The following is a 71,861-nucleotide window of genomic DNA, read 5'->3' as shown; positions in this document are numbered from 1 at the left end:
TAATGATACCAGTGAGATCACATCAGCACAACATCTTCTACATGATAAGGTACTACGAATTGCAAATAAGACAAGTGATCTCCGAATCCAAGTACATAATCACTTAATTTCCACTGTCTGTAACTCCACTAATTTTGGTGTGTCGTCTGTAAACTTACATCTCCATGTAAACCATCTACATTTCCGTTCAAGTCATTGATATATATCACAAACAACTGAGGTCCCAGCACTGATCTCTGAGGAACACCACTGATGACTGACCTCCAGCCAGAATAACATCTACCCACCACTCCCTTTGGTCTTCTGTGGATGTCAGTTCTGTATACAAATTACCAAGCCACACGTAGATCCCATGCATCTTAATCTTCTGGATCAGCCTACCATGGGGGAGCTTGCCAACTGCTTTACTGAACTCCGATGTAGTCAGCATGCACTGCCCTGTCTTCATCAATCATTGTCATCGCCTCCTCAAAAAACTCAATCAAGTTTGTGTGACATGAACTGCCCTGCACAAAGCCTCGCTGGTTACCCCTAATTAGGCCATTCCCTTCCAAAGAGTTTCCCTACACGGAAGTGAAGCTCATCGGCCTGTAATTTCCTGGATTATTCCCATTTCCCTTCTTCAACAAAGGCACGTTGGCTACACTCTCCAGTCCTGCAGGACCTTACCTGTGGCTAAAGATCTTCGTCAAGGTCCCAGCAATCTCCACTCTTGACTCCCTCAAAAACCTTGGATCCCATCAAGTCCTCATTAGTGCTCTTCAAATGACCCAACACCACCTTCTTGTTCTCAAAATCCCCACTCACTATCTCATGCCATCTTGGCAAATACCAATGCAAAGTACTCGTTTAGTACCTCGCCTACATCCTCTGACCCCAAGTATAAATTCCCTTCTTTATCTTTGGGTGGTTCTACCCTCTCCATAGTTACCTTTGTGGCGCGTCGAAAAAGCCCGAAATAAAGGGAATTCTTTATTTTTTATTCTTATTATTTTTAATATTATTTTTAATACTATTATTCTTCTTCTTATTATTATTATTATTATTTTATTTTTTTTAATTCTTCTTATTATTATTTTTATGTGCACCTTCTTATTTTTAATGTGCAAATGCATTATCATCCATTTGACTTCAGAAGGAAAAAAAAGGCAGGTTGAACATACTTTTTCTTCAGCCAATTCCATGAGCTGGTTACAGTGAAAATAGCCACTGTGCTCTGGATCCAGCAATAACATAAGAGTTTTAATCTCTTCATCAATTAGTCGAAAAGGGAAACACTGCAGAATGCGACGCAGTTCTTGTCGAGTTATTATGCCGTTGTGATTCTGTGAGAAAAAGCAGATTGCTTTACGACAAAAGCATGACATGTACAACAGTCTTTACTTTAGACTTTAGACTTTAGAGATACAGCACGGACACAGGCCCTCAGGGTCTGCACCAACCAGCGATCCCCGTACACAAGCACTATCCTACACAGTCGGATCAATTTACAATTTTTTTAATACCGAAGCCAATTAAACGGCCAAACCCGTACGTCTCTAGAGTGTGGGAGGAAACCGGAGCACCCTGAGAAAACCCACGCGGTCACGGGGAGAATGTACAAACTCCGTGCAAACAGCACCCCTGGTCAGGATGGAACCCGGGTCTCTGGCGCTGCGAGGCAGCAACTCGACCGCTGCACCACCGCGCCACTGGCAATGTTTTGAAAAAAAACGTTGCTAGTATCCAAAATATAAATTACTTACATTAATGCAGAAAAATACATGCTTAAAATGATTCTAGTACATTCATATTTCTGTAAAGTTTAACTTTCTGCTCATAACAGAAAGCAAGACTTATTTGGTGTAAGCAATCGTCAGTTATTATATCATCAGATATGAAGAGTACCTCCTCTCCTGCTGGGTATCTCTCCCGGAAATATTTATGGAGCTTCTGGAGAAGGTCCGTGTTCTTTTTGTTCTCACACAATCCTCCAGGATTCAAATAATGACAAGATGAAAGGCTGGGTTTGAAAAATATATAAGATGATGAAGGCTGAAGTGTATCCGTACACTGTGGATGGCTCGATTGCAATCATGAATTGTCTTTCCGCTGACTGGTTAGCACATAAGAAAAGCTTTTCACTGTACCTTGGAACACGTGACAGAAATCAAGAAAGCTCGGACGTTATTTGAAAGAACCAAATGGTACTATAACTGAGAAATCAGCACCAGATTCTTGAATAACGGTTTGAAACCTTGTTCAGTAAAAAATTAGAATGCAGATATGGTTGAAAAAGGTATTACCGTTCAAAATAAATTAAGTTTAGGTTTATTATTGTCACATGTACCGAGGTACAGGGAAAAGCTTTGTTTTGCATGCTATCCAATCAGATCAGATATACCACGCATAGAAACAATTGGTTCAAACTGAATTACAATAGTTGAAGCGAACGGGAAGATAGAGAGTGCAGAATATATTTCTCAGCATTGTAGCGCATCAATTCCATACACAACGTCCAATGTCCTCAGTGGGGTGGCGGGGAATCAATCAGGACCCTAGTTTCGGAAGGACCGTTTGGAAGCCTAATAGCAGAGGGGAGGAAGCCATTCCTAAGTCTGGTGGTACGTACTTTCAAGCTTCTGTACCTTCTGCTGGATGGGAACAGGGGGAAAAAGGAATGACCAGGGTGGGCAAGTCTTTGATCAATCAGATATGGCTATGAAAAAGGTGAAATGGTTTAAGATAGACGCAACTTTGTTGTCCCATTTACTATCATCTGCAAGGAAATTGTTTGAAATGGAAGCAACCAAGGCAGGAAAAACAGCACACAACAGATATAGTTAAACCTATAAACCTACCTATTGTTTGGCTGGTGCTTGGGCAAAGCCCATTTCTCCTCCGTTGGCATTGAATCTGGACCGCTCAGTAGAAATTGGTTCCATCCTACTTTGCCATTGGGTTCAATTTTGTACCTAAACCATAAGACAAAATGAATTATCATACAAGTGGCACAGCAGTAGAGTTGCTGCCTTACAGCGCCAAAGACCCGAGTTCGATCCTGACTAAGGGGGCTGTCTGTACGGAGTTTGCACATTCTCCCTGTGACTGAGTGGGTTGTCTCCGAGTGCTCCGGTTTCTTCCCACATCCCAAAGACGTACAGGTTTGTAGGTTCATTGGCTTCTGCAAATTGTCCCTGGTGTGTAGGATAGAACTAGTGTACAGGTGGTCGCAGGTCGGCGCGGACTCGGGTGGGCCGAAGAGCCTGTTTCCACACTGTTTCTTTAAACTAACCTAAACAAAGGAAATGTGGAATAAAGGTTTATTAAACCTATCGGTTGTGCAGAGGAAGTAAATGCGGCCTCTTGAGGAGTTTATCTCACTTGCATAATTCCCTGAAAGAATTAACAAACCATAAGTAGAACATTTAAGCTGTTAAAACTCTTAAAAGTAACGCCCTCTGCAAGTAATCAAGAATAACTTGGGGGAAAAGGAATATCCTGGGTAAAAGATTTTGACCGCCTACCTTATCTTTGCCTTTTATAATTTTTTATACCACGATCAGATCACCCTTCAGCCTCCTTTACTCCAGGTATAATTCACCTAGTCCATCTAATCTGTTTCCATAATTAGTCCTCCAATCTACGCAACAACCTGGAGAATCTCCTCTGCACAATTTCCATTGCAAGCACATCCTTCCTCTAATACGGTAACCAGAACAGTACACAATACTCCAGTGTAGAAAAGAACTGCAGATGCTGGTTTAAATCGAAGGTAGAAGAAGGGTCTGATGCTTGCATACCTTGTCAAATAGTCACCCACAAAGGGCGCTTACAAAGTTCCTCACAACAACAAGGATCCTAGCACTGATTTCTGCAGAAGGCCTCATATTACAGACTGCCAATTAGAAAAGCATCTTTCTACCACCCTCTACCTCCTATCGACAAGCCAAGTTTGGATCCAATTAGGCAGCCCACATTGAATCTCCTTTGCCTTATCCTTCTGGACCAGCCTACCGATTCAAACCTATTCATCCACTGGATCCAGTGGATGTGGAGAGGATGTTTCCACTACTGTGAGATTCTTCCCATGTTTTTTGCAAAATATACATTACTTTTAATAAAGGGAGAATATTATTTGAAGTGCATCATAATCAAAATTGAAATCGGATGTTGCTGAGGAGAATACAAGGAAAAAGGCAAAACCAGAGCAAATGTAGTATTCTGAAGTATTTTTCTCAGCTATATTAAGTATGGAAAATTTAACATCATTCCAGCCAATCATTCTTTTTTGCAATAATGAACAAAAGTTTAATATATTCACATAACCTATTTTAAATTAAATTAAATAGCATTCACGGTGCACTTCTTATTTCTTACCTTTCCATTATTTGACCAAAGACTTCATTGCTCGGACATATAAACTTGTTGAAAACTGCCTGGAGCTCTCCCATTAAGATGAAGCCACTTTTGGACACATCGTAATTTGAAAAAGCTTGCAATAAATTGTGATAGTTGGCTTGCAACTGATGAAATGAAAAAAGGAACATGCTGATAAATCCATTTGATTCCATTTTACAAATATCCGTGTGATGAAAAATTACACATACAATTAGTCTAGTTTATTATTGTGTAGGAAGGAACTGCAGGTGCTAGTTTAAACCGAAGATGGACACAAAAAGCTGGAGTAACTCAGCGGGACAGGCAGCATCTCTGGAGAGAGGGAATGGGCGATGTTTCGGGTCGAGACCCTTCTTCAGACATTATTATCGTCACGTGTAACGAGGTACAGTGGAAAACCTTTTAGTTGCATGTTATACATGATTACACATGATTACAATTAAGCTGGAAGCTGAGTTATACCGAACTTTGGTAACTTTAATGAATATTTACTTTCATAAATAAATATCTGGTTATAATGAATAGTGAGCTTGTAACAATGGTTGATAACAGCATCTTTTATTTAGTAACAAAAATCAGAAATTTGATATTCTTTGGTTGATAATAATAACTTAAATACAAAAATTCCAGAACTTGGGTTGTGAAGAGGTATATGGTTCCTGTTACAAATGTTAAGAGGCAGAGTAATTATTCTTTAACATCAACAACTATTGATTCTGGACTTTTTTTTGTTTACAAATACAACGTTAAATCCCCTTGCAAGAGAATAAGAAAGCTTCACTAGTGCATTAAACAGATAATCTGATATTTTTTCCTCCAGCCGTTTCTTCAACTTTCAGGAATATTTTTCATTTTTGTGGCTTTTGTTCTTCTTTAGTTTTCACGCACGTGTTCATTTGGAGAATATTAGTAAGTTATCAATTATTTATTGTTAATGTTTCATGATCATGCTTGATTACTCATGCATTTTTACATTTACAAACACAGAAATTAAAAAACAAGAATTAAACTCTCCTTGCTGAAAGTACATTGCAATATCAAATCTTAAGCTGGAGCTTGCCTCGAATCATAAATATGTAGTGCAATTACATCCATTTTAATGATATTTAGCTTGTATTCAGTCTTATGATTTGCACTCTCCTGGGTCCAGAGGAGTAACAGACAACATTGTAAATTGAAGAGAATATATAATAAACACAGCATTACCAGTGACCAAGTTCAAGTATCTGCTAATTAACCTTATAAAAAGTAATAAAAATGAGTTCAAGATAATTTAAAGTAATTCAAAATATCATAGTTAAAATCAGAAAGTCAAGCAATTTTCTCCTAATAGCATATGCTGATTGTTTCTTGTGCTTTGTCTTTTAAAAGGCGATTATAGATGTGACCACTCACTTATATTAAAAAAATATATACCCACATCAGTCACAGCACACGGTCATTATTGCTTCTGGATGAAAAACTAACCCAACGTCACCATTTTCCATTTCAGTTTGATTGTTTTCCCAAATTCAAACTAGTTTATAGTTTAGTTTAGTTCAGTTTATTGTCATGTGTGCTGAGGTACAGCGGAAAGCTTTTTTGTTTTGTGCTATCCAGTCAGCAGTAAGACTGTGCATGATTACAAGAAGACAGACACAAAATGCTGGAGTAACTCAGCAGGACAGGCAGCATCTCTGGGGAGAAGGAATGGGTGATGTTTCGGGTCGAAACCGTTCTTCAAACCCTTCTCTCCAGAGATGCTGCCTGCCCCGCTGAGATACTCCAGCATTTTGTGCCTATCTTCGGTTTAAACCAGCATCTGCAGTTCCTTCCTACACATAGTTACAATCAAGCCGTCTACAGTGTACAGACACAGGATAAAGGGAATAACGTTCAGTGCAAGGTAAAGTCCAGCAAAGTGCGATTAAAGATCATCCGAGGGTCTCCAATGAGTTAGATGGTATCAAATGTCATTACTTATACTGGAATAATATTTGATTTAGAGATTCGAAACCAATCATGTATATTAAGATATATCAGAGTAAATGAACACGTGTACCTTTTTTCGAAAAGCCCAATCAATTTCATCCCTTGATAAATTTGCTAAATCTCCGAGGGACTCCTCAGTCATTGGTCGTTCCAACTTGGGTTGTTTTTCTTGTACCTGAACACCATCTTCCCAGTTCATTGCTTTGTGAAATTACAATTAAACAAATATGTTTCTTAAAACAAAACGTTGAGAGGAATTTTCCATTCATGCAAGGTTGTTCATAACCTCATCTCCTTTCACTCCACACATAGTTATTCTCTGATACTGTTCCACTCATCATCCAGTCTTGTTTCCTCATTCAATGCAATTCCAATCTGATGTAGAACATAGAACAGTGTGTGTGTGCAGCACGGTGGCACAGAGGTAGCGTTGCTGCCTTACAGCTGCCAGAGACCCGGGTTCAATCCTGACTATCAGTGCTTTCTGTACGGATTTTGTAGGTTCTCCCCGTGACCTGCGTGGGGTTTCTCCGGGAAGCTCCAGTTTCCTCCCTCACTCCAAAGGCTTACAGTTTTTTTGACTAATTGGTTTGGAATAAATGTAATATTGTCCCTCGTGTGTGTAGGATAGTGTTGGTGGTGGGAATCGCTGGTCGAAGCGGACACAGTGGGCCGAAGGGCCTGTTTCCGCGCTGTATCTCTGCACTAAACTAATCTAAACAGTACAGCACAAGTACAGGCCCTTCAGCCCGCAATGCCTGTGCCGAACATGTCGCCAAAACCATCTCTTATCTCCTTGCACATAATCCATATCTCTCCACTCCCTGCATATCCATGTGCCTATCCAAACATCCCTCAAATGCCACTATCATATCAGCCTCAACCACCAATCCCAGCAGCACATTCCAGATTCTCACCACCCTCTGTGTAAAAAAAGTGGCCCCACACATCTCCTTTAAACCTTGCCCCTCTCACCTCAAAGCTAGGGCCTCTAGATTTTAATTTATCCATCCTGGGAGAAAGCTTCTGATGGACTACCATATCTATGCCTCTCATAATTTTATATACGATACGATATGATACAATATAACTTTATTTATCCCATGAGGGGAGATTGGCATGCATATATATTTCTATCGGGTCTCCCTACAACCTTCGGCATTCCAGAGAAAATAATCCAAGACTGTCCTGTTGCTAATAGCCCCTAAATCATCCGGTAAACCTCCTTTGCACCCTTCCCAAAGCCACCACCTTCTTACTGTAAGAGAGCAACCAGAACCGCATGCAATACTCCAGAGAAGTGTATTTCATAAACAACGTACGTTATCTCTAATTCCAAAAAGCAAATTCCTGTGCAACTTTTTTTTCCCCATCTAATTCCCAATGAAGTCAGCTCAATAGAGGGGATGCTTCCTTTTTGATGGATGTTCCTATCTTTCACCTTCCATTAACTAAAAATACACCTGCTCAACTCCTGGATTTCCCAACCCAAGATCGATAAGGCTCCTTAATTTACACAGCCTTCTCTGCCAGTGTTTTTTTTCAGCAGGAGGCTCGAGAACAAATGTGAGTCAGGTTCTCCTCAAGACGGATTACTCAACTGAAATCACTGAAGAGCAGAGATCCCAAAACCTAGCTTGGAGAGGAATTACCCCTTGCTTACACTTACATACAGAATTATAATGCAACTTTGTAAATGCATTACATTTACCTTACACTCAAATATATTCCGCATTTCTGATGATCTACAATCATCGCGATTTCCAAGTTATTCATGAAAAAAATATATTTTTAGGACCATTACAAACAAAGATGGATGCCAGCTTCATTAGAAAAAGAATAACTCACGACCAACCATGGGCGGCACGATGGCGCAACGGTAGAGTTGCTGCCTCACAGCACCAGAGACCCGGGTTTGATACTGACTATGGGTGCTTGTCTGTATGGATTTTGTACATTCTTCCCCGTGACTTGCGTGGGGTTTCTCCGAGATCATCAGTTTCCTCCCACACTCCAAGTTTATAGGTTAATTGGCTTGGTTTAAATGTAAATTCATCCCTAGAGTGTGTAGGGTAGTGTTGATGTGCGGGGATCGCTGGTCGGTGCGGACTCGGTGGGCCAAAGGGCCTGTTTCCACACTGTATCTCTAAACTAAACTAAACATGGATGGATGCCAGCTTCATTAGAAGAGGAATAACTGAAGACCAGCCATTCATTGAAAAAAATATTTTTAGATCCATTATAAAACATGGGTGAACACCAGCTTCAATAGAAGAGGGATAACTCGAGACCAACCTTGTGCCACACATTCTGTGCTGCGTTTGTTCGAGGGTTCAACAGGGATGCCCAGCTTCGCTAGAAACTGCATGTAATTCACTGCTCCCATCCTAGAGAGGTGGTGTCGAGAACAAAGCCTGATGGAAATATACAGTGTGTAAGAAAAAATAACCTCATCTGGATCAGCTGAAGAATACAGCTTACAATCACCAACATGGTGAAGTCTGCACCCGATTTTGGCAGACACCCTCCTAGCTAACCTCCTGCAAAATGCTGGGCCAATTTTCCAGGACAAGGACCTTTAGAGTGGCAGGGCATTGCAAGCATAAAAGGCAATAATCTGGGAGGTCAGGACAAGCCCCACCAACAAGACTGCTGAAAAAAACTTTGACTGCTGCCTATATCTGTCAGAACTACTAGTGTTAATGCACTATCTACATTAGCTGAAAGCCTATGATGCCAATGAAAAGAATCTGTCGTATTTTAACTGCCCTAGTCAAAGCTAACCTGCGTCTCTCATAAGGGAGGGCCCACCAGTCGTTCACCTAGGGTGATGTCCCTGGAAATAAGGAAGGAGAGACAACAGGACGAAAGCAAGATCCAAGCTCTGCAGAGGCTGGAAGTCTTGCTGGAGGGAGTGGAAAGCAGGAGAACGCGGTATCAGGTAGAAACACCTCCAGCTGAATACCTGTTATTGCCGCACTTACCTGCACCCCTCCCCCATACCCTCCCCCAATTACCCCCAACTTCTAAATCAGAACTGATCCCTACCAAAGCACTCATACCAAGGGCACAGCAATTGGTCTCAATTGGGATCTTAGAACACAAGGGTAACTGATGGATTGGGTCAGAGGAATTGGGTCAGTCTGATGAAGGGTCTCGAACCGAAACGTCACCTATTCCTTCTCTCCAGAGATGTTGCCTGTCCCGCTGAGTTACTCCAGCACTTTGTGTCTATGATGGATTGGGTCTTCAGTAATCTGGTAAATGGAAAACTGCATGGGATAGGCATCTCTGTCCTCGCCTTTAAACCGAAGATAGACACAAAGAGCTGGAGCAACTCAGCGGGTCGGGCAGCGTCTCTGGAGAAAAGGAACAGAGGACGACAAAGACCCTTCTTCAGTCTGAGGAAACGTCACCTGTTCCTTTTCTCCAGAGGTGCTACTTGGCCCGTTGAGTTGCTCCAGCATTTTGTGTCTATTTTCGGTATAAACCAGCATCTGCAGTTCCTACCTACACATTTTGTCTGCTCACCTTACAGCCACTGAGTCGTATAAATTGTTAAACTGCATAAAATTGTCCATACTGCAATTTAGGAACTGTTCAAACCAGAGATTCAATCTTAATATTGTAATTATCCTTAAATATTTGCCACACTTATCTAATGGATAATGTTTAAGTCACAGCATTGTATTCACTTCTGATTAATGTTCTCACATTCAAAATTCATCACATTGTCAAACCAATATTAAAAGACTTATTTTATTGCTGCCATAATACTTGAGAATAATTCACTCGTAATGTAGCAATTATTCACTGTAACACGCAAAATTGGCCATTGGAATATTTTATATAAAAAATAACAGCTAAAAGTTATTCAGAAACACCGCAGATGGGCATCCATATATACTGACCTTTCAAACTGAGAATCCGTCATTCTAAGACAGTAACTCTCAAGAACTCTTCGAAGTTCATAGCACTGAATGTGTTCATCCTTGTTATAATCAAACAACTTAAAGGCTCTTATGATGTTTTTCAAATTGTTTAGGATCTAGGAAAAAATGTTAGTTACTTTTGTTTGCAATATAATCACACCAGAGCATAAACAAATTAGTTTTGTGAAATACCACTTGCTGAAAGTAAACGGCAAGAAGCTGATGTAAACTCCCTGCTTCACTACTGACTTAATGGGGAAGATTGGTATCCATAGGCATAGTTCCATAGATTTCTCTATCTTCCCTAGCCATCGATTCCACTGCTCCTCCTGGCATCTGTTTGATATCAAGCTTGGTTTAGTTTAGTTTAAAGAAACAGAGTGGAAACAGGCCCTTCATTCCACCGAGTCCGCGCCGACCGTTGGCTGAGCAGAAAAGTAAGTGCTAATTACAGTTGAACAGGCAGTTTAAAAAGAGCGCCAAGAGGAAGCTAGTAGTCAATTTGAAAAGTCCGGGAGCAGAGCAAGGACGCCCGTTGGCTGAGCAGAAAAGTAAGTGCTAGTTTAAGTGAGAAGTCAGGTAAATTGGACAATCAGGCAATTTAATTGGTGATATAAGCAATACTTGCAAAAGGGTGCAGCCCCAGTGAGGGAAGGGCCCAGTGAGGGAAGGGCCCAGTGTGGGAAGGGCCCAGTGAGGGAAGGGCCCAGTGAGGGAAGGGCCCAGTGAGGGAAGGGCCCAGTGAGGGAAGGGCCCAGTGAGGGAAGGGCCCAGTGAGGGAAGGGCCCAGTGAGGGAAGGGCCCAGTGAGGGAAGGGCCCAGTGAGGGAAGGGCCCAGTGAGGGAAGGGCCCAGTGAGGGAAGGGCCCAGTGAGGGAAGTGCGAGTCTTTGGCTGCGAGCCTTCGGCGAGGAGGCTGAGATGAGGAGGATACAATTGTTTTAAGCCAGAGCTGGTTATAGGCACAAGGTGATGGCGGAAAAGTTGGTGCAGTGTGTTTCCTGCAGGATGTGGGAAGACAGGGACGTCGCTGGAGCTTCTGGGAGCTACACCTGCAAGAACTGTGTCCAGGTGCAGCTCCTGAAGGGACGTGTGGTGGAGTTGGAGAGGCAGTTGGATGACCTCAGGGCCATCCGGGAATGCGAGAGTTTCCTCGACAGGACCTATTGTGAGGCTGTCACGCCAAGGGTCCAGGTCGAGCGAAGGTGGGAGACTGTTTCAGGGGGAGTGGACGTGGACTACAGGAGACCCCAGTGGCTGTGCCTATTGCAAATAGGTATACCCTCTTGGGAACTGTCGGGGCAGAAGACGTTTCCAGTCTGAGTGGCGGACCTGTTGGCAAGGATACTCGACAGGGGAGACCGAAGTCTGGAAGAGCCGTAGTGGTCGGTGACTCCATAGTCCGAGGGACGGACAGAAGATTCTGTGGCAGCAGGAGGGACTTGAGGATGGTCTGTTGCCTCCCTGGTGCCAGGGTTCAACACATCACAGACCGGCTTCAGAAAATCCTAGTGAGGGAAGGCGATCAACCTGAAGTCGTTGTGCACGTGGGCACGAATGACGTCGGGCGGAAGAGGAAGGAGGTGCTACAGCGGGAGTTTAGAGAGTTGGGAAAAACACTGAGAAGTAGGACGTCGAAGGTGGTTATCTCTGGACTGCTACCGGTACCTCGTGCTGGTGAGGCCAGGAACAGAGAGATAGAGGGTATGAATTTATGGCTGAGGGACTGGTGCAGAGAGCAGGTATTTAGATTTCTGGACCACTGGGATCTCTTCTGGGCTAGGGGTGACTTGTACAAAAGGGACGGGTTGCATCTTAACAGCAGGGGGACAAACATTCTGGCAGGCAGGTTTGCTAGTGTGACACCTGTGGCTTTAAACTAAGTAGTGGGGGGGGAGGGGTTAACAAATTGTGAATATGAAGATGAGGTAAAAGGGAATACAGGAGATATTGCAAAAGACTCTCGGAAGAATGGGAACAGAAGTTCTAGAGGGGAAAAGAAATTAAGGGCAGGGCCAATTGTGAACGATGTGAGAGGGGAGGTAAATACAGAAGTTAAAGTGTTGTACTTAAATGCGCGTAGTATAAAAAATAAAGTGGATGAGCTTGAGGCTCAGTTAGTCATGGGCAAGTATGATGTTGTAGGGATCACTGAGACATGGCTACAAGAGGACCAGGGCTGGGAACTGAATATTCAGGGGTACACAACGTATAGAAAAGACAGACAGGTGGGCAGAGGGGGTGGGGTTGCTCTGATGGTAAGGAATGATATTCATTCCCTTGCAAGGGGTGACATAGAATCAGGAGATGTTGAATCAGTATGGATAGAAATGAGAAATTGTAAGGGTAAAAAGACCCTAATGGGAGTTATCTATAGGCCCCCAAACAGTAGCCTCGACATAGGGTGCAAGTTGAATCAGGAGATAAAATTGGCGTGTCAAAAATGTAATGCTACGGTGGTTATGGGAGATTTCAACATGCAGGTAGACTGGGAAAATCAGGTTGGAAACGGACCCCAGGAAAGAGAGTTTGTAGAGTGCCTTCGAGATGGATTCTTAGAACAGCTTGTATTGGAGCCTACCAGGGAGAAGGCAATTCTGGATTTAGTGTCGTGTAATGATCCTGATCTGATAAGGGGACTAGAGGTAAAAGAGCCATTAGGAGGCAGTGATCACAACATGATAAGTTTTACTCTGCAAATGGAAAGGCAGAAGGGAAAATCGGAAGTGTCGGTATTACAGTATAGCAAAGGGGATTACAGAGGCATGAGGCGGGAGCTGGCCAAAATTGACTGGAAGGAGGCCCTAGCAGGGAAGACGGTAGAACAGCAATGGCAGGTATTCCTGGGAATAATGCAGAGGTTGCAGGATCAATTTATTCCAAAGAGGTGGAAAGACTCTAAGGGGAGTAAGAGACACCTGTGGCTGACAAGGGAAGTCAGGGACAGCATAAAAATTAAGGAGAGGAAGTATAACATAGCAAACAAGAGTGGGAAGACAGAGGATTGGGACTCTTTTAAAGAGCAACAAAAGTTAACTAAAAAGGCAATACGGGGAGAAAAGATGAGGTACGAGGGTAAACTAGCCAATAATATAAAGGAGGATAGTAAAAGTTTTTTTAGGTACGTGAAGAGGAAAAAAATAGTCAAGGCAAATGTGGGTCCCTTGAAGACAGAAGCAGGGGAATTTATTATGGGGAACAAAGAAATGGCAGACGAGTTAAACCGTTACTTTGGATCTGTCTTCACTGAGGAAGATACACACAATCTCCCAAATGTTCTAGGGGCCGGAGAACCTAGGGTGATGGAGGAACTGAAGGAAATCCACATTAGGCAGGAAATGGTTTTGGGTAGACTGATGGGACTGAAGGCTGATAAATCCCCAGGGCCTGATGGTCTGCATCCCAGAGTACTTAAGGAGGTGGCTCTAGAAATAGTGGAAGCATTGGAGATCATTTTTCAATGTTCTATAGATTCAGGATCAGTTCCTGTGGATTGGAGGATAGCAAATGTTATCCCACTTTTTAAAAAAGGAGGGAGAGAGAAAACGGGTAATTATAGACCAGTTAGTCTGACATCAGTGGTGGGGAAGATGCTGGAGTCAATTATAAAAGACGAAATTGCTGAGCATTTGGATAGCAGTAACAGGATCATTCCGAGTCAGCATGGATTTACGAAGGGGAAATCATGCTTGACAAATCTACTGGAATTTTTTGAGGATGTAACTAGGAAAATTGACAAGGGAGAGTCAGTGGATGTGGTGTACCTCGACTTTCAGAAAGCCTTCGACAAGGTCCCACATAGGAGATTAGTGGGCAAAATTAGGGCACATGGTATTGGGGGTAGGGTACTGACATGGATAGAAAATTGGTTGACAGACAGAAAGCAAAGAGTGGGGATAAATGGGTCCCTTTCGGAATGGCAGGCAGTGACCAGTGGGGTACCGCAAGGTTCGGTGCTGGGACCCCAGCTATTTACGATATACATTAATGACTTAGACGAAGGGATTAAAAGTACCATTAGCAAATTTGCAGATGATACTAAGTTGGGGGGTAGTGTGAATTGTGAAGAAGATGCAATAAGGCTGCAGGGTGACTTGGACAGGTTGTGTGAGTGGGCGGATACATGGCAGATGCAGTTTAATGTAGATATGTGTGAGGTTATTCACTTTGGAAGTAAGAATAGAAAGGCAGATTATTATCTGAATGGTGTCAAGTTAGGAGGAGGGGGAGTTCAACGAGATCTGGGTGTCCTAGTGCATCAGTCAATGAAAGGAAGCATGCAGGTACAGCAGGCAGTGAAGAAAGCCAATGGAATGTTGGCCTTCGTAACAAGAGGAGTTGAGTATAGGAGCAAAGAGGTCCTTCTACAGTTGTACCGGGCCCTGGTGAGACCGCACCTGGAGTACTGTGTGCAGTTTTGGTCTCCAAATTTGAGGAAGGATATTCTTGCTATGGAGGGCGTGCAGCGTAGGTTCACTAGGTTAATTCCTGGAATGGCGGGACTGTCGTATGTTGAAAGGCTGGAGCGATTGGGCTTGTATACACTGGAATTTAGAAGGATGAGGGGGGATCTTATTGAAACATATAAGATAATTAGGGGATTGGACACATTAGAGGCAGATAACATGTTCCCAATGTTGGGGGAGTCCAGAACAAGGGGCCACAGTTTAAGAATAAGGGGTAGGCCATTTAGAACGGAGATGAGGAAGAACTTTTTCAGTCAGAGGGTGGTGAAGGTGTGGAATTCTCTGCCTCAGAAGGCAGTGGAGGCCAGTTCGTTGGATGCTTTCAAGAGAGAGCTGGATAGAGCTCTTAAGGATAGCGGAGTGAGGGGGTATGGGGAGAAGGCAGGAACGGGGTACTGATTGAGAGTGATCAGCCATGATCGCATTGAATGGCGGTGCTGGCTCGAAGGGCTGAATGGCCTACTCCTGCACCTATTGTCTATTGTCTATTGACCAGCGATCTCCGCAGATTAACGGTATCCTATATACACTAGGGACAATTTACAATTTTTACCGAAGCCAATTAACCTACAAACCTGCACATCTTTGGAATGTAGAAGAAAACCGGAATATCCGGAGAAAACACACGCGGTCACGGGGAGAATGTACAAACTCTGTACCGACAGCACCCGTAGTTAGGATCGAACCCAGGTCTCTGGCGCTGTAATGCAGCAACTTAACCTCTGTGCCACTGTGCCGCCCATTGAGAGGAATAAGGTCATAAGGTCATAAGTAATAGGAGCAGAATTAGGCCATTCGGCCCATCAAGTCTACTCCGCCATTCAATCATGGCTGATCTATCTCTCCCTCCTAACTCCATTCTCCTGCCTTCTCCCCATTACCCCTGACGCTCGTACTAATCAAGAATCTATTTATCTCCACCTTAAAAGTATCCATTGACTTGGCCTCCACAGCCTTCTGAATGAGAGGGTTACTGAGGGGAATGGCCACCGAGATCCTTGCACAGCCTGCTGTCTCCCTTAACCTTTCCTGGTGGTCACCCAACTATCTGCCACCTGCACCATGGGTGCAACCACCTCACTAAACCTCCTGTCAATTATGCTCTCAGCATCCCAGATGATCCAGAGATGAAACGTGTGACATGCCTTAAAGCATGACGTTGTTCAAGGTGCTTTGTATTTTTTTTATAGTAGCATTTCTCCACGTGGTCAGTCAGGAGCTGCAGTTGGACACACTTCCCAAAGGTGCAGCCACACGAGGACACTGGAAGTCTCCCTGATCTCCCATATCCTGCAGGACAAACATAACACTGTCCTAAATGCTGCCCTGACTACACCAAGTCTGAAGACTACAGTTAGCCGTTGTCCCAAGCTCAGTCTGGTGAATGGGCTGGATCCAAACATCGTCCGTCCATTTCCCTCCATAGAGGCTGCCTGACCCGCTGAGTTCCTCCAGCACTTTGTGTTCTGTTCAAGATTCCAGCATGTGTAACCCTGGAATTCCTTCCCTAAATCTTCATTCTCGTCCCTCTACGATGCATTTCAAAACCTACCTCTTTCAAATAGGATTGTGTTCATCTTTCCTTGACAGTGATAAAACATGCAACGTGCTTTAAGGTGTGACGCTGTCTAAGGTGTGACGCTGTCAAAGGTGCCACGTAATCTTTTTTTGTCATGAAGTAGCACTTCTCCACACCACAACCATAAATATATGTGAATTAATCTTTGCTTTTTGCACAATTTGATGTATTTCTTACCTTGTCCCTCAGGTAATTCTCAATTTGCCTTGGTGTCAAATTGCAATTGGAGACGATAGAACTGGTCCTGCAGAAAAAAAAGGAAAATTGATCAACAGACATTATTGGGAAATAAATACAGATACTTTATAAAAGGGTATACTGGTCCAACATGGTTTAATTAAATATATTCTGCATTACCAGGAACAATACCTGTGCTATGTATTGGATGTGGTAGGTGAGCAGTTTAGTTTAGTTTAGTTTAGACATACAGTGTGGAACCTGGCCTACAGAGTCCACGCCGACCGGCGATCATCCCATACACTACTAGTACTATCCCACACACTAGGGACCATTTACAATTCCACCACGCCAATTAGCCTACAAACCTGTACGTCTTTGGAGTGTGGAATGAAAACCGGAGCTCCCGGAGAAAACCCACGCAGGTTACGGGGAGAACGTACAAACTCCACACAGACAGCACCCGTAGTCAGGATCAAGTCCGGGTCTCTGGCGCTGTGAGGCAGCAACTCTACCGCTGCACCACCGTGCTGTCGGTACCCTTACATAATCTGGTTGATTGCTTTCTTACCAAAGAATCCAACATTGAAATCATGCATGAAGTGAAATAGGAAATAAACAATTAAAAAACCCCACCTTAAATGTGAAAACTTTAAAAAGCTGTGTTTAAAACACATATTTTTAAAACTCTTCCTTTCACTTCAGATCTCCTACATCAACAGCCGAGAGCAAAAACCAATAAATAAAAACTTCCATGACTTTCAGAACGTGACTGGAAAAAATGTTTAAATATTTCCTTCCCCACTGTATAATCAGATATTGAACTAAATCAGAAAATATTAGTAAAGCACGCATTTAAAAGACATATTTAAGGCAATTCCAATAATCTACTGCAACGTTTTACATGTTCTTTCATATTGGCCACAAATTGGTCAAGTGTGACTAATATATTAGCTTGATTGAGGTAACATTAGATAATGAAAAGATAATTGGAGGAAACAAAATGATTTTGATCTTTTCATGTATGAAATACTGTACTTAATATGATCACTATGGTTGTGGAAAGCTATCAGAGTCCAAACAAAAAAGGGTTTCCGCCTCATCCCCACAAAACCAGCAAACCACCGGTGTCAAACGAATAAGGCATGCTGATACATTAGTCCAATAGACATTAGTCCATTAGAGATTAGTCCGGTACATTAGTCCAATAGACGAGATAGGAAAAAGGCCTAGCCCAGAGCTACCTGTAACAATCTTTGCAACAAGCAACAGTGTCCCCGAAAGAAAGTAAATAGAATGGATTGGAATTTCTGATAGAAATTGACTATAATACTGATCACAAAAGTAATACTAAACCTGTCACTCAGCCACTATATTTCTCATTTAGAATAAACAGCACCCTATCACCAAAACACCATCCTGCAACTGGTCCAAAACGCCGTAGCGAGACTCCTGACGGGTACCCGTAAAAGGGACCACATCACCCCGATTCTGGCCTCTCTCCACTGGCTCCCTGTACGGTACAGAATCAACTTCAAGCTCCTCCTATTCACGTATAAAGCCCTAAATGGACACTCCCCCCCCTACATCAAAAATCTTCTAACCCCCCTCTCTAACTCCAGGTCCCTCAGATCGGCCGACTTGGGGCTATTCACTATCCCGCGGTCTAGGCTTAAACTCAGGGGTGACCGCGCTTTTGCGGTTGCAGCTCCTAGACTGTGGAACAGCATCCCTCTCCCGATCAGAACTGCCCCCTCCATCGACTCCTTTAAGTCCAGGCTCAAAACATATTTCTACTCCCTAGCGTTTGAGGCTCATTGAGGAGGCGCTGTGAACTGTTTGCGTACTACTGTATGTTTTCATTTTTTTTTCTATTGGAACCTAATCAAATGTACAGCACTTTGGTCAACGTGGGTTGTTTTTAAATGTGCTATACAAATAAAATTGACTTGATTTGACTATGAAGGTGGTGTTCAATTTTTACTTTAAAAGTTTACTGAAAATGAGCTTTTTCGAGTTACAGAACATCTGCTTAGAGAATAGTGCAACCCTCTTAAATGATTTGTGATAGTACTCTCTTCCCTCTACCTTAGCCCCTGAATCATAAATGTTGTACATGAAAAAGCATCATCTATATAACATTGAAGGTTCAATTAATAAATTCACTGCTGAATATAGAATGGATTCACACAGAGCAGGAAAATCTCAAGTACTACATCTCAATTTTCTCACCTAGTTGATCTCACCTGGAGTGTAGGCAAGGCAATTGACTGGACTTCCAATTTACCCGACTGGGAAAAGATTCGGGCTCACACTCACAAAAGGCTAGTAAAAGCTGTGTGAGTATTATCGGTTCTTTTTTAAACAGCAATACATCATGCGATCAAAAAAAAAAGGAATCAAGAAGAACCATCAAGATAAGTGAATTTTCAGATGCTGCCTATGCTTGGAACATTATCGTTAAAAAGCTCATTGTGTTCAGGGTGATAGAAGGGAGAAAGTTTGCTGGAGGACTTCTGGAAAATCGATTTCATTATTGCACATCCAACACACTCACAATTTCTTGGCGATCCTTAATTCAGATGATAGAAAAGCTAATGCACCCAATGTAGGATACCATCAAGCTGTTAGCTATAAACTTGTAGGTATCAATCTTTTGCTTAAAGCCTGCAGTATCGACCTCTTAGACACAAAAACTCAGCGGGTCAGGCAGCATCTCTGGACAACAGGAATAGGTGGCGTTTTAGGTCGAGACGCTTCTTCAAACTCTTCCTTTCACTTCAGATCTCCTTTATCAACTGCCCAGAGCAAAATCTAATAAATCTGGGTGCCATAAATCAGCATCTGCGTATAGAAAGGTTTGGTGTGTGTGCCATTCAACAGATTGATGAAGGGTATAAAGTCAAAATGTTGGAAAATAGTGTTTTCATTTTACAGAGATCTGGTAACTTGCCATTTCTTTTCAGTGTTTCTCTATTGCTAGTTCAACTTTTCAGTTTATATCTTTATTTTTTAATTTCAGTACAAACCTGCTGTTTGCCCTTCTTATTTGGGATTCATCAGGCGAACAAAACTTCTCCAAAAATACCGTGTAAGGCACTGTCCCATCACTGTTGATCGGAATCTTAAAAAAAGTAAATGATATACTTTGTCATAAAGAACGCCAGAATGACTGATACTTCAACTGTTCCTAAAACAAATGGAGCTACTGGAGAATGAATGGTTCACTTTTGCGGATTGGATCAAGTATTTTAAAGTGCCTGATGCTCTAATAATGAAGTTCATTATTCTACATTTTATACCATCCAAGTAATATTGAGAATCATCTTCATTTCTACAATCTTTCAAAATGTGCTTCCTTATCTGCAAAACTTAGATACGTTTCGTTTTTTATCATAGTGACAGATACATTTCCATGTTAATAAATTCCCTCAAACCAGCAGATAATGGATATATCTTATCTAAAGTATTACACTGATGTTGATTGGCAATGTGATAGTTAGGCAAGGACAGTTATCGTTCATTCCTAATCATTTTGAGAAGGGATGGTAACTTTTTTCGTGAGCCTCTGCAGTTCAAGCAATGGAGATATTCTCACAATACGATTTGGATTGGAAGTTGCAGGATCTTGACATAGCAATTCAGGAGGTTATTTAGTTTGGTTGTGCTTGCTAACTTTGGCAGTTGAGGTGATGGATGTTCTCTTCAAGAAGCCTTGACAAGTTGGTGTAGACTTTTGTTTTATCTTTTGAGCAATTAGTCATTTTAATGACATATCATAAATGGGTAGAGAGGGCGTGCCTTAGAAGGCAACGTATGCATGAAGAAGTGCAAGGGAATACATTTTTTCAGAAATCCTGGGAGATAAGGGAAAGAAAGTAAATGTGCAGTAGCATCTCTAACTAATTTAGGGAAAGACAAAAAGAATGAGACCAAAAAATTGAAGACACGAAGAAATGCCTGTTAACAAGATGAACAAGATGTTGGAGATACAGTGCGGAAGCAGGCTGTAATGGCAGTGTCTAGACCTTCTCAAAGTCCAACTTCGATAGCCATTACTGCTCTGGGATGTGGTGGAGATATAGCTTACGCACACACCGCACTCTGAGATAGCAAAAACAAATCTTCCACATTGGTCTTTATTAAGGTAGCACAAATCAAAAGAATAATTCATAGCTTATCGTTCTTATCAACTGCTTCCTCTTCAAACAACACAGTCATTGCCGCATGGTCATTACGGGGCGGTCGTTACCGTGTGGTTATCGTGTGGTCGTTGCCGCGTGGTCGTTGTGGTCGTTGCCGCGTGGTCGTTGTGGTCGTTGCCGCGTGGTCGTTACCGCGTTGTCGTTGTGGTCATTACCGCGTGGTCATTACCACGTGGTCGATGCGGCGTGGTCGTTGCCGCGTGGTCGTTGTGGTCATTGCCGCGTGGTCGTTGTGGTCGTTGCCGTGTAGTCGTTGTGGTCGTTGCCGCGTGGTCATTGTGGTCGTTGCCGCGTGGTCGTTGTGGTCGTTGCCGCGTGGTCGTTGTGGTCATTGCCGCGTGGTCGTTGTGGTCGTTGCCGCGTGGTCGTTACCGCGTTGTCGTTGTGGTCATTACCGCGTCATTGCCGCGTGGTCATTGCCGCGTGGTCGTTGCCGCGTGGTTGCTGCCGCGTGGTCGCTGCCGCGTGGTCGTTGTGGTCATTGCCGCGTGGTCGTTGTGGTCGTTGCCGCGTGGTCATTGTGGTCGTTGCCGCGTGGTCGTTGTGGTCGTTGCCGCATGGTCGTTGTGGTCGTTGCCGCGTGGTCGTTGCCGCGTGGTCATTGTGGTCGTTGCCGTGTGGTCGTTGTGGTTGTTACCGCGTGGTCGTTACCGCGTTGTCGTTGTGGTCATTACCGCGTGGTCATTACCGCATGGTCATTACCGCGTGGTCATTACCGCGTGGTCGTTGCGTCGTGGTCGTTGCCGCGTGGTCGTTGCCGCGTGGTCGTTGCCGCGTGGTCGTTTGGGTCGTTGCCGCATGGTCATTGTGGTCGTTGCCGCGTGGCCGTTGCCGCGTGGTCGTTGTGGTCGTTGCCGCGTGGCCGTTGCCGCGTGGTCGTTGTGGTTGTTGTGGTCGTTGTGGCCGTTGCCGCGTGGTCGTTGTGGTCGTTGCCGCGTGGTCGTTGTGGTCGTTGCCGCGTGGTCGTTGCCGCGTGGTCGTTGTGGTCGTTGTGGTCGTTGCCGCGTGGTCGTTGTGGTCGTTGCCGCGTGGCCGTTGCCGCGTGGTCGTTGCCGCGTGGCCGTTGCTGCGTGGTCGTTGTGGCTGTTGCCGCGTGGTAATTGTGGTCGTTACCGCGTGGTCGTTGTGGTCATTACCGCGTGGTCGTTGTGGTCGTTACCGCGTGGTCGTTGTGGTCATTACCGCGTGGTCGTTGTGGTCGTTACCGCGTGGTCGTTGTGGTCATTACCGCGTGGTCGTTGTGGTCATTACCGCGTGGTCGTTGTGGTCATTACTGCGTGGTCGTTGTGGTCATTACCGCGTGGTCGTTGTGGTCATTACCGCGTGGTCGTTGTGGTCATTACCGCGTGGTCGTTGTGGTCATTACCGCGTGGTCGTTGTGGTCGTTACCGCGTGGTCGTTGTGGTCGTTACTGTGTGGTCATTACCGTATGGCTAAAAAACTGTTTTCTCTCCATCCTCCGAGACTAAACTGACCCCCAATCTCTGTGGCTACGTTAGCCTCCTCAGATGTAGACACGCCCCATTACGTATCAAATCACACCCACAAGCATGCATAAAAGACAAAAACTAGAAATATTAAACATGGCCATTATATAATAAGAGTAACTCATTTAAGCGTAAATGGCTCCTACACAGGCTCTTCGGGCCACTGATTCCATGCTGATTAGTGATCACCCCGTCTATTAGCACCATCCTATACACTAGGGACAATTTACAATTTTACCGATGCCAATTAATCTACAAACTTGCGTGTCTTTGGAGTGTAGGAGGAAACCGGAGCATCTGGAGAAAACTACCCACAAGATTTTGCAAAAATATTGGGAATACCAATTTTTAAAAATTCAATAATTTCAAAGGAAGCAGGATATATTTCGGACAGGTAATTCTCTGTCATCTCAACCCCATTCAATATGGTGGACAACCATTTCCAGTTATCCAGGAGTGATTGAGAAGAATAATGATAATCGCAGTGGTAAAATTCAACAGCTGGTGAGATATTGAGACTTCAGGCTTTTAATTCAATTACCTTTGCAAGTAGATCCTGAAATTGTTTCGAGTTAAGAGGCAGCAAAAACCTTTCAATCACTTTTCGGAATTCGCCTTTGGTGACGGCCATGTTCCGATCTTTGTCAATAGTTTCAAAAGCTCTTCTCAAGTCATTTTGCTTTTCCCTGGCTCGCTGACAAAGAATGTGCGCGATTTTTGTGATAGAACTGCTTGCATTCAAGTCAGAGTTCAACGAACCTAAGAAATTAAAATTAAAATTAAATTTAAATAGAAAAAACGCCAAAGTTGAATAAATGATAAGTATGGAAAACCCCCCCACAGAAAATGCCAGAAGCACACAGTAAGTCAAGCAACACTTATGGAAAGAAAATATAGTCTACGTAAAAAGTCAATGACCTTTTTTCCAGAATTAAGCGAAAATTCCAAATGTTATAAGTTGCAAAGGAAGAAGGGTGGAGAAAATAATGGATGTGTTTGTGAAAGGATGGAGACCAAATGAGATTGAATTGGGGTAAGTGGTTATTAGAAACTGGAGAATTCAATGCTCCTAATGAAGATAGACATAAAAAGCTGGAGTAACTCAGCGGGTCAGACAGCATCCCTGGAGAAAAGGAAGAGTTGATTTATCGGGTCGAGTCCCTTCTTCAGACTGGTCATGCTGTTGGGGTGCACGCTGCACAAGCAGAAGAGGAGGTACTGTTCTTCCAGTTTGCATGTGGCCTCACTTAGGCAACAGAAGAGGCCAAGAAGAGAAAGGATGATGTGGGAATGGAAAGGGGAGTGACAATGGGGAATTAAAGGGCATCTTCAGTAGTCCTTGGCAGATAGAGCTCATGCTGGGTGAATAAGAAAATAACTGCAGATGCTGGTACAAATCAAAGGTATTTATTCACAAAATGCTGGAGTAACTAAGCAGGTCAGGCAGCATCTCAGGAGAGAAGGAATGGGCGACGTTTTGGGTCGAGACCCTTCTTCAGACTGGGTGCATGGTCACCTATTCTACACTTGATCTCGCTGATCCATTTAGTTGTCATTTCCCTCGCCAGCTTACTTTTAATCAGATCCCACACCTTTGTCTTCTCCACTTAACAGCTCCAGCCTTGCTAGAATCTCTATCCTTCTCATCTGCCGATCAATATCTCCTTATTTGGATCCAACTATCACTTGCCAGTGATAGGCACAAAATGCTGGAGTAACTCAGCGGGTCAGGCAGCATCTCTGGAGTCAAGGTATAGGTGATGTTTTGGGTCGAGACCCTTTTTTCAGACTGAGAGTCAGAGGAAGGGGAAACGAGAGCTTAGTAAGGTACACAGAACAAACGAATGAAAGAGATGCAAAAAAACAATGAGGATTATGGGAAGGTGGAGCCCACAATGGCCCATTGTTGGCTGTGGGGTAGGTGATAACGAGTTGTACAGACAGTGAATGTCAACAGAACGATAGTGAAACATTTGCGAAGACCTTTATTTTTTGCTAAAAATGACAACCCGACTATGTAAAACCAGTACAGTGGCCTCATTGACACAAAGACAAAAATATTGCTCATTTGGTTCTAACACGAGAATGAAGCAGTCAAATCCAACAATAAAAAGCCTAATGAAAAAAGTGGTGGCCTTTTCATGTGAGACCCATTCCGTTCTAAAGGGGATCAAAGCCCTGCTGACTGGTTAGCACGCAACAAAAAGCTTTTCACTGTACCTCGGTGCACGTGACAATAAACTCAACTCAACTGAACTGTAGGCTGCAAAGTCCCACGTGAAGTAAATTTTTATGTCTGGCTCCTAAAAGACGTGCGCGCAAAACACAAGACAGCCTGCAACTAAATGCTAATTACCTATTGCATTCAGGCACAAAGTCGCAGAGGAGTTGGTGCAGGAAATGGGGGGATAAAAACTAATTTTACAAAAAGCGATTATGATGCTCGTCACTAGAAAGTTTGTTCCTGGTTCATATTCATATGTTTACAAGTGAGTGGAGCAGAATTAGGCCATTTGGCCCATCAGGCCTACTCCGCCATTCAATCATGGTTGATCTATCCCTCCGTCCTAACCCCTTCTCCCCATAACCCCTGACGTTCTGACCAATAAAGATATTACGGTCATTCTGGATGCATTGAGATTTATTTTACCTGGAGCTGATTTCAGAGAGGCTCGACTACTGCAACTACGCCATAAAAGCTTCTCCGGTGACGACTGGGGTCTGGGAGTCAGTGGGATACCACGGGACTCCAAATAGATGGAGCCGAGGTCTGGGGTGGAGCCGACCATCTTCTTAACTCACTCGTCTAGGAATCAAAGAGAAATCCATATTTAGAACTCAGCTCGGTAGAATGCCAACCTGCAGGTACGAATCATCCATTTTACTGAGCTGCAAAGCCCAAATAGTAATGTGGAGGAAGGAACTGCAGATGCTGGTTTAAACCAAGGATAGACACAAAACGCTGGAGTAACTCAGCGGGTCAGACAGCATCTCTGGAGAGAAGGGTTTCGACTCGAAACGTCACCCATTCCTTCTCTCCAGAGATGCTGTCTGACCTGCTGAGTTACTCTAACCTTTTGGCTCATTCTCTCCCCATGTCCTCCCCAGAGAGTTGACCCTCTCCCCAGTACTTGTCCTGCACTCTCTCCGGGGGTGACCCCACTCCACTCTCCCCCTGTGTCTGTGTCTATCTCTCTCTCTCTCTCCCCTGTACCTCTCTTGCTCTCTCTCTTTCTCTCTCCCTCCCCTGTACCTCTCTCTCTCTCCCCGCACTCCACTCTCCCCTGTACCTCTCTCTCCCTGTACTCTCTCTCCCCTGTACCTCTCTCCCCGTACTCTCTCTCCCGTACCTCTCTTTCTCAGTCTCTCCCCGTGCCTCTCTCTCTCTCTCCTTACCTCCCTCTCTCTCTCCCTGTACTCTCTCTCCCCTGTACCTCTCTCCCTGTACTCTCTCTCCCCTGTACCTCTCTCCCTGTACTCTCTCTCCCCTGTACCTCTCTCCCTGTACTCTCTCCCCTGTACCTCTCTCCCCCTGTACTCTCTCTCTCTCCCCTGTACCTCTCTCCCTGTACTCTCTCTCCCCTGTACCTCTCTCCCCCTGTACTCTCTCTCTCTCCCCTGTACCTCTCTCCCTGTACTCTCTCTCCCCTGTACCTCTCTCCCTGTACTCTCTCTCCCCTGTACCTCTCTCCCTGTACTCTCTCTCCCCTGTACCTCTCTCCCCCTGTACTCTCTCTCTCTCCCCTGTACCTCTCTCCCTGTACTCTCTCTCCCCTGTACCTCTCTCCCCCTGTACTCTCTCTCCCCTGTACCTCTCTCCCCCTGTACCTCTCTCCCCTGTACCTCTCCCCCTGTACTCTCTCTCCCCTGTACCTCTCTCCCCCTGTACCTCTCTCCCCTGTACCTCTCCCCCTGTACTCTCTCTCCCCTGTACCTCTCTCCCCCTGTACTCTCTCTCCCCTGTACCTCTCTCCCTGTACTCTCTCTCCCCTGTACCTCTCTCCCTGTACTCTCTCTCCCCTGTACCTCTCTCCCCCTGTACTCTCTCTCTCTCCCCTGTACCTCTCTCCCTGTACTCTCTCTCCCCTGTACCTCTCTCCCCCTGTACTCTCTCTCCCCTGTACCTCTCCCCCTGTACTCTCTCTCCCCTGTACCTCTCTCCCCCTGTACTCTCTCTCCCCTGTACCTCTCTCCCTGTACTCTCTCTCTCCTTACCTCCCTCTCTCTCCCTGTACTCTCTCTCCCCTGTACCTCTCTCCCCCTGTACTCTCTCTCCCCTGTACCTCTCTCCCTGTACTCTCTCTCTCCCACTCTCTCCCCCTGTACCACTCTCCCCTGTGCCTCTCGCTCTCCCTGTATTCTCTCCCCTGTACCTCTCTCTCCCCCCCCGTACCTGTCTCTATGTCCCCGGGCCTGTCGCTGTCGGTGTCCGGACGCGTCTGGTTGCCGAGCGACCCTGTTGCTAGCCGCGCTCGCCAGCGCGCCGTTCATTGGCCGCCATGGCCCGGCAGCAAGAACACCCCCCATTGGCCGGGGCTGGGGAGAGGGGGAGGGGCTGAGAGGCGGGCCGGGAAAGGGGAGAGGCTGGAGACAGGGGGAGGGGCTGGGGAGAAGCTGGGGAGGGGCCTGGGAGAGGGGGAGGGGCCGGAGAGAGGGGCTGGGGAGGTGGAGGGGCTAGAGGGGGCGGGGCTGCGGATAGGGGAGGGGCTGGGGAGCAGGAGAGGGGCTGGAGGGGGCAGAGGCTAGGGAGAGCAGTTGGGGGTGGGGCTGGGGGACTGTGGGAGGGGCTGGGGAAAGGGGAGGGGCTGGGTAAAGGGGAGGGGCTGGGGAAAGGGGAGGGGCTGGGGAGGAGGAGGGGGGAGGAGATGGTGACCAATGTTTACTCATGTTGGGTCTGTTGCTGTGAGTAGCAAGGACTCCATGCAGACCTACAATGCATCTGTGTTAATTTCTTCATACGCCTTGCCTCAAAAACATTGCCCGTCTCCGTCCATCCCTCTCCTCCACAGCTGCAGAAACCCTCATCCACGCCTTCATCACCTCCCGTCTGGACTACTGCAACAGCCTCCTCTATGGCGCACCCTCAAAAATCATCAGTAAACTTCAATACATTCAAAACTCCGCTGCCCGTCTACTCACACACACCTCGATCCGTGACCATATCACCCCCCGTCCTTTATAAACTCCACTGGCTCCCCATCCCCCAGAGAATCCAGTACAAAATCCTCCTCATAACCTACAAAGCCCTCCATAACCTGGCCCCATCCTACCTGACCGACCTCCTCCACAGGCACACTCCCACCTGCACCCTCCGCTCTGCTGCTGCCAATCTCCTATCCCCCCACATCCGGACTAAACTCAGTTCCTGGGGGGACAGGGCTTTCTCCATCGCTGCTCCCACCCTATGGAACTCACTACCCCAAACCGTTAGAGACTCCCCCACACTCACCACATTCAAAACATCGCTGAAGTCTCACCTGTTCAGTACTGCCTTCAACCACTGAAGGTCACCTCACCTTCTGTCTCCTTTCTCTGTTCATTTATTTATTTACTTATTTATCTATTTATTCATTTCCCTATGTTCTCAAAATCTCTGTAAAGCGTCTTTGAGTATATGAAAAGCGCTATATAAATAAAATGTATTATTATTATTATTATTGTCTGTATCTTTAGTTTCTCTCTCTCTCTCTCTCTATATATACATATATATATATATATATATACATATATATATATATATATATATATATATATATATATACATATATATAGAGCGACTGGGCTTGTATTCGCTGCAATTTAGAAGGACGAGAGGGGATCTTACAGAAACATATAAAATTCTTAGAGGATTGGACAGGCTAGATGTAGGAAAAATGTTCCCCATGTAGGGGGAGTCCAGAACCAGAGATCACAGTTTAAGAATAAGGGGCAGGCCATTTTGGACCGAGATGAGGAAAAGCTTTTTCACCCAAAGAGTTGTGAATCTGTGGAATTCTCTGCCACAGAAGGCGGTGGAGGCCAATTCACTGGATGTTTTCAAGAGAGAGATTTAGCTCTTAGAGCTAAGGGAATCAAGGGATATGGGGAATAAGTAGGAATGGGGTACTGATTTTGGATGATAAGCCATGATCATATTGAATGGCGGTGCTAGCTAGAAGGGCCGAATGGCCAAGACTATCTATCTATCTTTATATTCCTAAAACTCTGTACGCGTGTACGTGTGTATGTGTGCAGCATAACGTTTGTCACTCGCACAGCCAAAACGGTACACCATGGCACTACAATTTATGCACCACCATACCCACCATTATCCTGGCCATATATTAAAACCACTCTCGTTTAAATTGAAGCTATATTTTTAAAGCGAGTTTTAAAGTTTAAAATTTTCATTTCTAACCCATTTCCTGAAAGTCTTCAGCATGTGACGTCACAATGGCACCCGTGCACCTGTGAGATATGAGCTCGCGCTCCCCCCCGCCCCGCCGGTGTTCAGCGTGTGACGTCACAATGCAATGCGACCCGCACGTCTTCAACACATCAGCTCGCTCTCGCCCCCCTCCCCCCTCCCTACCCTTAATACCCTTAACTGATGCGCTCCCCCCACCCCCCGGACCTTTAACTAATGCTCTCCCCCCCTCCCCGGACCTTTAACTAATGCGCTCCCCCCACCCCCGACCTTTAACTGATGCGCTCCCTCCCCCCCGGACCTTTAACTGATGCACTCCCCCCCCACCCCCCGACCTTTAACTAATGTGCTCCCCCCACCCCCTGACCTTTAACTAATGCGCTCCCTCCCCCCCCCCCCCCGGACCTTTAACTAATGCACTCCCCCGACCTTTAACTAATGTGCTCCCCCCACCCCCTGACCTTTAACTAATGCGCTCCCTCCCCCCCCCCCAGACCTTTAACTGATGCACTCCCCCCCCACCCCCCGACCTTTAACTAATGTGCTCCCCCCACCCCCTGACCTTTAACTAATGCGCTCCCTCCCCCCCACCCCCCGACCTTTAACTAATGTGCTCCCCCCCCCCCCCCCGACCTTTAACTAATGCGCTCCCCCCACCCCCGACCTTTAACTGATGCGCTCCCTCCCCCGGACCTTTAACTGATGCACTCCCCCCCCACCCCCCGACCTTTAACTAATGTGCTCCCCCCACCCCCTGACCTTTAACTAATGCGCTCCCCCCACCCCCGACCTTTAACTGATGCGCTCCCTCCCCCGGACCTTTAACTGATGCACTCCCCCCCCACCCCCCGACCTTTAACTAATGTGCTCCCCCCACCCCCTGACCCCCCTCCCCCCCACCCCCCGACCTTTAACTAATGTGCTCCCCCCCCCCCCCCGACCTTTAACTAATGCGCTCCCCCCACCCCCGACCTTTAACTGATGCGCTCCCTCCCCCGGACCTTTAACTGATGCACTCCCCCCCCACCCCCCGACCTTTAACTAATGTGCTCCCCCCACCCCCTGACCTTTAACTAATGCGCTCCCTCCCCCCTCCCCCCCCAGACCTTTAACTGATGCGCTCCCACCCCCCACCCCTGGACCAGCGATCCCCGCACATTAACACAACTTAGTGTGTAGACACACTAGGGACAATTTACACATACACCAAACCAATTAACCTACATACCTTGGAGTGTGGGAGGAAACTGAGGATCTCAGAGAAAACGCACGCGGTCACAGGGAGAACGTACAAACTCCATACAGACAGCACCCGTAGTCAGGATCGAACTCAGGTCTCCGGCGCTGCAAGCTCTGTAAGGCGGCAACTCTACCGCTGCGCCACCGTTAGAATAAAATAGGATTAGTGTGGTAGGCACTTGATAGTCAGGATGGACTTGCTGGGGCAGACAGCCTGTATTCATATTTGATTTTATTCATTCACCCTGTCAATATGGAAAATGCAATAGTTGGAATATCCACAGCCTCAAAAGCTAGCGAAAGTAAAAATAAATAAATGAATAGGGTCAAAGCTTTCATATAGCAAGCACCATTTCACTAGTATTTGATCAGGTTAGTTTGAACTAGAACATATGTCAAAGAGCAGCTCCTTTCTGCACATCAAACAAAAGCTTTTCACTGCACACGTGACAATAAACTAAACTGATCTGAAACTGAGCACATCAAGGCCAACTAGGACCTTGAGGAAAAAGTATAGTACAGTAGGTGCCACGAACTGCTCCACAGAAAGCTTAAACTCTTAAATAACCTCTTGCAATTTGGCAACAGCAAAAAAAAGTCAAGCATAAAAATAATACTCGAGCACAAAAGGAAATGACAGCAACTGAACTTGCAAGAATGGGATTAGTTGTAATACAATCCCGCAACTTCAGTGAAGAGTGGCGGCCAGTATCATTCTTCAAATTAACAGCCTTTTTCTGGAACTCAGTTCTGTTGCTTCCAAAAATATTTGAGGTATCTCGGAGTACCTTTCACCATCAAGTCAAGTCAAGTTTATTTGTCACATACATGTACAAGATGTGCAGTGAAATGAAAGTGGCAACGCCTGCGGATTGTGCTAAACTACAAAACAGAATAGAGAAAAAAAAAAATTTACACAAAAAATAAATACAGTAAATTAAATTAGTCCTTGGTGATATGAGAGTTAACAGTCCTGATGGCCTGTAGGAAGAAACTCTGTCTCATCCTCTCTGTTTTCACAGCATGACAGCGGAGGCGTTTGCCTGACTGTAGCAGCTGGAACAGTCCGTTGCTGGGGTGGTAGGGGTCCCCCATAATGTTGCTGGCTCTGGATCTGCACCTCCTGATGTATAGGTCCTGCAGGGGGGGTGAGTGTAGTTCCCATGGTGCGTTCAGCCGAATGCACTACTCTCCGCGGAGCCTTCCTGTCCTGGGCAGAGCTGTTCCCAAACCAGATTGTGATGTTTCCGGACAAGATGCTTTCTACAGCCCCAGAGTAGAAGCACTGAAGGATCCTCTGAGAGACTCTGAATTTCCTCAACTGTCAAGAATCTATCTTTCTCTGCCTTTAAAATATCCATTGACTTGGCCTCCACAGCCTTTCCACTAGTAGGAGAGTCGAGGACTAGAGGTCATAGCCTCAGGATTAAAGGACGTTCCTTTAGGAAGGAGATGAGGAGGAATTTCTTTAGTCAGAGGGTGGTGAATCTGTGGAAGTCTTTGCCACAGAAGGCTGTGGAGGCCAATTGATATTTTTAAGGCAGAGATAGATAGATTCTTGATTAGTACGGGTGTCAGGGGTTATGGGGAGAAGGCAGGAGAATGGGGTTAGGAGGGAGAGATAAATCAGCCATGATTGAATGGCGGAGTAGACTTGATGGGCCGAATGGCCTAATTCTGCTCCTATCACCTATGACCTTAGGACATGCTGGCAACCTCAAGATTAAAGGGCTACTTAAAAATTAATGATTCGATTATTCAAAATTAGTAGAATCAAAAATATATGGTCTGGTAATTTATTTTACAGGAATAGGATTTCATGCAGATTTGAAGGCAACAGAATATATGAGTAACATTTAATAAATGATTTGGTAAGTAACATATTCAACTTTCATTTTGAAAAAGACAAGATGTCAACCACAATACATTTTTTTCTTTGAATGCTGGCAAAAACCTGGGAAACACAAAGTTAGTACAAACTTTTACAAACATTAACAGGATTAAAGATTTACAAAGAGTGGGTGATGAGGTAACAGATTTCCCTCCATTTTGTCCCCCAATGATATTGGTGCCAATTCAAGGAATTCAGCTGTATCTCTATTGCCTGCCACGCATTTCAACGTTATATTTACCTATTTACAACGCACTGTCACATCAACATGCCACAGAATGTCAGGCAACATCACTGGACCCAGCTGACAAACTACCAGAACCTCACATTTATTGATCCCAAGGATACTGTTGAGTTAACTTGGTTCCATTTACCACCGTTTCAAAATATAGCTTTAATAAATTAAACGGGATCAATGTTTTAACCTTCCTGAAACTATTGAAACATCTTTCTCATGTCACCCATCATCTTTTGAATATCTAAAGGGATTGGAATCAACAATGCCCAAATAATGTGAGCTACTTTAATCCAGTGGATCGATGTTTTAAACATTACCGAAACTATTGAAACTTATGAAATATCACCCATATCTAAATGAATTAGAATCAACAATACCCAAACAATTTTAATTACTTTAATTCAGACGTGGACACTGCATTGATGCTAGCTAGAATATGCAATGTAATGATTACAGAAAATAAATAAAATCTATTTCTCAGCAATAATTTTCCTTCATTTTGGTTTACTTTGTGTGTGTGTGCACAGGTGTACAAACGAGTTTGTGGGAGTGCGCGTACGTATTTGCATATTTTTAAATAATTATTTTGGAGTACAGAATAATTGTCCTCACTATCACAAAACTACTGCGGTTTATAATTAAGTTGCTTTCTTGGACTATGCGTCTTCCAATTCTGCTCAAAGGCATGTACATGTCAAAGCGGCAACAGGTGAGGAGACTGTTACTACAGATACGGAGTACCCAATATCCCTCACTAAAAGCTGTCATAATGCACATAACAGCAAGGATCAGCCAGTGAACGATAAACAAATGCAGAGATGCATTTCTAGTGTTGAGAATACTGAAGCGCATGCATGTTGCTTCCTTAGAGGCTGAAGTCAAAGGTCAGATCGGATTTTCCCATCTTCTGTTTGAAAACAGCATCGAATTTCTCATTCATTGACACGGTGAAGATATCCTTCCATAGGCCCACTCGACCTGAAATTTAAAAAAATATATATAATAAGTGCAACTTATTAATCTTCGTAATCTGCACAGCTGCCATCTTGCATTCGTGTGGCATCTCTAGAAAGTAAAACATCACCAGGTGCTCCTTCAGAATAAGCAAAATTTGGCACCAAGCTAATAGGCGGATATTGGGTCAGATCTTGGACGCCCCCCTCCAAAGATGTGGTCCATGGTGCTAACAGAATCAAGGGATATGGAGAGAAAGCAGGAACTGATCCTGGATGATCAGCCATGATCATATTGAATGGCGGTGCTGGCTCGAAGGGCCAAATGGCCTACTTCTGCACCTACTTTTTATGTTATTAGCTTCTGAGTCTGATGAAAACGCATTTCGTGAAGTTTGAGGTCAGGGACAATTCCATTCGAATCAAGGTACGTCAGGCAACCTGATAATTCTGTGACCACGACCACTCTCATCTGTAAGATTAGCTTCAAGGATATCATTTCCAAACTGCAGTCAATTAAGTTTAGGAACATCAAAGAGTGCCACTTTGGTTATTCTATGTTTCCCCCTTCACGTTGTGCTTCTGGCAAATTTGGATTGAACAATTTCACATAGTTCGGAAAGAAATGATCCATTGCAGTACTCTACTTATAGCGGCAAATCCACTTCATAAGTTGCAGTGTTCGACATGAATATTCGTAAATTATGTTTCACAGCAAAAATTAATCAGTAAAACCCACACTATTCAGTGAAATTAAAACCCGTACTATTCAGTTGTGTTGCAAGATTACTATTATAATTAGTAATTAGTACATGGTATTAAGAGGGGCAGCATGGTGGCGCAGCGGTAGAGTTGCTGCCTCACAGCGCCAGAGACCCAGGTCCGATCCTGATTACGGGTGCCGTCAGTATGAAGTTTGTACGTTCTCCCCGTGGTCTGTGTGGGTTTTCTCCGGGTGCTTCGGTTTCCTCCCACAGTCCAAAGAATACAGGTCTGTAGGTTAATTGGCTTCGGTAAGAATTGTAAATTGTTCCTAGTGTGTAGGACAGCGCTAGTGTGATCGTTGGTCGACACGGACTCAGTGGGCCGAAGGGCCTGTTTCCACGCTGTATCGCTAAAGCAAACTAAATGGGTGGGGGGGGGGTTATCAGTTATGAAGAACTAGCAGTCAATGCAGATTAACGAGCATATGGAGGAACATAAGCAGGAATATGGATAATTAAAAAAATTATTTTAGGTGATGGATGGAATGTACTCCGGGGGAAAACTAAGGGGTAGTTTCAGTTAGGAAACCACTGCAGGGACTTGCACTGGAAGGGCTGATGCAGAGGTTTGTTGTTACAAAGATGGAAGCAACCAGCCAAATCCAAGCACTAGATGTTGGAACCTGCAGTCAAATAAGTTGCCAAGATTAATCAGGAATGGTGCAGGAAAGAGGCATAAGGCAGGATCTTGTGTTCAAAAGTCCCAAAGGCTGCAAACAAGTTAAAATAAAACGAGAAAGTGTAAAAAAAAATGTATTCTTTAAAGTGGAAAATCAATGGTTGGTTCAATGGTGATTTGTCACAGAGCTGCTGCTTTGCTGCAGAGCGCCCTGAGACCCGGGTTCGATCCCGACTGCAGGAGCTGTCTGTACAGAGTTTGAACGTTCTCACCGTGACCTGTGTGGGTTTTCTCCAGTGCTCCGGTTTCCTCCCACACTCCAAAGATGTACTGTTTTGTAGGTTAATTGGTTTCTGTAATTTGTCCCGAGGGTGTGGGATAGAATTTGTGCGTGGGTAGTCACTGGTCGGTGCGGACTCGGTGGACCAAAGGTGCTGTTTTCACGCCGTATCTCTAAACCAAGTACAGTTTAGGAATAGGCCCTTCAATTCACCTATGTCTGTACAGACCATGAGGCCAATCTAAACTAATCCCATCTGCCTACACATGGTCCATTTCCAACTATTCCCTTATCTGTTCATGCACGGTGGCGCAGCGGTAGAGTTGCTGCCTTACAGCACTGACAGCACTAGAGACCCGGGTTCGATCCTGACCAAGGGAGCTATCTGCATGGAGTTTGAACGTTCTCCCTGTGACCGCGAGGGTTTCTTCAGTTTCCTCCCACACTCCAATGGCGTACAGGTTTGTAGGTTAATTTGAATTACCGCAATTTGTCGATGTAGGATAGAATTAGCGTACGGAGGGATCGCTGGTCGGCGCAGACTCGGTGGGCCGAAGGGCCTGTTTCCACTCTGTATCTCCAAACTAAACTTCCCCTGGCAGTCCCAACTGCGCGCAAGAAGGGTCCCGACCCGAAACATTGGCCTATCGAATCCCACCAGTCTAAAGAAGAGTCGCGACCCGAATCATCACCTGTCCATTCTCTCCAGCGATGCTGCCTGACCCGCTGAGTTGCTCCAGCACTTTCCGTTTTACTTCCCAATCCTCAATTCATCCCTTTGTCACGTACGTTTTTTCTTTTACCTTTGCAGCATTTAAATATGGGACCCAGCTCATAAACCATGATGCAATCTCAAAAGATGGGTGCATAATGGGATTGAATAAGGAAATCGCCTTTCAGCGGTGGCAAAATCAGGTTTTAAATTCTTGTTTAATTTTGTTTGTTCATATTTTATTTCGCACATGTAAAACAAAAAAAAGATAAAAACAAAACAAAATAACAATAAAATGAAATGAACGATAAACCTACACACAACTCAATGAATAAATTCTCATAAACAACACAAATTAAATCTTATATGTTCGAAAAGGAGGAGGTGGTTTAATATCACACCGAGAAATTTATTTTCATATACTCTTTCTATATCAACACCATCTATCTTCACTTGTACCCGAGTGTTTATTTTACAATTTCCTAATGGAAATTTTTCTTCAAAACCTGTAGGAGAAAGTTGGGTGAAGTAAGTTTAAAGTCCTGCAAAAAGAATTGCATTGGAAAAGGAGAGTCAAAGAGGCCCACCGGAAATTGGAGGAACAGCACCTCATATTTCGCTTGGGCAGCTTGCAGCCCAGTGGTATGAACATTGACTTCTCCAACTTTAGATAGTTCCTCTGTCCCTCTCTTCCCCTCCCCCTTCCCAGTTCTCCCTCTATCTTCCTGTCTCCACCTATATCCTTCCTTTGTCCCGCCCCCCTGACATCAGGCTGAAGAAGGGTCTCGACCCGAAACGTCACCCATTCCTTCTCTCCTGAGATGCTGCCTGACCTGCTGAGTTACTCCAGCATATTGTGAATAAATACCTTCGCATTGGAAGAGGAGCTGGGAATCCAATTCAACTACCACACGCACAAGGGAAGACATGCATCTGTGGTTAGAGTTTAGTAGGAGTGAAGGGGCAAAATGTTTGAGAAACATTAACGTGATAAAATTCAATAGAAGTAATTCAGAATGATTATGCTCAACTTTCTTCTCTCCACAATAACATGTTAAACCATCAGATGGAAGGTTTGTTCCTCTATCATGTCTAGGTGTGAAAACAATCACCAGCAAACCCTTGAAAGGACACAAAAAGCTGGAATAACTCAGTGGGTCAGACAGCATCTCTGGAGAAAAGGAATAGGTGACGTTTCGGGACGAGACCCATCTTCAGATTGCTTTTTTCATTTTTTGTGGGTGAGGTTAGAGAGTAGGTAAGGGGGGTCTGAAGAAGGGTCTCGACCCGAAACGATCGAGATCCTTCTCTCCAGAGATGTTGTCTGTCCCGCTGAGTTACTCCAGCTTTTTATCTTCCATGTAAACCAGCATCTGCAGTTGCTTCCTACACACTCAGTACACCCTTCATAGATCTTTCAAATTTGTCTTACTTATACTTAATTCTGTGTGTGGGTGAGAAAAAAAATACAACAAAGATGACCCTCACAGACGAACATGGAATGCTCCAATAATAAAATAATAACAAATAAAAGTGATGACCATATTAAATAAAGTCAAAAACGTGTGGCTCAAATGATACAAGAATTATGTAGAAAGGAACTGCAGATGCTGGTTTAGACCGAAGATAGACACAAAATGCTGGAGTAACTCAGCGGGACAGGCAGCATCTCTGGAGAGAAGGAATGGGTGAAGTTTCGGGTCGACAATTCAAGAATGCACTTGAATTTAGAAGGATGAGAGGGGATCTTATCGAAACATATAAGATTATTAAGGGGTTGGACACGTTAGAGGCAGGAAACATGTTCCCAATGTTGGGGGAGTCCAGAACCACGGGCCACAGTTTAAGAATAAGGGGTAGGCCATTTAGAACGGAGATGAGGAAAAACGTTTTCATTCAGAGAGTTGTAAATCTGTGGAATTTACTGCCTCAGAAGGCAGTGTAGGCCAATTCTCTGAATGCATTCAAGAGAGAGCTAGATAGAGCTCTTGAGGATAGCGGAGTCAGGGGGTATGGGGAGAAGGCAGGAACCGGGTACTGATTGAGAATGATCAGCCATGATCACATTGAATCGCGGTGCTGGCTCGAAGGGCCGAATGGCCTACTCCTGCACCTATTGTCAATAAAAAGGGTCTCGACCCCAAACGTCACCCATTCCTTCTCTCCAGAGATGCTGCCTGACCCGCTGAGTTGCTCCAGCATTTTTGTGTCTATCTTTTGATAAAAGAACTAGTTACCCCTTGGAATTTATTTTTCCCCTTTAAAAAGAACACATCAAAGAAAAAAAAACGTAAGTACTTGATTGATCAAGAACTGCCATACCCACCTTGCCAGAATATACCTGCCTGGGGTTTAGGAGGTGAAAAGCCATGAAAGACAACGGCAATGGACTAGGCCTAGTCTACTTCTCACCAATTACACTATCTTCAGCTCAATAAGGTGAAACACTGAAAACATAAAAGGGAAGAAACCAAAATGCTTCAAACAAAAAAATTTAAAACAAAATGAAAATGAAAATGAACGTGCAGCATTTAACTCAACTAATCTTTCATCCAAAGTTTCCTCTGGATAATTTCAACGCTTAAACAATGCAAAACTGAAAAACAACAAGGAAATCAATGAATGAAACGAAAAAATATGAAAAATCAGACAATTGAACAAAATCATAATTTTAAAAGCTGATTTAATACTTGATATCTTGTTGGTTTAGTTTAACGAAGCTTATCAAGATTAATCAAGGCTAATTTCAAAAAACATTTGCAGAAGATGCAACAAAAACAAATAACCGAGTCGACAGTTCTTGTGCACAATTTCCTTAAAATTACAATAGTACATTTTTAAAAGTCTGAAGGAGGGTCTCGACCCGAAACGTCACCCATTCCTTCTCTCCAGAGATGTTGCCTGACCTGCTGAGTTAATCCAGCATTTTGTGTCTACCCTAGTACATTTTTAAAGCTCATTTAGTGAAGTCAGATTTTCAACTCCAATGCAAACCAAGGGAAAGGCGGGGATTGTCACACCAACTTAAAATCACGCCAACGTCAGGCCAACGTCAGGCCAACGTCACACCAATGTCACACCAACTTCAAATCAATAGAATAAAACTCAAACATATTGCCATAGAGTCATACACCACTGTTGTCACCAAGTTTCATCCATTCAGAATGCGAGACAGTATCCAGTGACTCAATCCTCAAAGTCAAAACTGCAAAGTCAAAACTGCAAAGTCAAAACTGCAAAGTCGCTCCCGTTACATATCACACTCCTACAGTTACATATCACACTGTTCTAGATCACCCTCTCCCTATCATTCTCTTCCGTTCTAAACCGTTCACTCCAAACACCATTCCCTCCGGATGTGTTCACACTCACCCCTCCAAATCATTACTTCCTGTCCCACCAGACTCTCACTGCCCAAACTCACTCCTATCTCACTGCCCCCCCCCTTGTGATTACATCACCATCTACATCTCTCCCTTTCCCATGACTCTCAGTCTGAAGAAGGGTCTTGACCCGAAACGTCACCTATTCCTTTTCTCCAGTGATGCTGTCTGACCCGCTGACTTACTTCAGTCTGAAGAAGGGTCTTGACCCGAAACGTCACCCATTCCTTCTCTCCTGAGATGCTGTCTGACCCGCTGAGTTACTCCAGCATTTTGTGAATAAATACTTCAGCATTTTGTGTCTATCTTCAGTTTGAACCTGCATCTGCAGTTCCTTGCCTCATATCCATGGAGCAAGGCTATTTGAGAGGTAGACGATCACTGCAAGTCTTGTGGTATCATAAATTCATAAGTGGTATCAGAATTAGGCCATTCGGCCCATCAAGCCTACTCCGCCATTCGATCATGGCTGATCTATCTCTCTCTCCTAACCCTATTCTCCTGCCTTCTCCCCATAACCCCTGACACCCGTACTAATCAAGAATCTATCCATGTAGAGTGATAGAGTGATACAGTGTGGAAACAGGCCCTTTGGCCCAAATTGCCCACACCGGCCAACATGTCCCAGCTACACTAGTCCCACCTGCCAGCATTTGGCCCATACCCCTCCTAACCTTTCTTATCCATGTATCTGTCTAACTGTTTCTTAAATGTTGGGATAGTCCCTGCCTCAACTACCCCTGCCTTAATAATATCCAGACTTGGCCTCCACAGCCGTCCGTGGCAATGAATTCCACTGATTCACCATATCATGTATAAGGTGGACAAGAACCAAAGAGAGAACAGAAATCAATGTTCTTCCTTCTCCACAACAAAAAGGCCAATACATTACTACTAAAGCAGTAAGTTGACCAGTGAGACTTCTCTGACGATTTAAGACAAATATATATTTTAAGCACTTACCTCTGCCAATGGGAAGGGCTTCTGCATTACAGCATTGGTCCACGAGCTGGTGGCAATGTTCAATTATAGCCTCCATTTGTGTTTTATCATAGGTCACCCCAAGAAACCGCACCAACTGTTCCACAGTACCTGCAAGATTCTTCCACCAGAGAGAACGGACAAACTTAACTGGAAGATCTGAGAGTGTTCGAAAAATTTCAGGCTCTCAATTTTAGTCATACAGTGTGGAAACAGGCCCATCGGCCCAATACTAACCAACTACACTAGTCCCACCTGCCAGCGTTTAGCTCATATCCCTCTAAACCCGCCCTATCCATGTACCTGTCTAAATGTTTCTTAAACGTTGCGATGGTGCCTGCCTCAACTACCTCCTACAACAGCTCATTCCATATCCCCACCGCCCTTTGTGTGGAAAAAGGTACCCCTCGGGTTCCTATTAAATCTTTTAGCCCTTCACATTAAACCCATGTCCTCTGGTTCTTGATTCACCTACTATGGGTAGGAGACTCTGAGCGTTTACCCGATCTATTCCTCTCATGATTTTGTACACCTCTATAAGATCACCACTCATCCTCCTGCGCTCCAAGGAATATAGTCCTAAGGATATATTTTGTATATCCTTATTACATGTTGTTACAAAGAAAATAAACCCCAGTTTGGTCTTTCTCATTGGGACATCCCAAAGGAACTCCTACACACTCACTGCAGTGACATCAAATCATATCAGAGGTGTGGTACCTAGAACTAGATTTCAGCTGCAGCCTGATCCAATTGCCTTGTATTGCACCTCTAGGCTGATAAACAGCAGAGTTTTCAATACTCCATTATCCGTCTGATACGTTATCTTTCAGGAGTTTCTTCCTCCCCAAGATGTGGGCACTACTGGCAAGACTGGCAATTACCACACATCTTTAAATGCCCTTCAGCCTCATTAAACCTTCTGACCTCCCATCATGTTGTTGGTCTAGGATCTTCACCCAGCAACAGCAGAGCAGGAATAAGGGTGCATATTACCTGCAATAAGTGAATTTATGAGAGGCAGATATAAAGTTATGAGCGGCAACAGATTGGGTCAACAGTCGGAATCTTTTTCCCAGGATGAAAAAAAAATCAAATAGTCGAGCTGGTGATAGGGGCAACGTTTCAAGGAGATGTACAGGGCAAGTATTCTTATTTAATACACATAGTGGCAGGGAGGCAGGGAGGCAGGGAGGCAGGGAGGCAGGGAGGCAGAGGCAGAGACAGGTGGGTGCCTGGAACATGCTGCCAGAGGTAGTGGTTGAAGCAAATACATTAGTCACGTTTAAAAGACTAGGACAGGCATTATGGATACACCGGCATGTGGATATGCAGAGAATGGAGGGATATGGGTCATGTGCAGGTAGATATGATGGTCTTGGCATCATGTTCAGGCTGAGGAGCCTGGCCTGTCTGTGCTGTTCCAAGTTCTATGTTCCAAGTGAGAATGATGTGCAGTAAGGTGGGGTCCCAGCAGGTGGCAGAGTTGCCCTGTGCTTGCCGCCCTTGTTTGAATGGCAGAGGGAGCCATGTTTCGCCTGCCGACTGGAGTATCATTGCAGCACATTTCTGTGATTTGTGTTGAGCATCACTAGAGTGGTTGGGGCTGTACTCATCGTGCAAGTGGAGAGTTTATCGCATCACAATGGCAGAGCTAGTGGAGCCACTACCTCACAGCGCCAGTGACTCAGGTTCGATCCTGACCTCGGGTGCTGTCTGTGAGGGGTTCCTCCGGGTACTCTAGTTTCCTCCCATGTCCCAAAGACCTGCCAGTTTGCACTCCACAATTGCCCCAAGTGTGTAGGGAGGGAGTGGATGGAAAAGTGGGATAACACAGCTAGTGTGAATGGGAGATTGATGGTCAGTGTGGGCTTGGTGGGCTGAAGGGCCTGATTCCATGCTGTATCTCTCTCTCTCTCTCTCTAAACTAAACTATCCTAACTTGTGCCTTGTGGCATCAGGTGAGTCACTGACAGTGAAATACCGCAATCACTGATTAACCAACAGTATTTACCTGGATGGTCCAGGTGGGCTTCTAACCAACAGCGAACACCTGCCTGCACCCCAGCCCCCCTGATGATGGTGATGGTAGCACCAGTGAATGCCAAGACTGGTGCGCTTGTAGAGTTGCTGCCTTACAGCGCCCGAGACCCGGTTCGATCCCGACTACGGGTGCTGTCTGTACGGAGTTTGTACGTTCTCCCCGTGACCTGCGTGGGTTTTCTCTGAGATCTTCGGTTGACTCCCACGCTCCAAAGACGTACAGGTTTGTAGGTTAATTATCTCGGTATGTATAAATGTAAAATTGTCCCCAGTGTGTGCAGGATAGCGTTAGTGTGCGGGGATCGCTGGTCGGGGAGGGACTCGATGGGCCGAAGGGCCTGTTACTGCACTGCATCTCTAAACTAAACTAAACTTTGTCAGACGTGGATAAAACTATCCACACAAGTGGCCAAGAATCACAGACACATTGCCTGGAAGCCATCTAAAGGAATTAGATGAGTGTTTAAGTACTTTGAGGAACAATATTTGCAACACTATGTAGAAAGAGCCAGGAAGAGAAGTAGTTAGATTGTTCTTGATAAATACCAGCATGTGGCCAATGGGCAAAATAGATTGTGTCCTTGGAACAATTCTATGATTTTAAGTAGTTTAGTTTAGTTTAGAGATAAAGCGCAGAAAGAGGCCCTTCGGCCCACCGAGTCCGCGCCGACCAGCGATCCCCGCACATCGACACTATCCTACACACACTAGGGACAATTGTACATTTCTACCAAGCCAATTAACCTACAAACCTGTACGTCTTTGAAGTGCGGGAGGAAACCGAAGATCTCGGAGAAAACCCACGCAGGTCACGGGGAGAACGTACAAACCCCGTACAGATGGCATCCGTAGTCGGGATCGAACTCAGGTCCTCGACATTGTAAGCGCTGAAAGGCAGCAGCTCTACCGCCGCACAAGTGCACGGGAGTAGTTTGGTTTCATTTTCAGCCCAACCAACATCGTGCCCCACACCAGACCCACCTTATGTAAATCTTCGTAAAGCAGGAAGAGGACATTGGAGTCCAGGCGATGCTCCCAGAATTCTTGAACGTGTTCAAACCATGAACCATAACCCACTGAAAGACAATCAGAACATCTATTGTGTCTATGGACTACGAACACTTCTCTTGTGAACACAATGTGCAGCTGGCTAATTCAACATTCTTTCAACTCTCTTCCCTTTCCAGTACAGGATATAGGAAAATCAAACGTATAGAGTGGTACAGTGTGGAAACAGGCCCTTCGGCCCAACTAGCCCACACCGGCCAACAATGTCCCAGCTACACTAGTCCCACCCACCTGCGCTTGGTCCATATCCCTCCAAACCTGCCCTATCCATGTACCTGTCTAACTGTTTCTTAAACATTGGGATAGTCTCAGCCTCAACTACCTCCTCTGGCAGCTTTTTCCATACACCCACCACCCTTTGTGTGAAAACGTTATCCTTCAGATTCCCACTAAATCTTTTCCCCTTCATCTTAAACCTAGGTCCTCTGGTCCTCGATTCCCCTACTCTGGGCACGAGACTCTGTGCATCTACCCGATCTATTCCCCTCATGATTTTATACGCCTCTACAAGATCACCCCTCATCCTCCTGAGCTTCAGGGAATAGAGACCCAGCCTGCTCAACCTCTCCCTATAGCTCAGACCATCAGGTCTTGGCAACATCCTCATAAATCTTCTCTGTACCCATTCCAGCTTGACGACATCTTTCCTATAACACGGTGCCCAGAACTGAACACACAATACTCTAAAGGCGGTCTCACCAACGTCTAATACAACTGCAGCATGACCTCCCAACTTCTATACTCAGGACAAACAAAACGATTTATCAAAGGGCTTGTGCCACTTACACTTATCATTCATAAACCGCCTGCAGAATTCCTGAAACGTTCCTCTGTAGCTCATGGTTCGTAGAGAGCGGTGAAACTGATAGTACGACACCACCAAGTCTTTGGGGTTTCTGGCCATGCATATGACCTGCAGAAAGAACGATTTGGGACAAGGAAGGAAAGTTTAGATTAGTTTAGAGATACAGCGCGGAAACAGGCCCTTCAGCCCACCGAGTCCGCGCCGACCAGCGATCCCCGCACACGAACGCCACCCTACTCACACTGGGGACAATTTGCAATTATACCAAGCCAATTGACCGACAAACCTGTACGTCTTTGGAATGTGGGAGGAAATCGGAGATCCCGGAGAAAACCCACTTGGTCACGGGGAGAACGTACAAACTCCGTACAGACAGCACCCGTAGGCAGGATCGAACCCAGGTCTCTGGCGTGGTAGGGCAGCAACTCTACCGCTGCGCCACTGTGCGGCCCTTAAAATAGGCTTAAAATAACATATCCTTCCACCACACCTGCATTTTCCTATTATTAGTTTTATTTTATTTAGAGATTCAACATGGACACAGGCCCTTCGGCCCATCAGATCCACGTCGACCATCGATCGCCCGTTCACAATTGTTCTCTGTTATCCCACTTTCACATCCACTCTCTAAGCACTGGGGCAATTTACAGAGGCCAATCACACCTACAAACACACACATCATTGGGATGTGGGGGGGAAACCGGAACACCCGTGAAAACCCACACAGTCAAAGGGGGAACGTGGAACTTTTAACAAGAACAACATCAGGATCAATTCTGAAAAAGAGCAATTTTATTGCAAATTAAACTCAAAAGGTTGGGATCACGTGAAGGTAGGAGATGGATCAGGTGGGTCAGATACCTGCAATGAGAATGTGGGGCTAAAACCTCAAGCCTTGGACTTTACCTTGCACTAAACCTTATTCCCTTATCATGTATCTGCACACTGTGGGCGACTCGATTGTAATCATGTATTGACAGCACTGGGCCTGTACTCGCTGGAGTTGAGAAGGTTGAGGGGGGACCTCATTGAAACTTACAGAATAATGAAAGGCATAGATAGAGTGGATGTGGAGAGGATGTTTCCACTGGTGGGAGAGTCTAGGACCAGAGGTCACAGCCTCAGAATTAAAGGGCGCTCTTTTAGAAAGGAGGTGAGGAGGAACTTCTTTAGTCAGAGATAGTTAATCTGCATAACTCATTGCCACAGAGGGCTATGGAGACCAAGTCAGTGTGTGTTTTTAAGGCGGAGATAGACAAATTCTTGATTAGAACGGGTGTCAAGGGTTATGGGGAGAAGGCAGGAAAATGGGATTAGGATGTAGAGATTGAATGGCAGAGTGGACTCGATGGTTCCAATTCTACTCCTTTAACTTGTGAACTTGTGAAAACTGTACCTCGCTCGGTACACGTGACAATAAACTAAGCTCACCGAAATTAAACTAAAAGTTACAACAAGGGGGCGTAGTTCACTTCTGGACACAAAGTGCTGGGGTAACTCAGCGGGCCAAGTAGCATCTCTGGAGAACATGGATGGGTGACATTTCGGGTTGAGACCCTTCTTCAGACCGGTAGCGTCACCTGTCCATGTTCTCCAGCGACACTGCCTAACTTATTCCAGCACTTTGTGTCTTTTTGTGTAGAACCAGCATCTGTGGTTCCTTGTCTCCACAGTAGTTCAATTCTGCTGGGGCAAGAAGGCTGGAAGTACCATTATAATTCCAGTATCTTTATCCGAATAGGAGGACCAACGTCCACAACAATCTATCAAGGTCTGCAGAGGAAAGAAATACCTGCAGAGATTGAAAAATAATTTCCAAGTAATAATTCTACCTGGAAATTGAAGGACATTGAAGAATTTGATCCACAAAAACTTTTCTTTTTTTAAAAACAGCCGTCAATATGAAACAATTAAATATTTATTTAGAGCTTAATCTCTACAAAAAAAGTCCATGACGCAATGTTACCTTTGACTGTCCATTGTGCAAATCTCTTGGTAGGAAACGATATGGCAGGTGACTCTTTATAAGGCGAGGAGATGTCAATTCCTAAAGATAAAGACATAATTAGCCAGCGAAAAACTTACTTCTCAAATAACCTTTTGTCGGATTCTACTTCTTGATCCAAAGTGTATCAACGATTCAGCTCAATGATGCTTTATTGTCACGTGTATCGAGGTACAGTGAAATGCGTTGTTTTGCATACAATAGACAATAGGTGCAGGAGGAGGCCATTCGGCCCTTCGAGCCAGCACCACCATTCAATGTGATCATGGCTGATCATTCTCAATCAGTACCCCGTTCCTGCCTTCTCCCCATACCCCCTGACTCCACTATCTTTAAGAGCTCTATTTAAAAAAAATTTTTTTTAGAGATACAGCGCAGAAACAGGCCCTTTGGCCCACCGGGTCCGCGCCGCCCAGCGATCCCCGCACATTTACACTATCCTACACCCACTAGGGACAATTTCTTTTTAACATTTTGCCCAGCCAATTAACCTACATACCTGTACGTCTTTGGAGTGTGGGAAGAAACCGAAGATCTCGGAGAAAACCCATGCAGGTCACGGGGAGAACGTACAAACTCCGTACAGACAGCGCCCATAGTCAGGATCGAACCTGAGTCTCCGGCGCTGCATTCGCTGTAAGGCAGCAACTCTCCCGCTGGTACCTAGTATTGGTATCGGTATCTAGCTCTCTCTTGAATGCATTCAGAGAACTGGCCTCCACTGCCTTCTGAGGCAGAGAATTCCACAGATTTACAACTCTCTGACTGAAAAGGTTTTTCCTCATCTCCGTTCTAAATGGCCTACCCCTTAATCTCAAACTGTGGCCCCTGGTTCTGGACTCCCCCAACATTGGGAACATGTTTCCTGCCTCTAACGTGTCCAACCCCTTAATAATCTTATATGTTTCAACCCGGTAAGATCGTACAGCAAACGTCGCCTAGACCGCATGTTGTAGGAGGGAACTACCGATGCTGGTTATAAACTGAAGATAGACACAAAATGCTGGAGTAACTCCGAGGGACAGGCAGTATCTCTGGGGAGAAGGAATGGGTGACGTTTCGGGTCAAAATGCTTAAGGGTCTGAAGAAGGGTCTCGACCCGAAACGTCACCCATTCCTTCCATCCAGAGATGCTGCCTGTCCCGCTGAGTTACTCCAGCATTTTGTGTCTATCACCGAGGCAGTACACAGATGTCAACACGTATCCCCCCCCACTCCGACCACCGGGTCCTCCTTCATTCCCTTCTCCCCCTCCTCCCATTCCTCCTCCCCCCCCCCCCTCCCCAGCCTCCTCCCCTCCCCAGGCTCCCCTTCGTTCTTGGCAGCCAAACAAGGCAACAGATACAAACAAGGACTGTTCACAAACAATCTGTTTCACGTGGTTAACCATAGAATCATGGAGTCACACAGCACAGAATCAGGCCCATCGGCTCAACTTGCCCACACCGACCAACAGGCCCCATCTGCATTAGTCCCACCTGCCTGCATTTGGTCCATATCCCTCTAAACCTTTCCCGTCCACTTACCTATCATTTTAAACGTTGTTATAGTACCTGCCTCAACTACCTCCTCTGGCAGCTTGTTGCATATACCCACCACCCTCTGTGTGAAACAATTAGTTGCCCCTCAGGTTCCTAAGGAATATTTCCCCTCTCGCCTTAAAACAATGTCCTCTGGTTCATGATTCCATAATTCTGGATAAAAGAGTCCGTGCTTTCACTCCGTCTATAACCTTCATGCTCTTGTACACCACTATAAGATCAGCCCTCACCGCCCCGCGCTCCAAGGTATAAAGTCCTAGCCTGCCCTACCTCTCCGTACAGATCAGGCCCAGGGTGGTGAATCTGTGGAATTCTTTGCCGCAGAAGGCTGTGGAGGCAGAGTCAGTGGATATATTTAAGGCAGATAGATTCTTGATTAGTACGGGTGTCAGAGGTTATGGGGAGAAGGCAGGAGAATGGGGTTAGGAGGGAGAGATAGATCAGCCATGATTGAATGGCGGAGTAGACTTGATGGGCCGAATGGCCTAATTCTGCTCCTATCTCTTATGAAGAAAATAAGTCTTCCAAGGTAATAGGAACTGGAGATACTGACTTTGTTGCTCCCGAGTTTCAACAATGTCAAGAGGAAGTCAATGAGGAGTTTTTAATGAGTGACTCTTACCTTAATGATGTCAAGGCCTGGTTGAGGATATTCCAGGACTGGTAACTGCTCATCGATGTTCATTATTCCAATGTCATCTGGATCAGCATCCTGGTTCACCAAGTACACCAGCTCCTGGAGGAGACTGGTCCCTGCCAGCAAAACATAGCACATTAGCATCAGGTCTGTGGGCTGCTTATGTTCCTGGCTATTCTGAGAGATGCCTTCTTCATACAATTTAATTAATTAAGGGCCTTGGTGAGACCGCACCTGGAGTATTGTGTGCAGTTTTGGTCTCCTAACCTGAGGAAAGACATTCTAGCCTTCGAGGGAGTACAGAGAAGGTTCACCAGATTGATCCCTGGGATGGCAGGACTTTCATATGAAGAAAGACTGGATAGACTAGGCTTATACTCGCTGGAATTTAGAAGATTGAGGGGGGATCTTATTGAAACATATAAAATTCTTAAGGGGTTGGAGAGGCTAGATGCGGGAAGTTTGTTCCCGATGTTGGGGGAGTCCAGAACCAGGGGTCACAGCTTAAGGATAAGGGGGAAGTCTTTTAGGACCGAGATGAGAAAACATTTCTTCACACAGAGAGTGGTGAGTCTGTGGAATTCTCTGCCACAGAAGGTAGTTGAGGCCAGTTCATTGGCTATATTTAAGAGGGAGTTAGATGTGGCCCTTGTGGCTAAAGGGATCAGGGGTATGGAGAGAAGGCAGGTACAGGTTTCTGAGCTGGATGATCAGCCATGATCATATTGAATGGCGGTGCAGGCTCAAAGGGCCGAATGGCCTACTCCTGCACCTATTTTCTATGTTTCAAGGTTTCTATGTTTCTAATATGGGCGGCACAGTGGCACAGCGGTAGAGTTGCTGCCTTACAGCACCAGAGACTCGGGTTCAACCCTGACTGCGTGTGCTGTCTGTACAGAGTTTGTACGTTCTCTCTGTGACCGCGTGGGTTTTCTCCGGGTGCTCTGGTTTTCTCCCACGTCCAAAAGATGTACAGATTTGTAGGTTAATTGGCTTCTGGAAACTGTCCCTAGTGTGTAAGATAGAACTAGTGTACGTGTAACCACTGGTCAGTGCGGGCAGGGTAGGCCAAAGGGCGTGTTGTGATGCTGTATCTCTAACCCAAAAAAACTAAAATTTATGAATGGGAATCCCTATCAATCACAGTTCCGATTGATAAGCTGGAGCTGTTGTACATTGCTTCAGTATTTCTCTCTGACCACGTGGGTTTTCACCGGGTGCTCTGGTTTTCCTCCCACACTCCAAAAACGCCCAGGTTTGTGGGCTAATTGGCTTCGGTAAAGATTGTAAATTGTCCCTAGTGTGCAGGAACCAGTGTACGGGGTGATCGCTGGTCGGCACGGACTCGGTGGGCCACAGGGCCTGTTTCCGCGCTGCCATCTCTAACACTAAACCAAATTACCCCAGTGTTAGCTCCTGGACAGCACTCTAACGAGCTGACGTTCGTTTGAGAATATATCTTTAATTACACCGAGAGAACGTTTTGTGCAATTGAAATTAACACATGCACCAGACAGAGACAGAAACGCATTAAGCAGACGTTACAAAGTCGACCACCTGCTGATGGTTGACACAAGACAGTTTAGTCCCTGCTGGCATCTGAGTGGTGAATCATTTCTCAGTCGGCATGCCATTATTACAGGGGACAGGCATGTGACAAAAATAACTAGATAATTCGATCAAAGCAAACGGCTGCCATTAGTGATAACCCTCATATAACGCATGAATGGTGTCTTCCTACACAAACAAAATGGGGGCTAGCGGAATCCAGGGATGTGGGGAGAAGGCAGGCACAGGTTACTGATTGTAAATGAGCAGCCATGATCACAATGAATGGCGGTGCTAGCTCGAAGGGCCAAATGGCCTCCTCCTGCACCCATTTTCTATGTTTCTATGTAATGAACCATGGGGGTGAAACAGCATCCGTTATTGCTGTTTGTCCTCTAGAACCGAGTAAGGGATTCGCTCCGATCACCTACAGGTCACTCCAAGAAACACCTTACCTCCCCCCTCAATTCCATCCAAGGACCCAAACAATCTTTCCAGGTGAGACAGAGGTTCACCTGCACCTCCTCCAACCTCATCTATTGCATCCGCTGCTCTAGATGTCGACTTCTTTACATCGGCGAAACTAAACGCAGGCTCGGCGATCATTTCGCTCAACACCTTCGCTTAGTCCGCCTTAACCAACCTGATCTCCCGGTGGCTGAGCACTTCAACTCCCCCTCCCACTCCCAGTCTGACCTTTCTGTCATGGGCCTCCTCCAGTGCCATAGTGAGGCCCACTGGAAATTGGAGGAACAGCACCTCATATTTCGCTTGGGCAGCTTGCAGCCCAGTGGTATGAACATTGACTTCTCCAACTTTAGATAGTTCCTCTGTCCCTCTCTTCCCCTCCTCCTTCCATCTTCCTGTCTCCACCTATATCCTTCCTTTGTCCCGCCCCCCTGACATCAGTCTGAAGAAGGGTCTGGACCCAAAACGTCACCCATTCCTTCTCTCCTGAGATGCTGCCTGACCTGCTGAGTTACTCCAGCATTTTGTGAATAAATACCAAGAAACAACGAGTTGTTTTCAAATGCAAAGTTATTTTTAACAGCCAAAAATATATACTTTTGTTACTGCAATCTGAAAATACTAAAGGCTGTTTGTTACATTGTTTAATGAGAGTATCATTACATAAGGGGTGGCACGGTGGAGTGGATGTTGAGTTACTGCCTGACAGCGCCAGAGACCTGGGTTTGATCCCGACTATGGGAGCCGTCTGTACGGAGTTTGTACGTTCTCCCCGTGACCTGCGTGGGTTTTCTCCGAGATGATCACTTTCCCTCACACTCCAAAGACGTACAGGTTTGTAGGTTAATTGGCTTGGTGTAAAAAATGTAACTTTTCCTTAGTGTGTGTCGGACAGTGTTAGTGTGTGGGGATCGCTGGTCAGCGCGGACTCGGTGGGCCTGTTTCCGCGCTATATCTCTAAACTAAACTGAACCACAAAAAAGCGTCAATGGAAGCAATTGCTTGTCAATGTCAGACACAACATGCTGCAGTAACTCAGCAGGACAGGCAGCATCTCTGGAGAGAAGGAATGGGTGGCGTTTCGGGACGAGACCCTTCAAACGGGACGAGACTGATCAAAGAAGGGTCTCGACCCGAAACGTCACCCGCTCCTTCTCTCCAGAGACGCTGCCTGACCCGCTGAGTTACTCCAGCATTTTGTGTCTACCTTCGATTTAAACCAGCATCTGCAGTTCCTTTCTACACTGCTTGTCAATGTCAATGGCTTCCCACAATGTACTCATTCTATTTAAAGACATCCAATTTGGTGGATAAGGTATACTATGTACAATGTTATAGTTTAGGGAGAGAAGAAATTGATTTAAACACCACAAATGAATTCCCGATTATATGCTTTTGAATGTCCAACTGCTTGCTGGTAATCAATTTGCACTCATCTCATTCCCGTTTCCCTAAAGAGGATTTCATATTAAATACAAGCTGGCTGTGGGTTCCAAAGTGGTCAGTTCCTGAGAGCAGTCCAAGAGCCAATTTCTCCCCAAGTCAGAAGCACCTGTTTCTTAAAGCCACCCACATTGTTTCCTTCTGCATAACTTGCTATAATTCTTTAATTTCATTGAATATTCACCTTAACATTACCCATAATCAAACTAATGGACAGACACAAAATGCTGGAGTAACTCGGCTGGGACAGGCAGCATCCATGGAGAAAAGGAATGGGTGACATTTCAGGGTCGTGACCCTTCTTCAGTCACTTCTTCAATCTGAAGAAGGGTCTCGACGCCAAAACGTCACCCAAACGCCCAGAAGATCATCGGCTGCTCACTGCCCTCCCTGGAGCACCTGTTCAGCCTACGCTGCCTCAGTAGAGCAGGCAAAATAATAAAAGATCCATCCCACCCCGGCCACCGTCTGTTTGTTCATCTGCCCTCTGGTCGACGTTTCAGGTCGATCAAATCCCGAACAAACAGACTTAAGAACAGTTTTTACCCCAGGGCCATACGAGAACTGAACACTACCTTCTGCACTAGGCAACACTGTTAAAACGTTTGTACTTAATATAATTGTATTTATTTGTTTTTGCATTTATTGCATATATGTTTTTACGCACCGTCAGGATTGCTATTTTTTAATTTCGTTGTACTCGTTGCAATGACAATAAATGAATATTATTATTATTATTCCTTCTTTCCAGCGATGCTGCCTGACCCGCTGAGTTACTCCAGCATTTTCTCTCTCTCTCTTCGGTGTAAACCAGCATCTGCAGTTCCTTCCCACACATCAAACTAATGGAATATATACACTGTGCCCGATCGATAGAGAATACCACAAAACATTTCAATATTACAGCTTTAAAAAATGCTTTAAAAATGTCAGAGAAAATTTGCAAAAAAGTTAGAATTTGTCAAGTCAAATCATTGATGAATGACCAGGGTGTCCCAATGTTGATCAGATGCTGCATTGGATATAGGTTTGCATGGACTACTAACATTTGGCATGCAACGTGACTGCAAATGAACTGAAAGGTCACTTCTCTGCACAAATGAAACCGCTCTGCAGAAATATGACACTAATGCTTCTCACTGCAGTGAATCCATTTTCCCAGTTTAAAACCAAACGGAGAGGCCACCAAAATATATCAATTCCAAAAAAACAACCCATTCCACCATTTTATTTCAATATCAAAATGGTATTTTACAAATGTCACTGATGTGCGTGACCAGGGATAGAAGTGGAGACTCAAGGAACTGCAGATGCTGGAGTCTTGAACAAAGCCCAAAGTGCTGGAGTAACTCCGCATCTAGGGATGGAATAGACAATAGACAATAGGTGCAGGAGGAGGCCATTCAGCCCTTCGAGCCAGCACCGCCATTCAATGCGATCATGGCTGATCATTCTCAATCAGTACCCCGTTCCTGCCTTCTCCCCATACCCCCTCACTCCGCTATCCTTAAGAGCTCTATCCAGCTCTCTCTTGAAAGCATCCAACGAACTGGCCTCCACTGCCTTCTGAGGCAGAGAATTCCACACCTTCACCACTCTCTGACTGAAAAAGTTCTTCCTCATCTCCATTCTAAATGGCCTACCCCTTATTCTTAAACTGTGGCCCCTTGTTCTGGACTCCCCCAACATTGGGAACATGTTTCCTACCTCTAATGTGTCCAATCCCCTAATTATCTTATATGTTTCAATAAGATCCCCCCTCATCCTTCTAAATTCCAGTGTATACAAGCCCAATCGCTCCAGCCTTTCAACATACGACAGTCCCGCCATTCCGGGAATTAACCTAGTGAACCTACGCTGCACGCCCTCCATAGCAAGAATATCCTTCCTCAAATTTGGAGACCAAAACTGCACACAGTACTCCAGGTGCAGTCTCACCAGGGCCCTGTACAACTGTAGAAGGACCTCTTTGCTCCTATACTCAACTCCTCTTGTTATGAAGGCCAACATTCCATTGGCTTTCTTCACTGCCTGCTGTACCTGCATGCTTCCTTTTATTGACTGATGCACTAGGACACCAAGATCTCGTTGAACTCCCCCTCCTCCTAACTTGACACCATTCAGATAATAATCTGCCTTTCTATTCTTACTTCCAAAGTGAATAACCTCACACTTATGGATTGGATATTGGCACAAGCCAACCTATCAACGCTCCGTGGAAACAGAAAAGATGGAGGGTCTCTCCATCGCCAGTAAACCTGAGCAAGGAGAACTGAAAATGAATCAGCCTAGGTGTGTGTTCAGTCTTTGCCCCGTGAATGCTGGAGTAACTCAGCGGGACAGGCAGCATCTCTGGAGAAAAGGAACAGGTGAAGGTTCGGGTCGAGACCCATTTTCAGACTGAGAGTCAGGGGAGAGGGAACCGGGAGATATGAAAAGGCGCATAGAACAAACGAATGAAAGATATGCAAAAAGACAGATCAAAGCCAGCAAAGATGATCAAGAGGTAGTATAAGAAAATAACTGCAGATGCTGGTACAAATCGAAGGTATTTATTCACAAAATGCTGGAGTAACTCAGCAGGTCAGGTAGAAGGGTCTCGACCCGAAACGTCACCCATTCCTTCTCTCCTGAGATGCTGCCTGACCTGCTGAGTTACTCCAGCTTTTTGTGAATAAAGATGATCAAGGATGGAGCCCACAATGGTCCATTGTTGGCTGTGGGGAAGATGATAACGAGTAATATAAACAGTGAAACTCAGCAGGACGACAGTGAAACTGGGACGATGACTAGGGTGGGGGGGGGGGGGGGGGGAGGGATGGGGAGAGAGGGGATGCAAGGGTTACGGAGTTTGATAAATCAATATTCATACCATTGGGTTACCCAAGTGAAATGTGATGTGCTGCAATTCCTGCAATTTGTATTGGACTTCACTCTGACAGTAGAGGAGGTCCGGGACAGAAAGGTCAGTATGGAATGGGAGTTGAAACGTTAGAGGCAGGAAACATGTTCCCAATGTTGGGGGAGTCCAGAACAAGGGGCCACAGTTTAAGAATAAGGGGTAGGCCATTTAGAACTGAGATGAGGAAAAACTTTTTCATCACATATGGCAAGGCGGACGGGGCAAAGGTGTTCAGCGAAATGATCGCCCGGTCTGCGTTTGGTCTCACCGTTATGTTGGACTGACCTCCCTCGTGACCTCTGCTGTAAACTGTTCTGCTGCACAAAGTCAGGGTGGGGACAGATCCCATTCAGCTCAAACATTCCTACACAGCCATTTTCAGTCAGTCGAATGTCCTGCCAATATCAGCTGCCTGGGTGCACACTGCAGAGAGTACCAAAAGCACTGGCCGGCTGTACAGCGGTAGAGTTGCTGCCTCACGGCACTTACAGTGCAGAGAACCGGCTTCGAACCCTGACCCTGATGCTGTCTGTACGGAGTTTGTACGTTCTCCCCGTGACCTGCGTGGGTTTTCTCCAAGATCGTCGGTTTCCTCTCACACTCCAAACACGTACAGGTTTGTAGGTTAATTGGTTTGGTATGAATGTAAAATTGTCCCTGGTGCGTGTAGGATAGCGTTAGCATGCGGGGATCGCTGGTCAGTGTGGACTTGGTGGGCCGAAGGGCCCGTTTCCGCACTGTATTTCTCGACTAAACTCAACTTTGTCAGTCAGACGAGGATTAAACAATCCGTACAGCAGCCAAGGTCGCGGACGTGTTGCCTGGAAGCTGATTTTACTGTATATTTTGAAAATAAATTAGACGAGTGTTGAATAGACAATAGACAATAGGTGCAGGAGGAGGCCATTCGGCCCTTTGAGCCAGCACCGCCATTCAATGTGATCATGGCTGATCATTCTCAATCAGTACCCCGTTCCTGCCTTCTCCCCGTACCCCCTGACTCCGCTATCCTTAAGAACTCTATCTAGGAGGAAGTGCTTTGAGGAACAATATTCCAATCAGCTGAAGCGTTTGTATTAGGAATAGAATAACATTAGGTCTGGGAGGTAAAAGGTAGGAAGAATTACACAGAGAAGTCTTGATATATCGGACCCAGGAGATTCTCTTGTCTGCGCCTCACTTATTGTCCCCTGGGTAAGGCTTGGAAATAAAATGCAACCCATCTTATTTGTACGGATAATGTGTTTGGCATAATCTATTACCCCTGTTGTTTATGTGGTTATTAATTATAACCCTGTGCCGAGACGACATTGTTAGCTTCAGACATTTTCCCCAAACTGCATTTTCAGCAGAAAGATGGAATTTTGAACAGGGCTGTTAGATCAGAGATATAAATAACAAGATCAGGGAGATTGCTTTACTGCAGCAGGTCCATTAGCTAAAAGCATTACATCACCTCATGGAACCAACCAATGCTGGTTATTTAGAGGGGACAGAGAGAAGGAAGAGATGCTGCAGAAAATATTTTCATTCACAAGCAAGATGTGGAACATGGCTCATTTTATAAAATTAATTTGCATTGAAATCAACATGTAGTATAATGCGAAAAAAAGTATTCTTCTCCCCACTCTGTAAATAGGACAGAGATGCGTTTCTTCCAGAGGCATTTTTGCCAGCAGTGTCCCAGTGGATAATAAATTCTGCCGCAAAACCTGCAAAAACTGTACATATGAATGGAATATGAAAGGATTAATGAGTATGTTAAAAATAGCATACGCAAGAATTTCCATCTGCAAAAATCCAGTTTCTTCCTGAAGCAGAACTCATTCTAAAAAAAGAATGAACCCTTTTCCTTGACACATTACCCTCATAAATATATATGAAGTGAAAGTGCGGTAGATTTGCTACCTTACAGCGCCAGACACACAGGTTCGATCCTGGTCCTTGATTTGATTGTCCTTTGTTAGTGCTTTCAGGTGGAACTGAACTCAAGATAGACACGAAATGCTGGAGTAACTCAGTGGGACAGGCAGCATCTCTGGAGAGAAGGAATGGATGAAGAAGGGTCTCGACCCGAAACGTCACCCATTCCTTCTAGGAAGGAATTCTGTTTAAACCAGCATCTGCTGTTCCTTCCTACACAGAGTTTAACTCATCTTGGTTATAATTCAGGGTGTCAGAAGTACAAACAAGCTTTAACAATAGTGCTTTTCGATGGAACTGGATTCAGCTAGGTTCATTTTACTTTAAATGAATATGTTAAAAATAGCATACGCAAGAATATCCATCTGCAAGTCGCCTGGGGACTGACTGCATTTGAGTATGTGAATAAATCCAAGGAAGAGGCGTATAAATTGGCCAGAAGATTCGGCAAACCAGAGGACTGGGAGAAATTTAGAACTCAGCAAAGGAGGACAAAGGGGTTAATTAAGAGGGGGGAAAAAGAGCATAGAAGAAAGCTTGTGGGGAATATAAAAACTGACTGTAACAGTTTCTTTAGGTATGTAAAAAGGAAAAGATTAGTGAAGACGAATGTAGAGCCCTTACAATCAGAGACAGGTGAATTTATCATGGGAAACAAGGAAATGGCAGAACAGTTAAATGAGTACTTTGGTTTTGTCTTCACTAAGGAAGACACAAACAATCTCTCAGAAATACTAGGGGACTGAAGGGAATCCACGTCAGAAAATGGTGTTAGGTAAACTGTTGGGACTGAAGGCAGATAAATTCCCAGGGCCTGATGGTCTGCATCCCAGAGTACTCAATGAGATGACTTGAATCGTATTGCGCGTAGTACGGTAATACTCGTTATAACGGACGATAAGGGGGGGTGAAATGGCATCTGTTATTGCTGATAGTCCGCTGTGGCCTAGTAAGGGATTAACTGAGTAACAGAGCATCACTGTATAAGGTAGACACAAAATGCTGGAGTAACTCAGCGGGTCAGGCAGCATCTCAGGATCAGAGGGGGAGCAGTGAGAGAGCATGTTGCCAAACTCTTGTCGAAGAGGGGAGGAGAACCTCTTCAAAGTAGACATACCTTGAGGAGAATTTGCAGTGGAGACAAGATGTGTAGGAAAAAAAACTGCAGATAGACAATAGACAATAGGTGCAGGAGGAGGCCATTCGGCCCTTCGAGTCAGCACCGCCATTCAATGTGATCATGGCTGATCATTCACAATCAGTACCCCGTTCCTGCCTTCTCCCCATACCCCCTGACTCCGCTATCCTTAAGAGCTCTATCCAGCTCTCTCTTGAATGCTTTCAGAGAATTGGCCTCCACTGCCTTCTGAGGCAGAGAATTCCACAGATTCACAACTCTCTGGCTGAAAAAGTTTTTCCTCATCTCAGTTCTAAATGGCCTACCCCTTATTCTTAAACTGTGGCCACTTGTTCTGGACTCCCCCAACATTGGGAACATGTTTCCTGCCTCTAACGTGTCCAACCCCTTAATAATCTCATACGTTTCGATAAGATCTCCTCTCATCCTTCTAAATTCCAGTGTATACAAGCCTAGTCGCTCCAGTCTTTCAACATATGACAGTCCCGCCATTCCGGGTCTGATTTAAATCGAAGGTTGACACAAAATGCCGGAGTAACTCAGTGGGTCAGGCAGCACCCCGGGAGAACGTGGATAGGTGACGTTTTGGGTGGAGACCCTTCTTCAGGCTCTCGGTCTGGAACTGGGCCTGGAATCCAGGCAAGTTTGCGGCCCTGGCCTGCTGGCGGCTGGGGGAGAGTCGATGGTCGCAGTCCGCCAGCGGCCAGAGGAACGGTGGATGGTGACGGTGGCAGGCGTGGCCTGGATGCGGCCAGGGGTGGCAGCGATGGCAGCCCAGCCTGGCGGAGAAGGTCTGTACATCCATCGGCTGTAACCAAAGATCCGTAATGCAGAAAGAGGTCCATAATAACAAGGGGGAAGTTCACTGCAGTTACAAATTGCAGCAAATACAGAGAAATGGCGACAGAATCAAAGAGCCAGGCGCCAAAACAAGAATGTATGAGGAGAGGTAATCAAAGAGAAAGGCTTAACTGGGGATTTTGAGGGAGGAAATGATGAAACAGTGTGAAAAGGTTTTAAGAGAGTGTATTCCAGAAAAGGTTGAGACAACTCAGAGTTCAGGACCATGGACAGAGGCGGAAATATAAATCAAAACAATGAAGAAATGTTCCAGTTAGTGTAGATTCCAGAGACTGGACTCAAAGATTTAAACCCTAGGATGAAAATATTAAATTTAAGGTTAAATTGATGGTTAGGAGGATGTGTTGTGTCAGTATTTAGGCAGAAGACTCTAAACCTTTGATGAGGAAATAGTGACTAACTTACCGAATAGTGAAAGCACTGGATTGAGTGGCTGGGGAGAGGATGTTTCCACTAGTGGGAGAGTCTAGGACTAGAGGTCATAGCCTCAGAATTAAAGGATGTTCCTTTAGGAAGGAGATGAGGAGGAATTTATTTTGTGGGAGTGTGGGGTAAATCTTTGCTCCAGGAGGCTGTGGAGGCCAAGTCAGTGGATTTATTCAAGGCGGAGCTAGATGGATTCTTGATTGGTACGGGTGTCAGGGGTTATGGGGAGAAGGCGGGAGAGTGGAGTTGGGAGGGAGAGATAGATCAGCCATGATTGAATGGCGGAGTAGACTTGATGGGCCGAATGGCCTAATTCTGTTCCTAGAACTTAGGAATGGAATGTAGGTGTGGAGTTGATATAGGCATTGATATTTGTTGCAATGGCAGAATGGCACAGAAAAGAGAGAGAGAGAGAGATTGAGAGAGAGATTGAGAGAGAGATTGAGAGAGAGATTGAGAGAGAGATTGAGAGAGAGATTGAGAGAGAGATTGAGAGAGAGATTGAGAGAGAGATTGAGAGAGAGATTGAGAGAGAGATTGAGAGAGAGATTGAGAGAGAGATTGAGAGAGAGATTGAGAGAGAGATTGAGAGAGAGATTGAGAGAGAGATTGAGAGAGAGATTGAGAGAGAGATTGAGAGAGAGATTGAGAGAGAGATTGAGAGAGAGATTGAGAGAGAGATTGAGAGAGAGATTGAGAGAGAGATTGAGAGAGAGATTGAGAGAGAGATTGAGAGAGAGATTGAGAGAGAGATTGAGAGAGAGATTGAGAGAGAGCTTGAGAGAGAGCTTGAGAGAGAGCTTGAGAGAGAGCTTGAGAGAGAGCTTGAGAGAGAGCTTGAGAGAGAGCTTGAGAGAGAGCTTGAGAGAGAGCTTGAGAGAGAGATTGAGAGAGAGATTGAGAGAGAGATTGAGAGAGAGATTGAGAGAGAGATTGAGAGAGAGATTGAGAGAGAGATTGAGAGAGAGATTGAGAGAGAGATTGAGAGAGAGATTGAGAGAGAGATTGAGAGAGAGATTGAGAGAGAGATTGAGAGAGAGATTGAGAGAGAGATTGAGAGAGAGATTGAGAGAGAGATTGAGAGAGAGATTGAGAGAGAGATTGAGAGAGAGATTGAGAGAGAGATTGAGAGAGAGATTGAGAGAGAGATTGAGAGAGAGATTGAGAGAGAGATTGAGAGAGAGATTGAGAGAGAGATTGAGAGAGAGATTGAGAGAGAGATTGAGAGAGAGATTGAGAGAGAGATTGAGAGAGAGATTGAGAGAGAGATTGAGAGAGAGATTGAGAGAGAGATTGAGAGAGAGATTGAGAGAGAGATTGAGAGAGAGATTGAGAGAGAGATTGAGAGAGAGATTGAGAGAGAGATTGAGAGAGAGATTGAGAGAGAGATTGAGAGAGAGATTGAGAGAGAGATTGAGAGAGAGATTGAGAGAGAGATTGAGAGAGAGATTGAGAGAGAGATTGAGAGAGAGATTGAGAGAGAGATTGAGAGAGAGAGAGAGAGAGAGAGAGAGAGAGAGAGAGATTTAATGAAGACTAAATGAAGTAAGGGGTTCACCCTGAGGTTGAGTTTTTAAACATGACCTGGTCCGGCTCAAGGGAGTGCTTTTAGTTTAGTTTAGAGATACAGTGCAGAATCAGGCCACCGAGTCCGGGCCTTCCTGCGATCCTCGCACATTAACGCCATCCTATGCACACGAGGGGCAATATATAAAAAAATTTACGTAGGCAATTAACCAACAAACCTTTGGAGTGTGGGAGGAAACTGGAGCACCCGGGGAAAACCCACCCGGGGAAAACCCACCCGGGGAAAACCCACGCGGGTCACGGGGAGAACGTACAAACTCCCTACAAACAAGCACCCGTAATCAGGATGGAACCCGGGTCTCTGGTGCCGTGAGGCAGGAACTCTCCCACTGTGCCACCATGTGGCCCATGGTTCAGAACATCGAACAATACAGCACAGGAACAGGCAATATGGCCCACAAAGTACACGCTGAAGATGATGCCAGGTTAAACTAATCCCGTCTGCTTGTACATGATCCATATCCCTCCATTTCATGCATATCCATGTGCTTATCCTAAAGCCTCTACCATAACTACCTTCACCACCACCCCTGGCAGCACAAGAAGATTGAGGAGATTGAAGGAATTGATGGAAAGATTAGTGTTTGTGGTAGAGGGTGGCGCAGCGGTGGTGTTGCTGCCTCACGGCGCCAGAGACCGGCTTTCGATCCTGACCACGGGTGCTGTCTGGACGGAGTTTGTACGTTCTCCCCGTGACCGTGTGGGTTTTCTCCAGGAGATCCGGTTTCCTCCCACACTCCAAAGACGTACAGGTCTGTACAAAATTGTAAATTGTCCCTAGTGTGTGTGGGATAGTGCTGGTGTGTGGGGATCGCCGGTCAGCGCGGACTCGCTGGTCTGAAGGGCCTGTTTCCGCGCTGTATCTCTAAACTAACTAAACTAATGGTTGTTAGACCTGCAGAAAAATGCAGCTGAAATTGGGATATGAGCAATATGCTGAAAAAATGTATTTACAATTATTATTGTTCATTTCTAGAATTAGCAAGAAATGCAATATATAACATAATAAAATATGGTGAGAGCTTCTGAATTCAATGTCATCTTAATTATCTCCAAAGATGTACAGGTTTGTAGGTTAATTAACTGGGTAAAATGTTTTTAAAAATTGTCCCTAGTGTGTGTAGGATAGTGTTAATGTGCGGGGATCGCTGGGCGGCGTGGACTCGGTGGGCCGAAGGGCCTGTTTCCGCGCTGTATCTCTAAATCTAAAAATCTAAAAAAAATAATCACAAGTCATGACAAAACCTTCTCTATCTATAATTCCTGCTCAAGGAGACATGTTAGTTGTTATAAACCAGGTAGTTCTCAGTCTAGCAACTGAATGAGATATTGCTTCCAAATTTAATGGGATCAGTGACTATTTTGCCAATTACATCCTTCTGCAAAAATGCAATGCATTTATTTTAGGCTTGGCTCTAGGCTTATTAATCTCAGCAGTCTGGGACATTTGATCTAAACAGTCACGGCTATTATCAGGCAACTGAACCATCCTACCACAACCAGAGAGCAGTGTTGAACTACTATCTACCTCATTGGTGACCCTCAGATTATCCTTGATTGGATTTTGCTGGCTTCACCTTGCACTAAATGTTATTCCCTTATCATGTATCTGTACACTGTAAATGGCTCGATTGTAATCATGTATTGTCTTTCTGTTGACTGGTTAGCACGCAAAAAAATGCTTTTCACTGTACACGCGATAATAAACTGAACTAAATTTGCAAACTGAAGCTTGAAATAGCCAGCACACATTCCTAATTAAATGGATAGGTTTTTTTTCCTGGAGTGTTTCAAGCTATTAAAAGAAAAATAACAAAGACCAGGCATGGCCGATTTCAGAAGTAAAGCTTTGGAGGACAATCTTGAAACGTGTCCTGAGGGAGCTGACAGATATGGTAGGTGGTGAAAAACACAGCTGATGTTGTAGACAACAATTTTCCACAAACCAGTGGCAAGGAGATGAACCGGAAATAATTAAAGGGAAAGCAAACTGCGATCTACCTCATTGGTGACCCTCGGACTATCCTTGCTCAGACTTTGCTGGCTTAACCTTGCACTAAACGTTATTCCCTTATCGTGCGTCTGTACACTGCAATGGCTCGTTTGTAATCATGTATTGTCTTTCCGCTGACAATACCCCGATAAACTGCTTGACGGCTCTTTGCTCAGCTGCTGCATCTTTCAGCGCAGGCTGAAGGCCTCAGCAAATGACCGTGAGAAATGAGACTGGGAACTCACAAGGCATGGTAAAAAACATAACTACTGTACTCGAGGACGGTACAAATAGCAGCATGGAAGATGGCAGATGCAAGAAGCAAGAAGGGGTCACGGCAAGCAAGGACGACACAAAGAACAAGGCGGCTGCAGAACAGTCTGTTGTGTGGGAAGGAACTTGATCATCATTACTTTGTGGCATCTCATTCATTCATTGGTTCTATATCTCTCTATATCACCGTCTATATCTCTAGTAATGTTGTATCCTTATTGTTTTGATGTGGTTATGCTTTATTCTTCATTGTTAACTGTATGTTTGCGATGTCATTTGTGAGCGGAGCACCGAGGCACATTCCTTGTATATGCACATACTTGGCCAATAAACTTGTTCATTCATTCATTCATTCATTTGATTACCTTTAGATTTAGAGATACAGCGCAGAAACAGGCCCTTCGGCCCACCGGGTCCGCGCCGCCCAGCGATCCCCGCACACCAACACTATCCTACACCCACTAGGGACGATTTTTACATTTTTGCCCAGCCAATTAACCTACAAACCTGTACGTCTTTGGAGTGTGGGAGGAAACCAAAGATCTCGGAGAAACCCCATGCAGGTCACGGGGAGAACGTACAAACTCCGTACAGACGGCACCCATAGTCAGGATCGAACCCGAGTCTCCGGCGCTGCATTCGCTGTAAGGCAGCAGCTCTACCGCTGCGCCACCGTGCCGCACTTTCCCCTGACTCTCAGTCTGAAGAAGGGTCTCGGCCCGAAATGTCACCTATTCCTTTTCTCCAGAGATGCTGTCTGACCCGCTGAGTTACTCCAGCTTTTTGTGTCCGTCTTTGAATGTATTGGGCAAGTTTATGATAGTGGTTCAAGGCCAGAACACAGGAAATCTGTTCTAAACTCTTCTTCAAAATCATACCATGGATCCATTACATCCACTTGAGAGAGCAGGGAAGGACTTAGTCATTCATAAAAAAATGATACTACCGACTGCACAACACGCTCTCGGTATTGTACTGAAAAGCAATGTTAAGAGTTATGTGTTTATGTCTTTGGAGAGGAATTTAAAGCTAGAAATAGAATCCAGACAATATTAGCAAAGCCAAAGGTCATCAAGACGAATATTTGAAAAATGCCAAGGTTACAGGTGAAATGGTGCAGATATTGTGCACTGACATTATCCCTGCAAAACTCTAATATAACACAAGTATAGAAAAGGTTCAGAATGATATAGGCCAAACACGGGCAAATGGGACTAACTTAGTATGGGCAAGATGGGCTGATGACAGACATAAAATGTTGGAGTAACTCAGCGTGACAGGCAGCATCTCTGGAGAGAAGGAATGGGTGACGTTTTGGGTCGAGACCCTTCTTCAGACTGATGTCAGGGGATGGGGCGGGACAAAGATAGGATGTAGTAAACCAGCATCTGCAGTTTTCTTTCCTACAGATGGGCAGAAGGGCCTGTTTCAGTGATGCCTAAGTAACTCAAGTGATTAGTCCACTCTGATACTATCAATATATATTGTAAAAAGTGTTTCATACAATCGTCAATAACCTCATCATTTTTCTTCTCTGTTTGTTCCACATTTTTCCTACTTTATTGAATGTTTTGTTGTTATTTACAACTTGTGCCAAATCCATTGCAGGAAATCTTATACTGGAGACGTTACCGAAAGCTAAAAGGATCACGCAGCCAAGCAGTGAAGCACAGAAGAAGAGTTATGGCCACTGAGGTGAATTATCGAATTCTCCACTCAAGCTGAGACAAACAGAGAATTTATCTTCAAAGTCACGGTTTTTGAATTTAAAAAGAAAATTGAACTAATGTAGAAAATAATGTGAGAGATGGCAGTCAGCAAAAATCACATCACATTAGCACAAATCAGTCTTTCCGAACAAGGAAAATCACAAAATGTTGGAGTAACTCAGCGGGTCAGGCAGCATCCCTGGAGAGCATGGATAAGTAAGGTTTTGGGTCGGGACCTTCTTCAGACCCATCTCCCAACCCAAAAATGCACCCATCCACAGTCTCCAGGGATGTTGCCTGACCTGCTGAGTTACTCCGGCCTTTTGTGTCTTCCCTTGGTAAACCGCCATCCGCAGTCCTCGTTTCTTTTTTTCAACCAGGGTAACTAACCGTTAGAATTTAGATACACAGACAATAGACAACAGCATGGCAACAGGCCCTTTGGCCCAACAAGTCCCTGCCGAGCAGCGATCACCGCACACTAGTACTCTATCCTGCAGACCAGGGACAATTTACAATTTCTGCCAAAGCCAATTAATCTACACACCTGTATGTCTTTGGAGTGTGGGAGGAAACCGGAGCACCCGGAGAAAGCCCACGCAGGTCACGGGGAGAACGTACAAACTCCGTACAGACAGCACCCGTAGTCGGGACCGAGGCAGCAACTCTACCGCTGCGCCACCGTGCCGCTCTCAGGAGCGTCGTAAACCTCAGGAGTAAGGTCAGAGGAGGGGGGAGGGGAGAGGGGGAGGGGAGAGGGGAGGCTGAGAGGGGAGGGGGGAAGGGGAGGGGGGAAGGGGAGGGGGGATCGGGAGGGGGGATCGGGAGGGGGGAGGGGGGAAGGGGGAGGGGGGAAGGGGGAGGGGGGAAGGGGGAGGGGGGAAGGGGGAGGGGGGAAGGGGGAGGGGGGAAGGGGGAGGGGGGAAGGGGAGGGGGGAAGGGGGAGGGGGAAGGGGGAGGGGAAGGGGGAGGGGGAAGGGGGAGGGGGAAGGGGTGGGGGGGAGAGGGAGAGGAGGGGGGAGAGGAGGGGGGGGGAGAGGAGGGGGGGAGAGAGGAGGGGGGGAGAGGGGAGGGGGGAGAGGGGAGGGGGGAGAGGGGAGGGGGGAGAGGGGAGGGGGGGAGAGGGGAGGGGGGGAGAGGGGAGGGGGGGAGAGGGGAGGGGGGGAGAGGGAGGGGAGGGGGGGGAGAGGGGAGGGGGGGGAGAGGGGAGGGGGGGGAGAGGGGAGGGGGGGGAGAGGGGAGGGGGGGGAGAGGGGAGGGGGGGAGAGAGGGGAGGGGGGGAGAGAGGAGGGGGGAGAGAGGAGGGGGAGAGAGAGGAGGGGGGGAGAGAGAGGAGGGGGGGGAGAGAGAGGAGGGGGGGGAGAGAGAGGGGGGGGGAGGAGAGAGAGGGGGGGGGAGAGAGAGGAGGGGGGGAGAGAGAAGGGGGGAGAGAGGAGGGGGGAGAGGAGGGGGGGAGAGAGGAGGGGGGGAGAGAGGAGGGGGGGAGAGAGGAGGGGGGGAGAGAGGAGGGGGGGAGAGAGGAGGGGGGGAGAGAGGAGGGGGGGAGAGAGGAGGGGGGGAGAGAGGAGGGGGGGGAGAGAGGAGGGGGGGAGAGAGGAGGGGGGGAGAGAGGAGGGGGGGAGAGAGGAGGGGGGGAGAGAGGAGGGGGGGGGAGAGGAGGGGGGGGAGAGAGGAGGGGGGGAGAGAGGAGGGGGGGAGAGAGGAGGGGGGGAGAGAGGAGGGGGGGAGAGAGGAGGGGGGGGAGAGAGGAGGGGGGGGAGAGAGGAGGGGGGGAGAGAGGAGGGGGGGAGAGAGGAGGGGGGGAGAGAGGAGGGGGGGAGAGAGGAGGGGGGGAGAGAGGAGGGGGGGAGAGAGGAGGGGGGGAGAGAGGAGGGGGGGAGAGAGGAGGGGGGGAGAGAGGAGGGGGGGAGAGAGGAGGGGGGGGAGAGAGGAGGGGGGGGAGAGAGGAGGGGGGGAGAGAGGAGGGGGGGAGAGAGGAGGGGGGGAGAGGAGGGGGGGGGAGAGAGGAGGGGGGGAGAGAGAGGAGGGGGGGAGAGAGAGGAGGGGGGGAGAGAGAGGAGGGGGGGAGAGAGAGGAGGGGGGGAGAGAGAGGAGGGGGGGGAGAGGAGGGGGGGGGAGAGGAGGGGAGAGAGGAGGGGAGAGAGGAGGGGGGGAGAGAGGAGGGGGGAGAGAGAGGGGGGGGGGAGAGAGGAGGGGGGAGAGAGAGGAGGGGGGAGAGAGAGGAGGGGGGGAGAGAGAGGAGGGGGGGAGAGAGAGGAGGGGGGGAGAGAGGAGGGGGGGAGAGAGGGGGGGAGAGGAGGGGGGGGGAGAGAGAGGAGGGGGGAGAGAGAGGAGGGGGGGGAGAGAGGAGGGGGGGGAGAGAGGAGGGGGGGGAGAGAGGAGGGGGGGGAGAGAGGAGGGGGGGAGAGAGGAGGGGGGGGAGAGAGGAGGGGGGGAGAGAGGAGGGGGGGAGAGAGGAGGGGGGGGAGAGAGGAGGGGGGGGAGAGAGAGGAGGGGGGGGAGAGAGAGGAGGGGGGGAGAGAGAGGAGGGGGGGGGAGAGAGAGGAGGGGGGGGAGAGAGAGGAGGGGGGGGGAGAGAGGAGGGGGGAGAGAGAGGAGGGGGGAGAGAGAGGAGGGGGGAGAGAGAGGAGGGGGGGGAGAGAGGAGGGGGGGAGAGAGAGGAGGGGGGGGAGAGAGGAGGGGGGAGAGAGAGGAGGGGGGGAAGAGAGAGGAGGGGGGGAAGAGAGAGGAGGGGGGGGAGAGAGAGGAGGGGGGGGAGAGAGAGGAGGGGGGGGAGAGAGAGGAGGGGGGGAGAGAGAGGAGGGGGGGGGGGGAGAGAGAGGAGGGGGGGGGGAGAGAGAGGAGGGGGGGGAGAGAGAGAGGAGGGGGGGGGAGAGAGAGGAGGGGGGGGGGGGGAGAGAGAGGAGGGGGGGGGAGAGAGAGAGGAGGGGGGGGAGAGAGAGGAGGGGGGGGGGAGAGAGGAGGGGGGGGGGGGAGAGAGAGGAGGGGGGGGGGAGAGAGAGGAGGTGGGGGGAGAGTCCCTACCAGACTTGGGGTAGGTGACGATCCAGATGTCGCTCTTCCTGACGGGGAAGGCAGCCACCTCTTCCATCATCCCCCTGCAGAAGGGGGGCAGCCGCACGCCATTGTACTCGAAGTACTTGCTGTCGAACTCGCCGGGGGTGCAGGGGGTGTCTGCCGGGCTCTCCGCCATCCCGGGGCCGGGGGGGAGAGAGAGAGAGATAGGGGGGAGAGAGAGGTGAGGGTGAGGGTGAGGGTGGAGGCTGCAGCCGGCTCACGGTTACACCGAGCGCCCGCAAGTGTAGCCGCTGCTTCGCCCCACAACAACAGCAGCAGCAGCTCCACCGACAACCAACGCCCAGCCCAGCCCAGCCCAGCGCAGCGTGTGGGAAGCGACTGCAGGTTTAGCAGGAGATGGCGGTGATATTGTAGACACACAGGATAGATGGACACTTAAACGCTGGAGTCACCCAGGGGCATCTCTGGAGAGAAGGAATGGGCGTTGTTTAAGGGTCGTACAACAATGTGTCAGGCAATGCTGGAGATTGCTGGGTGGCGCGGCGGCAGAGTCGCTGCCTTGTAGCCGACACACAGCGCCGGAGACTCAGGTTCGATCCCGACTACGGGCGCCGTCTGTACGGAGTTTGTACGTTCTCTCCCCACGTGACCTGCGTGGGTTTTCTCCGAGATCTTCGGTTTCCTCCCACACTCCAAAGACGTACGGGGGGTTTTGTAGGTTGATTGACTTGGTAAATGTAAAAATTGTCCCCAGTGGGTGTAGGATAGTGTTAATGTGTGGGGACCCGGTAGGCCGAAGGGCCTGTTTCTCCGTAGTATCTCTAAACTAAACTAAAACTAAGAATGTTGGAGAGAGCAGTGCTGATCTACTATCAACCTCTCTGGTGATCCTGGGACTATCCATGATCAGACCTTGCTGGCTTTACCTTGCACTGAACGTTGTTCCCTTGTCATGTATCTGTACACTGTAATGGATGGGTTGCAATCATGTGTTGCCTTTCGTTAGCACTGGTTAGCACGCAACAAAAGCTTTTCACTGTACCTCGGTACACGTGACAATAAACTAAACTGAAACTGAAACCAACTCGGCGGGTCAGGCAGCATCTCTAGAGAAAAGGAATAGGTGATGCTTCATGACGAGACTCTTCCTCAGTTTCCGTACACTGTGGACGGCTTGATTGTGATCATGCATTGTCTTTCCGCTGAAAGGATCGCACGCAACAAAAAAGCTTTTCACTGTACCTCGGTACACGTGACAATAAACAAAACTGGATTCTTATAAGTACCTGGGTGTCTACCTCAACAAAAAAACTGGACTGGACTGAAAACACCAATGCGCTGTACAGAAAGGGCCGGAGCAGACTTTATCTGCTAAGGAGACTCAGGTCCCTTGGAGTGCAGGGGGCACTCCTAAGGACCTTCTACAACATGTGGTGGCATCGGCCATTTTCTATGGAGTGGTCTGCTGGAGCAGCAGCATCTCAGCGGCGGAGGGGAAGAGACTCGACAAGCTGGTCAGGAAGGCCGGCTCTGTCCTGGGTTGCCCCCTCGACTCAGTGCAGGCGGTGGGAGAGAGGAGGATGATGGCAAAGATAACATCGCTGCTGGACAACGACTCCCACCCCATGCAGGACACTGTCACTGCACTGAGTAGCTCCTTCGGTGACAGACTCCTTCACCCCAAGTGCGTGAAGGAGAGATATAGGAGGTCCTTCCTTCCCGCTGCTGTGAGACTGCACAACCAGCACTGCTCCCAGCAGACGAGTCAACAATAACAGCTAAGAACACACAGGAAACTGATGACAATTTATGTATCTTTTATTTATAATGAATGATCTCTTGCTATCCACTTTGCTGCTGTAACACTGTAAATTTCCCCGGTGTGGGACGAATAAAGGAATATATTATTAAACCATGCTGCAGCATTTTAAGTCTATCTTCGGTTTCAACCAGCATCTCAGTTCCTTCCTGCATAGAACAGCACAGCACAGGAACAGACCCTTTTGCCCACAATATCTGTGCTGAACATGATGCTAAGTTAAGCTGGTCTCATCTCCCTGCACATGATCCATGTCCCTCTGTACCCTGCCACTTCATGTGCCTATCTAAAAGCCTCTCAAACGCCACTCAATCATATCTATATCCTGCCAACGTTGCCTCCATCCGAAGCCAACATTTTAAAATTGAACGGGGCGAGTTGTAATTTTCTACATTGCAGTGAGCATGTTGAAATGTCTAAGCTTCTGGCACTACTGTCTCATCGAAGTGTACATCGTGATTTAAAAAATCCCAGCCTACTTCTACTTTCCGAGTCATAAAACAATTCAGCATAACCTCAAAGATAACGGTGGGTGATTAGAATATTATCACAGGAGAGGCTTGCCTTAAATAGCCACCTTCTCATGCTAATGGACTTTGTTCGAATGCCTTCTGTCAGCATATGTGAAAATCGATCAGGTAGATGGTGCTATTTTTAAAATAGTATCATTCAAACCTCAATGATATGCCCGCACTGTTCTGATTTATTTCGGATTGTCAGCGTCTGCAGTTTCAGTTTTATTTTCATTTGTGGGTTGAGTAACTTAGGAGTTCAACGTTGGACCTCAGTGCCAACAGAACTAGTAGGAAGAGTCCTGAGGCAGTTTTTAATCATTGTCCTATTGATACTCCGGACACTAGACAATAGACAATAGGTGCAGGAGGAGGCCATTCGGCCCTTCGAGCCAGCACCGCCATTCAATGTGATCATGGCTGATCATTCTCAATCATACCCTCTGACCCTCTGACCCATACCCTCTGACTCCGCTATCCTTAAGAGCTCTATCCAGCTCTCTCTTGAATGCATTCAGAGACTTGGCCTCCACTGCCTTCTGAGGCAGAGAATTCCGCATATTCACAACTCTCTGACTGAAAACATTTTTCCACATCTCAGTTCTAAATGGCCTACCCCTTATTCTTAAACTGTGGCCCCTTGTTCTGGACTCCCCCAACATTGGGAACATGTTTCCTGCCTCTAACGTGTCCAACCCCTTAATAATCTTATACGTTTCGATAAGATCTCCTCTCATCCTTCTAAATTCCAGTGTATACAAGCCTAGTCGCTCCAGTCTTTCAACATATGACAGTCCCACCATTCCGGGAATTAACCTAGTAAACACCACAGAATAGGTGCACACGGTACACTTGTAAACAATATAATAAACGAGAAATAAAAGTTTAGTGTGTATATATATACACATACTTACAGTACATATACACACACACACACACACACACACACACACACACACACACACACACAACAAACAAATAAACGATTACAGTGCAAAAAGATAAAACCAATGCCCCCATGTCTAGGTATTTGAGCTTATTTGCAGGCTTGTTTAATAGCCGGTTGGCTCTGGGGAAGAAGCTGCTGCTAAACCTACCTCTATATTATTTTAAGTGTAAGAAAATAACTGCAGATGCTGGTACAAATCAGGTACTTATTCACAAAATGCTGGAGAAACTCAGCAGGTCAGGCTGCATCTCAGGTATTTATTCACAATACCTCAGTCTGAAGAAGGGTCTCGACCCGAAACGTCATCAGTCTGAAGAAGGGTCTCGGCCCGAAACGTCATCAGTCTGAAGAAGGGTCTCGACCCGAAACGTCATCAGTCTGAAGAAGGGTCTCGACCCGAAACGTCACCCATTCCTTCTCTCCTGAGATGCTGCCTGACCTGCTGAGTTACTCCAGCATTTTGTGAATAAATACCTTCTATATTATTTTAACGTTGCTTACGTGGAACTTACCAGGAGTTATGTCTGTCTCTGTTGGAAAAGCAACAGTAAGAAATATATTGTCCTGATGCTGTAAGCTTTGGTTTATTTTTAAATAAGGTACTTGTTTTGTGAAAAAGATAGACACACAATACCGGAGTAACTCAACGGGCCAGGCGGCTTCTTTGCAGGCCATGGACAAGTGATGTTTCGGGTGGGGACCCTTCTTCAGACTCACCTATCCATGTACTCCAGAGATGCTGCCTGACCCACTGAGTTATTCCAGCATTTTGTGTCCAGCATTGGAACGAACCTGCATCCTCAGTTCCTTGTTATTACATATTTGTGAAAGAGTTAGACATAAGCATACCAATAACCACCAAGCCTAGCAGGTCAGGCAGCATCTCAGGAGAACGTGGATATGCAACAATTTGGGTTGGGGCCCTTCTTTAGATTGATCCTATACTGGACACATTGACTCTGTAGCGCAGTGGAGTGGCTCAGTGGTGCAGCGGTAGAGTTGCTGCCTTACAGCGCCAGAGAGCCGGGTTCGATCCTGACTGTGGGTACTGTCTGTATGGAGTTTGTACATTCCCCGTGTGATCACGTGGGTTTTCTCCAGGTGCTCCGGTTTCCTCCCACATTCCAAAGACATGCAGGTCTGTTGATTAATTGGCTTCTGTAAATTGTCGCTGGTGTGTCGTGTGATTGCCGGTCGGCACGGACTCGGTGGGCCAAAGGGCCTGCTTCCACACTGTATCTCTAAACTCGGCATATTTTTCTATGACAGCCAAGACTGTCGCTTCAATTTGGTTATTGGTATTGGATTGGAATTGGTTTATTATCAAAAAAACGAAACAAAATACACTGAAAAGCTTTTGTTTGCAGGCTATGCAATTAAATCAAATTATACTATACATGAGTACCATCAAGGCGTACACTAATAGAAAAGGTGGTGCAAAGAGAAAAATACCTTGCATTGTGTCACTCTAATGTGCAAACTCACGGGTGAACTCATCTATTGATTCAAGGAATCTGACTGGGGCTCTGGAA

The 71,861-nt window shown here is 46.2% G+C and overlaps 2 protein-coding genes across 2 annotated transcripts in view; both read right to left on the bottom strand.

The window, feature by feature from the left end:
• The window catches only part of efcab6 (EF-hand calcium binding domain 6), a 61,481-nt gene extending 34,854 nt beyond the window's left edge, over positions 1-26,627 (bottom strand). The window contains exons 1-12 of the mRNA XM_078416503.1: positions 26,589-26,627; positions 24,846-25,001; positions 22,737-22,954; positions 19,533-19,627; positions 16,504-16,570; positions 10,263-10,399; positions 8,647-8,765; positions 6,422-6,552; positions 4,360-4,505; positions 2,841-2,954; positions 1,888-2,002; positions 1,164-1,325 (exon numbers count right to left, since the gene is read on the bottom strand). Of these exons, the coding sequence (XP_078272629.1) occupies positions 1,164-1,325; positions 1,888-2,002; positions 2,841-2,954; positions 4,360-4,505; positions 6,422-6,552; positions 8,647-8,765; positions 10,263-10,399; positions 16,504-16,570; positions 19,533-19,627; positions 22,737-22,954; positions 24,846-24,984 (1,443 nt within the window). The 5' untranslated portion in view covers positions 24,985-25,001; positions 26,589-26,627. The remainder of the gene's footprint in view (positions 1-1,163; positions 1,326-1,887; positions 2,003-2,840; positions 2,955-4,359; positions 4,506-6,421; positions 6,553-8,646; positions 8,766-10,262; positions 10,400-16,503; positions 16,571-19,532; positions 19,628-22,736; positions 22,955-24,845; positions 25,002-26,588) is intronic.
• A 5,055-nt stretch (positions 26,628-31,682) lies between these two features.
• Positions 31,683-67,679, bottom strand: sult4a1 (sulfotransferase family 4A, member 1). The gene is made up of 7 exons (XM_078416895.1): positions 67,056-67,679; positions 47,746-47,876; positions 45,544-45,624; positions 43,559-43,685; positions 42,686-42,780; positions 39,644-39,782; positions 31,683-32,947 (listed from the first exon to the last, which is right to left on the bottom strand). The coding sequence occupies exons 1-7, from the start codon at positions 67,222-67,224 to the stop codon at positions 32,835-32,837; spliced, it is 855 nt and encodes a 284-aa protein (XP_078273021.1). The 5' UTR covers positions 67,225-67,679; the 3' UTR covers positions 31,683-32,834.
• Between the last annotated feature and the right edge of the window lie 4,182 nt (positions 67,680-71,861).

The sequence above is a fragment of the Rhinoraja longicauda genome, chromosome 20 (genome assembly GCF_053455715.1).
Source record: "Rhinoraja longicauda isolate Sanriku21f chromosome 20, sRhiLon1.1, whole genome shotgun sequence".
NCBI classification, from domain to species: domain Eukaryota; kingdom Metazoa; phylum Chordata; class Chondrichthyes; order Rajiformes; family Arhynchobatidae; genus Rhinoraja; species Rhinoraja longicauda.
The sequence above is the reverse complement of the archived record's forward strand: the minus strand, read 5'-3'. Positions and strand labels throughout refer to the sequence as shown.

Excerpts from the sequence above, each read along its gene's own strand:
- sult4a1 (XM_078416895.1), bottom strand. The coding sequence starts at position 67,224 with ATGGCGGAGAGCCCGGCAGACACCCCCTGCACCCCCGGCGAGTTCGAC. Across the intron at positions 39,783-42,685 it reads TTTACGAAGATTTACATAAG|AATCTTGCAGGTACTGTGGA; the intron begins GTGGGTCTGGTG and ends CTCTGGTGGAAG. Across the intron at positions 32,948-39,643 it reads AGCCCTTCCCATTGGCAGAG|GTCGAGTGGGCCTATGGAAG; the intron begins GTAAGTGCTTAA and ends TTTAAATTTCAG.